The 70,330-nt window shown below is 53.0% G+C and overlaps 1 protein-coding gene across 12 annotated transcripts; it reads left to right on the top strand.

Moving 5' to 3' along the window:
- Positions 1-18,929: 18,929 nt before the first annotated feature.
- STEAP3 (STEAP3 metalloreductase) lies at positions 18,930-68,118 on the top strand. Of its 12 annotated transcripts, XM_070241792.1 has the most exons (9): positions 24,120-24,196; positions 29,729-29,814; positions 33,932-34,029; positions 35,194-35,354; positions 35,827-35,968; positions 48,735-49,234; positions 50,958-51,485; positions 57,888-58,052; positions 65,313-68,118. In XM_070241792.1, the coding sequence occupies exons 5-9, from the start codon at positions 35,932-35,934 to the stop codon at positions 65,592-65,594; spliced, it is 1,512 nt and encodes a 503-aa protein (XP_070097893.1). In that variant the 5' UTR covers positions 24,120-24,196; positions 29,729-29,814; positions 33,932-34,029; positions 35,194-35,354; positions 35,827-35,931; the 3' UTR covers positions 65,595-68,118. The 12 variants fall into 12 exon arrangements, with proteins under 12 accessions (XP_014587911.1, XP_070097896.1, XP_070097894.1 ...); XM_070241791.1 differs by lacking the exons at positions 35,194-35,354; positions 35,827-35,968 and adding an exon at positions 33,280-33,359 and having other exon boundaries at positions 24,121-24,196; XM_070241793.1 differs by lacking the exons at positions 24,120-24,196; positions 35,194-35,354; positions 35,827-35,968 and adding an exon at positions 19,029-19,187.
- Positions 68,119-70,330: the final 2,212 nt, after the last annotated feature.

Genomic DNA, 70,330 nt, shown 5'->3' with positions numbered 1-70,330 from the left:
ACTCTACGTAGAGACCTTCCTCTTCAAACCAAGCATCTAGTTGGTGAAATACAGTTCTGATTCTGCGGTTCTGGTTCTGTGGCCCCGGGGTGAAGCCCAGGAATCTGCATTTTGAACAAGGGCACGGAGTGAGCCTGATGCTACAGCTATCCAGGAGGCTGTGGGGCAGGCGGTTCTAATCCGGAACGGAAAATCTGAGCTACAATCCGCGTGTTTGACCCAAGTGAGGAAGCTCCGTTTGGGGCCGTCCCTGACTTGTTTTTAGAGGGAGTAAGAGAAAACGCTTTAAACACTAGCAGATGCCTAATACAGTGCTTGCTGACAGGAAGGCATCACAAAAGGAAAAAGCACAGCTTCTGCTTTGGGGCATTTAACAATCAAACGTGAGAGGGGTGCAGAATGGGAACCTAGGCTGTAAGTCCCTGAGCGCCCCAGGGGGTGAGGGGCGGGCTGGAGCCGGGGCAGGGTGTGCGGGCCGAGAGGCAGCCTAGAGTCGGGGTGGGGCGTGGGGTGGTGGGGGTGTGAGGTGAGGGGCGGGGCTGGAGTTGGGGGTGCGGGGCGGGGCAGGCTGGAGTCGAGGGTGGAATGAGGGGCGGGGCTGGAGTGGAGGAGGGGTGGGGTGAGGGGAGGGGTGGGGCTGGAGTGGGGGTGAGGTCAGGGGCGGGGCGGGGAGGGGCGGGGCGGGAGTGGGGGTGGGGTCAGGGGCGGGCTAGAGTCGTAGGCCGGGTCTGAAGCCGCAGAGAGGCATAGCAGAGTGGCAATTTGATACAACATTATGGGTGTTTTGTTAAAGATTTAGGGGTACGGGGAAAGGGAGTTCTCGTCCATCCTCCCCACACTCCTTCCACCAGAAAGCCAGGGCTTCCTGCCTGGGCTGTGTCTCGGATAATCATAACCCTACCTTTGTGCCCACAGGGCAGTGGGTGTGCTGAGGTTCCAGCGTGCGGACGCAAATTGCGGGGGCCAAGTGACAGAGGACTTGACTTGCAGGCAAAAGCATGTGGTCCTCAAACGTGGCCACCTCCTCCACCCTCCCGCGGCCTGAGCCCCCCAGTCCCGGCACCCGGCCGCTCCCTAGGTGGGGGGTGAGCATCGCCCTGACTAGGGAAGGCGCTGGGGCTCGAGTCTGACATTCAGGGACTCGTGGTGACTCTGCTCCTTCCCGCCCTCTCCTCCACCCCCAGGGAACGCTCAGGGTCTTTTTTCCTTCTTCTTCAGGAGACAAAGGCTCTTCCACTGTCACGGGTAATTTCAGGCTCTTTTCAAGGCGGAACTTCTCATCGCACCTAAGCCCGTCGTCCTTACTCGCCTGGCTCCGCAGATGACTCAGAGAGCAGGTCACCGACAACAATAGCGCAGCGAACAACTCCACTCCTTCCTGGCGGGGATCTGTTTTCCAATTATTTCTTTACCCATTTACTTAATGATCAAATCGAGTGTCGTCCCGTATTTTATGGCCATGAGCAGACATGATGAGGGGAAATGGCTTTCTGCAACTGCCAAGGAGAGGCCTAGAGGGACCCAGGGCTGCTTCCAGGCTCTCCCCTCTCTGCACCTGCGCACCTGCCACTCTTCCAGGCTCAGCTCCCCCTTCCCGTATTTGAATCTTCAGCTCTGCCCATTCTTGGGCTCCTCCAGCAAACCTCAGCCCCAGCTTACAGAGTCCTTCTCATCCTGGCCCCCCCTTGAGCATCTTCTCCTCCCCACCTCTGCCTTCCACAGAAGCTGCCAGTGACTGGCAATACCCACTGCATGGTGCTGTGCTAAGTGCTTCTCCAACTATGGTGTCCGTTAGTCCTTGTGACAACCACACTTTACAGATCTGGAAACGGAGAGTAGAGAGGTTAAGTGATTTGCCCAAGGCCACGCAGGCAGCAAAAAGAGCTACAACCTGAGCCCAGCTCTGATGCTAAAATCCATGCTCTCAGTCATTGCCCTAGCAAGCCCCCCAGAGGCCACCAGAGGCCTCCCCAAACCAAGCGGCCTCCCCTTGGCCTCAGCCTCCTTGACATCCAAGCAATGTTTGACCCTTCTGACTTCCAAGACATCCTTGGCTCTCCTCCTCTGCCTTTCTTCCCCTATACCCTGCCATCTTGGCCGCCAGAGCCCACCTCCCATTCCTTCCTCTCCATGCCCTGCCCCCCACCCCCCCCACCCCCGTTTGGATCTTCAGCTGCCTTCTCTCCCTTTATCCCGTTGGCTTCCTGAGTTTCATCTCTTATCTCTACCCCTGTGCCTGTCCAATCTGTGTGTCCAGCTCTCCCCAGACTTCTCCTCAGCTCCAGATGGGTGTTTCCAAAGGCGTCCGCCATCCTCCCTCCCTCCCTCCCTCCCCTAGAAGCTGTGTGGGAAGTGACTATGGCCCAGTCTCCCTGCCCCCTCAGGCTGGTGGCTCCACAGGGAGCTTTGCCTCCTCCCACCTTGCCATGCTTCGCAATGATAGTATCAGCTGCCCACACTCCTCTCCCTGGGAATTCTCATCCTTCACACTGCAGCTTATGTGTCTCTTGCAGGGCACTGGGACCTCATGATCGCCACCGTCTTCAGGAACCAGCAGCCTCCTGATGGGTCCCAGTCCCAGTGGGGAGAACATATGGCCCCTGCTCTCCTAAAGTTCCCCAGTTTTATTGGAGGAAACAAATATACAGGGAGAAAATGCATAAGGGGTGTCTTAAGTAGGGTTTGCATGCAGGGGGTTGACACTGGGAATGACGGAAGCAAGCCTGGGCAGAGGGCAGCGTTAGACTGAGATGCAGTCACAACAGAGGCTGCGGCCGGCCCTCTGAGGAGCTAAGCTGCATGACCTTTCAGAGCTGGCTCAACTTGAAGCAAGAGCACTGGCCTTACCCCTCAGCCCCCAGCAGCCGCTCCCAGGGAGGGCCTGGGCCTGAAGGCAATTCCTAAAGGAGGCTGCAGCCTTTCTCCTGCTGCAGCCAATATTCCAGGCAGCTGGGTGAGTGAGTACCTCTGTCCAGAAGGGGGCTCCGGGCGGCAGGGTACATGCAGGGACGCCGACAGAAGGGCTGGCCAGTTCTAAGTTGAAGGGAGAACGAATAAGAGGACAGTCAGGAGATCTTCCCATTTGGTCTGGCTCTTGAAATACACAGATAGGTCTTTGCCAAGTCGACAATCCAAACACCTTCAGTTCTGTCAGCTCCTCCTCATAGAAATATAATGATAGTGGCTACTGATTTCTCTGCATTTACTATGTGCCAGGCCAAGTGCTAAGCTCTTCACTTGCATGGCTTACTTAATCTTTTCAGTGCTCTAGGAATTAAGCACTGTTATTGCCCCCATCTTATGCAAAAGGAAAGGGAGGCTCAGAGAGGGCAAATGACTTGCCCAAGGTCACATAGCAAGTACGAGGAGTGCTCCCTCTGCCTCCAATGCCTGCCCTTTTTCACTAGTGATCTCCTTTCACCCTTCAAAGCTCAAATGCCACTTGCTCTATGGAGCTTTCTTCATTCCTCCTAGGAATATGGAGTCCCTGCGCCTGATCTGGAGAGCAAGCAGCCTGGGCCACACACCTTGGTTTCTAGCCCCTTCCCACCCAGGACAAGGTCACCCAGGAGGTTCCATACAGATGGTGAATGTCCCTCTTTAATTGCAGCCTCCAGCTGAGCCCACAACCTCTGGCACATGTGGCCTTGCAGGTTTCAGTGGGATTTCACTTCCCTTAATCCGGACTCCAGCCTTGCCGGCACTCCCATGACGCATACCAGGGACTCCCTGAGCTTGTGGTCAGCAAAAAATCACTATGCCCTTGTCACCTGGGCCCTGAAAAGACGCCTCTTCTCGGCCTGTGCTGGTCATTTGGTCCGTCAACTGAGACAAAGGAGACTGGATGGGCTCTGGGGTCCCTTCTGCTGTGAAACTCTGCTTTGAAACAACACATCCATTGCATTCGTTCGGGGACACCAGGAACAGACCATAATTTGTGTTTTGTCCTCACTGGTTGTTCTAAGTTAGGTTTCCCAGAAGCAGACCCTGAGATAAGGATTCATGTGGCTGATTAAGGAAGCGCTCCCAGAAGAAACCTGTAAGGCAGTGGGGGAAGCAGGACAGAGAAAGGGAGGAAACTAAGAAGATTGGGCTTCAGGTAAAGTCCCAGCCTCAGCTTGATATAAATTACACCAATTGAGGCAAGGTAGCTGGGCTTCCACGCCCCAGCCTTGGCAGCCACTGTCTCAGGGCTGCCCCAGGAGAGTGCCGTCCCCAGCACTGGGCCGTCTGTGCACGCATGCCCGCAAGGTGGCTCCAGCAGCCTAAGGCAGCGGCTGAAGGGTGGCAGGCACAGGCCGTTAGACACCAAGCACTCAGACACGGGGGGATGGAGGCACAGACACAGTAAAAGGACCCAAGGGGGATCAGAGCAGTGTCCCCTCTGCTCCTGTAGGTATTGTTGCCTCCCCGTTATGGAGAAGGTACCAAGCCTTTGGTTCCCTGGGTCGTTAACTGTTCTGTGTCACTCAGCCATCTAACATCAGAACGTGCCATGGCACCCAGGGAGACCCAGGGAGACAGTGGCCACCAAGGCTTTTATTTGCAAAGTCTGGGCTCATGAAGTTGATAGAGCAGATTTCCTTAGAAGGAAAGGACATCAACGTTTGGAAAGGTTGAAATCCAGGGAGGAAAGAAGGATTTCGTCTTCCCCAGGGCCTAGAAACTGAAATTTAGAGATTCTGGGGGTGGGGTCTGTGGGAGGGCAGCACCCTGAGCCTTCCTCTGCACAACTTCCCAAGCAGACAGTGGACCTTGGACAGGAGATGCTAAAGACCCCAAGTCTCAGCCCGGCTTGGAGGCAGAGGGACCACACCTGCTGGGATGGAAATTAATCCAAGCAACCAAGGAGAGCAGAAGGCCACTGGGCTTTTCCCTGAACGTTCACCCTGGGTGAGGCCCACCCAAAACATGACACATACGGGTTTCTCATCTACCTTGACAAATGGGGGCTTGCAGCCAGTTTAGTTTGATTTAAAGCAAATACAATAATGGGACCTTCTTTCACTCCCAGCAAGAACGAATCCCTTCCTTGAGTGCTCCTACAACGTGGAGTCCATCTCCCTGGTATTGGTTCCTTGCCTGACTGTGCTTCCTCCCTAGGAAACTCTGATCTCCTTAGGGGAGAAGTGATGGTTTTTTCACCATTTCTAAACCCCATGGACCTAGCAAGGGCCCAGCACACTGTGGGTCTGCAATGAATGGAATCTACTGTAAGCAACCTTCCTCTACGTCAGCACATAAGACATCACAGGATTGTCAATCATTTGCATTTCTACATCCCTTCCTCCTTCCCCTCACCTCGCAGCTCTCCAAGCAGACAGAGCAGTGCCTAACCCAGAGCAGGTGCTCATAAATATTGCATGAAAGAAGGGATGGATGGATGGATGGATGGATGGATGGATGGATACATGGATGGGTCCACTGACAGATGGGGCTAATGAGCTAGTGAAGGAATGCTTGCTCCAGAGTGATCTATTTGGGCCACTGCCATTTCCCGTTGGCTGAGCAATGAGCACGCCACAGGGCCAATCAGCTTTAAATGCAGGAGAGTGTGTGGCCAGAGGGGAGTTCCCGCTGCGTCTCCTTCACCCTGACAGCCATCGCCGCGAGGGTTCACTCCACATTCAGAAAATTAACGTTTATGACACAGCCAGAGAACTAGGCAAATATCTCGCCAGTCCGCACTGGGCAGTGCCATCTTGGTGGGGTATAAGGAGCGCCGCACTTTTACCTTTCCTGCTTCCCCCGCATCCCAATTCCCCCACGCGTGGAACGAGCACTCTCGCCCTCAGACATTGCTCTTGGGAGCGCTCAGCCATACAATCTCTACTCAAAAGCAATTTGGCAATGTTTGATAACATTTTAAATGTGCTTACCACTTGATCCAGGCATTCTACTGCTAGGAATTTATCCCACAATCACAGTCACACGTATGTAACAATCAAACAGAAGCACTGTTTATAAAAGCACAATACGGAAACCATCAAACTCTCCATCAGAAGGGGACTGAGTGAATAGATAAGGCCTGTTCTGCAGCCGTCGCGAAGAATAAGAGTTCTACACGCTCTATTATGGAGCACTCTCCAGGATACATTGCTATGGGGGAAAAGCGAGGTGCGGATCCGTGTGCATTATCTGCTATCCTTTGTGATGGTCTTATCTAGCACAGAGGAAAGAGAGGAGCTGCCTTGTGTTGTCACTAATGGAGGGGAGGGACGGCACTATGTTCAATCCTCTTGTGGTCTTGGGGTCCTCGGTCACTCACTGCAGAGGTTGTGGGTAGAGTAAGCACCCGGCCACTTTGCAGCAGTGTTCGTCCGTCTCCCCTGAGGAAGTTCTTTTTGGTCCTGGCCTCTTTGGGATGCCTCAGAGCACAAAGGTCAGAATACCCACTGAGACGCTCTCTGGAGATGCTAGGCAGCACTGGGCCACCCTCACGTCTCCAGCACTCCCAGAATGAGGGAGGCCGGCCCTGGGCCCAGGCTGGGGTCTCCTTGGGACTCAATCTCAAGCTGCCTTCTCATGGGCTGGAGCTCTTTCAGGCCTGGACCATGTCCTACACGGAGTACATACAGGGAGGCCGGGAGTGGACAGAGCACACAGTAGGATGGGCCCAGTATCTGGACCAGCTCTCCCTGTTTCAGGAATGGGCCACTGGGTGAGTCTTGGTGAGGGGTAAGCCCTGCCTTCTCTGGGAAAGCCTGAAAGGCTCTGACTTGCTCTCCCTGGCCTAGGCAGCGGGCCGGTTGCATGTACCCTAAGTTCAGATGATGGGGTTCGCCCACCATGGATTTAAGGCCAGAGGGAGGGACACCTAGCAGCATGACAGGTCAGCAATCCTGCAGCTTAGGTGGGAGAAGCAGCAGGGTCAGTGGTGGCAGCTGGTGTCCACACTGATGGCCACAGTGTCTTGTCACATGACCTCAACTGTCTTTCTGGTGGCCTGTGGTTTCCGCCCATTTCCCTTCAGCCTCCCTAGATTCTGTGAGGGCCCATATCCTGCTCCAGACAGTCAGAGCCCAGGGCCGTTGTGAGGAACCTGGAACCCTGATGGTCACAGAAGGGGAGGGAGGGAGGGGTAGAAGGAGGGCAGGAGGAAAAGAAGAAGGAAATATGATGCTGGTAGACCCCTCTGTGGCATCTGGAGGTTTAAGGCTGTTCCCAGCCCAGTTCCCACCATCTGCAGCCGCCTGAACAGATCTCATCACGCCTCTGTGGCGAATGCCTGTGTTCCCAACACACACCTCGGCTCTAACACTTGTCACCTTGTATTGGTTAAACATCTGTCTCATGCACTTGCTTGTAAGTGTCAGGAGAGCAATTCGTACTTCTTCTCTCTGAGTCTCAGTTTCCCCATCTTTTAACAAGAAATTGGATAGGATGATCTCCAAGGCTGCTTCCGCTGATGGTTTTATGGGTTGGTTCACGCATTCAACTAATCAGTCATCAAGCATGCCTTCCTGGAAGGCTCCAGCTGTGTTAAAAACATGGGGAAACGGAGGCCCAGAGGAACGAAAGATGAATTGCCCAAGGTTAAAGCAGAAGCGCCGAGAAGGGAAGGAGCATTCCCGTTGCTGTAGGACTCTGAATCCTACAAGGAGAATTGATGCCCTTCTTTAAACAGAGCCCTCATCTCTTGCATTTAAGCATTTGTTTGCAGATCAATACCCATTAACAATTGGGGGAGAAGAGCAAAGACTCTAGCAAAGGCCCCCAGGTCTTCCTAGACGTGTCTGAAATAGCAGGGAGTCACCCTCCGCATGGTACGGTGAGTCAGCAGAGGGGTTCGAAGCTGGCCGTGCCCCCACCCCCTGCCCCGTCCAGTTCTCCAGGACCTAATGGTGAATCACTCAACACATGGGCCACCTTCAGAAGTCACTTAACCTCTCTCCCTTCTTACTATAATAAAATGGTCATAGTTATTGAACAAATGAATAAATGACCCTCAATTTTCTCATCCCTAAGTGAGAAGATTGGACTAGAATTAACAAGAGGCTCCTTGAAGTTCCTTCCAGCTCTGACATCGTCATCCCTTGTTAAGTGGTTGCGAAACTGGATTATGTAAGGTCCTCTGGCCTTTTTGGCACACTCCCCGGCTATATAATGATGTGCTGGAGGGCAGGGATGTGCTGACACTCACCAGGTACATGTTCACCAATGTCTGTGGATTGTGTGGTGGGTGTCTCAGCACTGGCCCCCTGGGTCTGTCCCTTGCTGTATCAGATGCCTCCAGTGCCCCATCTCAGACCCCCTCACCCTCTCCTCTGACCACAGCCATGCCCAGCTTGCCCCCTGAAGGCTTTCAGTCCCTCTCCTGTCCCAGGGCATCTCTGACACTGTGACATGTGACACAGACATGTGCAGCTCAGAAGAGCAGAACAGTTGAGGATCCTCAGAGCAGCCCTCAGCCATAAGGGTGGGGATGGGGGTGGGGTGGCATGAAGAAGCAGATACATTCCCCAGAAGCTTCCAAGAGGATGGAGACCAAGTCAACAACGGACCCCTGAGTTGGCTTTTCCTCCTTCTCCATTTCACTCCCCCAGCCCCTTACTCTGCTCTCTGAGCTCTCCTCCCAAACAAACCACATGCCGACATGCCCAGCCTGAGGCTCTGGTCTTAGTGAGACTCCCGGCCAAGACACATGCCCCAGGGATCTGAGCCAAAGCCAGGAGAATGTAGGAGGATCCTCAGGCTGCGGGCTCTGGCCAAGGAGATGTCACGGAGGGGAAAATTTCTGCCTACCCCTTTTGGTTCTTTTGGCTAGTTTAATAATTAAGTTGACACAAGACTGATTAACAGGAGAAAAAAACAAATTTAATTTCATACGTCCAAAGGTCCCATAAATATGGGACCTAAGAAGTGACTAAAGCAGGCTGTGCATACACCTTTTAGACAAAGAAACAACAAATTTGTGAAGAAATGACTAGACAAAGAAACTTGGGCTTGGGTACTAATTAGTGAAGAAACTAAGCAGAGTTTGTTGACGCAGACTTCTTGGCCTGAATTCAACGTCTCTGGCCATCAGGACATCTCTCTGCATCCTGGGAGCTTTATGTCCTGTTTTCAGGGGGACAGAGAGGAGGGTCAGAGTGTCCTTCTTCCACCAGCTTTTTCTCAAGTAAGTTTAATTCAAAGTGATCTATATGCCAAAGTGGCATCTTTTGAGGTGGCCTGCCCTGAGCCCCATCAGAGGGCTTCCTGGATGCCGAGTAGGATCTCAGGGAGAAGAAAGGGAACTGACATGAGCAAGAAGGAGAAGCACCGAGGAAAGGCCTACCAAACGAGAGGCTGTCTCCCAGATAGCTTTAGAGGGGCTTTGGGAAATTAGGGTTTCTCAACCTATCGACATCTTGGGCTGGACAATCCATTGTTGTGGGGGACTGTCCTGTGCACTGCAGCATCTCTGGTCTCTACCCACCAGGTACCAGTAGCACCCTCCCAGTCGTGACAAACAAAAATTGCCAAATGTCTCCAGGGGGGCAAAATTGGCCCAGAGGAGAACCACTGGGCCATCAGAATCAGAGATGGTTGAAGAAATACAGCCTAGCAGGCAGTTTGAGAGCTGTTCACTAGAGAGAGAGGCTAAGCCTATGGAATCTGGGAGTGCCTCAGTTTCCTCATCTATAAAATGGGGGTGATGGTAATGGAACCCACCTCATAGGTTAGCCTTGTGGACTTGATGAGATAATCTGTCAGTGCATACATGACGTGACGGAGCCTGGCACGTGTCAGGGCCATGTAAGAGTGGCCTCAGGAAGAAAGGACTCTAAGGCAAAAGTAGGCAAGTGGGCAATTTCTTTAGTTGGATCTGGGTTTTTCCTTACTGATTTCCCAGCTTAAGGAAAAACGTGTAGGCAGAGTGAGCAAACCCTCAACAAAGAACCATGGTAAGTTAGTGTGGGGAGCAGCAAGAGGCACGATGGCTCCTGCAAGTCTGGCTGGACAGACAGCCATGAACCCCAGTGAGGGGCTGTCCAAAGACTCCGGACCAGAGCTCCGTGGATGCTCAGGGGCTCATGTTTTCCCAGCCAGCCCACACAGCAGCCTGCTCCCAGCCGTCACCGGGGCTTCCAGTGCTCAGGCTCCGTGTCCCCAGGCCCCCAGCACGGACATAGCCACTCTCTTTTCCTCAGCCCCTGAAGCTTGCTAACAACAAGGCAGGCGTTCAAGACAGGTGCTTGCTGAAGTCTGGGAACACTGGCCCCTAACGGACATGTGGGGCTGGAACAACTTCCAGCAGGATGTCCCATAGCACAGTTCCCACAAAGAAGCTGCTGGAGGCCACCCTGGGTCAGGGATCCCTTTCTCTCCACATCTCCCTTCTGTCTGGCTTTGAGCTCCAGCTCCTCGCTCTTCTCTCCCAGGGTGGCTGAAATTCAAAATTCCTGTTATTTAAAATTCAGGACAATTTATCCCCATGAATCTGCTCCCTCTGTCCCCAGGTCTGGGGCAAGGGATTAGAGGAGAGTTATCATTTCATGGCAAACGGGGTCCTTAAAGGTGATGTCCGAAAGTAGCTGATCTCTCTCTTTCCCTCTCTGAGAGGAATTCTGCCTTCCTCCTGGCCCAAGTGGCTCCAACTGTGGCCTGCCTTTAAAAATAGTATAATTCTTCTCCTCAGTAAAGAAACATCCACATGGACTAATATAAAAGAGAAGGAATCACCAGCTAAGTGGTGAAGCGCTCGGAGAAGAACAGGGTGAGGTGGGCTGCACATATGGGTGTGTGGTTGTGGCTCAAGGCAGGGCCTCTGCTTTCAGGCATCCTGAAGGGCTAGAGAAGGCCCAGCACAGAGGGGCGGGACAGGTGGTGTGGAGACCTGTCCTCAGCAGCAAGGCTCCACCCTTGCCGAGCTTCCCTGTGTCCAGAGCAACCATAGGAAGCCCCAGGCCTGCGTGCCCCTCCCCTCCCCACTACTCTCCTTCCCCATCTGCCTCCTTTGCCCAACGCCCCCTGCAGTGCTGCCACGCCTACTAGGCCCCTGGTGGCTCCTCCCTCTGCGGCTCTGGCCTCTAATTGGGCAAGATTTTATAGGCTAGGAAGTCAAATTCAAGTTGAGGCAACCCCCTTCCCAAGCTGGAAAGGCCTGTGGACATTATCAACTACAACCTTCTTAGTGCTCAGATAAGGCCCTGGGACCAGAGAGGGTGACAAGGTCAAAGGCACTGTGGCCCACTGAGGAACCCTGTGTCCCTGCAGGACACAGAGTGGATACCTCTGACCCCAGGCACACCCTTGGGTTCATGCTCCAGAGGCTGTGTGGCTGGGGCAATCTTCCATCTGTTTCTCACTTACACAGACCCCAGTTTATGGATCCTGCAAGGCCACAACCCACCACCACAGTGACCACCATACGCTGGCGGCACCACATCCTGACCCCGAGCACGTGGCCGCCAGCCAGCGCTCGCAAATTTCAGTTTACAGCTTTATTAAAGGGTTGGGTCGACAAGCTTTTTCTTTAATGAAGTGGAATAGAATAAAATCAAAAACGTCAGATCTTCTCACAGGTCATCAGGGTGAGTTTTGTCTTATAACACTTGTGTTTCAGTGATGGATCTGTAATCTGTAGGTAAGTATCCATACATGGGGTCAGGTTGTACAACCCCATGAAAAAGCTTGAAAGCCGTTGCCTTATACCCACTTGACAAGTCGACCACCCAACAAAAGCTTTCAAATATGAATATTTGCCAAGCCAAACGAGAGACCCTGAGCCTGGAGGAAACTCCATGGCTCAGGCGCTGTATTTCGCGGCAAGAAAGAGGTGGAGGTGGATTCACATGCCACTCCGCATTGAGCTGGACTGTTCCTGGAGCACCGCCCGCCACATAATGCTGCTTCATTTGGTTCTCACTGCTGGAGGATCAGCGTTCTCAGCTGAGAACCGGGCAGGTGGAGGGCCTTCCTGGAAGGATGCTGACAAACCAGAGAATGGACGTGGAGCGCCCAGCACCCGGCAGCTGCTCACCAGCAACAGGAGAGCCAACTTGGCAGGTGCGAAGGCCCAGTGTCAAGCAGGGGGAGCACCAGGGTCTTCCAGCCCCTCACCCAGTGTGCTCTCCTGCCCCCGCTCACATAGGACCTCCGTCCAGAGTGTTTAAGACCAGGCTGCCGCCTCAAGAAAGCACCTTTGGGGGCTGACTGGGAATGTGGGCCTGTCTTCAGAACATGTGCCATGGTGGGACACCCTTGAGATGTGAGGGCAGAGCCTCGGAGTAGGGTAAACCATAGCTTCCCGGGCCCGAGAGACTCAAGTGGGGACCACACAAGAGACGCCCGTCCTCAGTGTCACTGCCTCAAACACACTCTGGAGGAGGACCTGTACAGGGAGGGCTCCTTGTCTTTTTTCTCTCTTTCTGCAAAAGGCAGGCAGCCCTGCCGCCTCGGCCCTCCTCTTGGGCTGCATGATGCCTCTGGGCACCTGAGGGGTGCTCCCCTCCAAAGTGCATTACCGAGGCCTGCGGTTAAGTTTTGAGCAGCCGCTCGCCTCGCTAATGGTCTGGGAAATGGCCCGGGCTTCCACCCGCCTAAGTGCTCAGGCCTCCCCCACCCTGCCTGGGCAAGAAGCCCGGCGCTGCGCGGGCAGCCAGGCTCACCACACGGCCATCGGCTCCCGTTTGCCCTCTGCCAAGGACCTGGGCCTCTGCCGTGGCGTTCTGCATCTTACTTTACCCGTAATTGTACCTGGTCCCTGCCTGATAAGCCTGGGGAAGTGAAAAGTTGTGTCTTATTTCACTTGGGGAACCAGTCAAATTCCGAAGGAGATGCTGCTTGGGAAGAAATCCCAGTGTTCCGAGGTTGGTGCTAGGAGGAGATGGGCTGCGTAGCCACCAGCCCCCACCAGGATTCTCCAGCCTCTGCCAGCTCTGGCCATTCTTTCTGTCACCACCACACAGGCCTCAGAGGGTATTGTTGCTCCACTCTATGCCTGACCAGTCCCCAGGCCAGAGACCAGGCTGGGATATGATGGTCTCTGAGCGCATCAGCCTGCGACCACAGAAAGAAGATGCCCTTGCTTTTTAGGCTGAAATCATTATAACACAAGCCTCGCACCATCTACCCAGAAAGTTATCCTCTCTCAAAGTCTACTTGCCCCACCCTCACCACCATTGTTTATGTATATTTCCAGTAAACTGCCTCCAAAGGCTCCCAAGTGAGGCCTTCTTCCAGCTTGTGGGCTGTCGCCATGTTGCCAACAACCACATGAGATGGCCCTGCGCCCACCTGTGTGGGCGTGGTTGTCTGCACTGGGGACCACTGATGCTCCTACTTGCTTTGGAGAGAGAATGGGATCTCTGATTGCCCACAGCACAACCAGGCCCAAGTATGACTCAGCACAAAATATCCCTTAAAGCTTGGCGTTGACCCCAGTCCAGCACTGAGTTCACAGACCTCAGCCTGACCTTACAACTCCTCTTCGGTCATGCCTGCACCCACATGAATCTCTGGAAATGGAGGGTGGAACAGGGTTGGGTGGGGAGGGAAGGAAGGAAACTGTAGCTCAACCCTCCCCAACAGGAACTCCTGCCCCTCTGTACCTGAGCATTCAGACCAACGCTCCCCAGGGCCAGAGGGGATCTCCTTGCCTGACTCTAAGCCTCCCTAATTTCCCATCCGAGGTTTAGCTTCTTTCCTGTTGACTGGCTAAGAGAACACCCATTCTCTGTGGCAAGAAAGCCCCACCTCCAGCCACTCACAGTGAGTGGTCTGGCCCCGACAAGGCTGACTTAAGAAAAGGACACCAAAGACCCCCAGTAGCTGAAATAGATTTTAAGGACCCACCTTAAAGATGTGCTTTCATGCATTCATGAAAACACTCACTGAGCACTACCAAACGCTAGGTGCCAGGTCTGGGAGTGGAGAGGCAGCCCAAGGCCACCACATAAGGTGGCCTGGGTCCTGCTGCGAGGGCCTGGAGGCTCTCTGTGACCCCATGCCCACATGTAGACACACAACACAGCATTAGTTATCGGGTAGCAGAGCACTAGAGACAGGGGTCAAGGTGGAGGGTGGGAAATTCAATCAGGCAGCCTTGGACTGAATTCCAGTCCTCTCACCGCTAGCTGTGTTACCGAACCAGGTTCGTTTTCGCCTGCCACCCAGAAAGCCAAACACCGAGACGACGAGATTGCAGCAGAGAGAGAGTTTACTCACAAGGCAGCCATGTGAGGAAGAGAGAGCATGAGCCTCAAATTCACTTCCTCAAAAATAGGGACTCAGGGATATTTATGGGATAGAGGGCAAGGTGGTCTGAAATGTGGAGGTAGGCGAGTGGAGGTGAGGAGAGATGAGGTAATCCATGATCTGCGCAAGCATAGTCAGACTCCATGCCTCTTCATAGGACCCATGCTCACAAAATGGCGGTGGGAGCATGATCTGAGGGTGGAGTTTTTAGCCTCTTGACATCGAAAGGTCACCTATCAGACATCTGCATGGTTCTAGTTGACGGGTTGGTGGTCTCAACTGGCCTGAAGTGGACAAGGAGTTCTAAGTCCTGAAAAACAGCTCACACACCCATTATCATGGTGACCCAGGCTCCAGGGAGATGTTACCTATAGGAGCCTGGTGGGAGTCAGATAACATATTGCCTAAGCAGCACAGTTAACAATGGCTGGGTTAGACAGCTAAAAGCTATAATCAGTAATGGCAAAAAGGAAAAACTTGAGTACCTAGATACTTAATCATCAATGGCTGTTTGCCGGTTTCAGCTGTGTGACAGGGAAATTCATTGCACCTCTCCGAGCCTCACTGTCCTTTCCTATGGAATAAGGACATTGTGCCGAATCAGATGGTCTCTGTCTGGAATCTTCCTCTCCAGTGTCCCCTCTGTGCCCCAGTGCCTTCCTGCCCAGAGGGACCTACCTATGGTAAGCACACCATAGCTGCTTATCTCCTGCTTGAGCCCGCTGAGGGACTGTGCAGAGGGAAGTTGGTGGGCCTCTCCCGGTGAAGTTTCCCCCCCCCCCAGAGGCCTAAGGCAAAGTCAGAAGTCCAAAGTGGGGAGCGAGGGCATCCCAGGGCACCCAGCCTCAGGCTGGCTATATTTGCATTCTATTTGCATAAATTTGCATATGCGCTGTATTCGTGTGTCTTGTGGCTAATTATTTCTTTCAGGCATCTTTGCACTCCAGGAAGGGGTGCCAGCAGAGATGTGGCCCCTGAGCTTTGTGTCAAGAGGGCACCCAGAACCCCTGCCCCCCCCAGCAGAAAACACACCCCCCCCCCAACCTGCTGCCTCTGCTGAACCCCCCTCAGGGGCTCCTACCCACAGCCTTCGGCTGCAACCGCCAGCGGGGGAAGCAGGGTCTTGGCGACTCCACTCCTCCCCAACTCCACAGTAGCCCGAATTTAAGCAGATTCGAATCTTTGATGTGGAGGTCTAACTCAGGGGCGTTCAAGCTGATCCCACCCACAGATAGAGATGGGCGAGGCCTGCAGTCCCACCCTCGGTCTAGGCCCTCCCCCACAAAGGCTTCTGCAGGAACTTCAGTCTCCTCGGAGCATTTGAAACCCTCCTCATTTTACATCTGGGGAAACGGAGGCCCAAGAAGGGGAAGGGTCTCGGCCAAGGTCACAGTGGCTGCAGGAGAGCAGCCGGGGGAGCTGGCGTGCCTGTGGACCCAGCAGGGGTGGACAACATGCCCAAGAGGCTCCAGGCTCACAGAGCAGCTTCCAGAGTCAGAGTAGCCAGATGGGCCTGGAGCAGAAAGGGGGCAGAGGGGTCTTATGCCTCCTCCTGCCCTCGGAGTATGAGGGATCTTAGAACTTCAGGATGGTGTAGGGGGGCAGACTTTTCCTCTACCTAAATGTGGGTTCGTCTGGCTGGAGAACGAATTAAATTCACATGAGACAGAATAGCAAGAGAAAATTAAACAAAGCTTTATGAGGAACCATGGCCAGGGGACTCTCTTCCCGAAGGAAGAAAGGGCACCGAAGAAGTGGGGTGCACAGAGTGGTTATATACGCCCAAACAGGGTGTTTCACATATGATTGAAATGTCCCTTCCACAATAGTCACAAGATTGCCCTGTAGGCACAGCGCTTGATGGACACAGCAGGTAATGGGTCTGCTATCTCAGTGGGCCTAGCAGGAGGCAATTCTATTGTCTTGAGCTGGGTGGTCACAGGTGAGCGCAGCAATCAGTTCCTAGCCTAAAGAAAGATGCTTAATCCTGGAGGAAATGCCAACGTTGGGAGGGGGAGGGAAGTCAGTTACAGGAGGTTACCAGACAAGCACAATAAACAAATGCAGATGTAAGTCCTTGCCTTCCCCATTGATTAAGAGTTTCTAGAGATATCTTTACAGATGGAGAGTTCCTTTACAATGTAAATGTCTCTTACAAAGGGTATGTAAATTCTACTTTTCAGTTGCTTTCTTGTCTGCAAAGGAACTAGCCTCAAATAATCATGCCAAAGAGACATACGTTGGGGTGGCTAATTCTAGACCCCTACAATGGATTGTGAGGAGGAGAGCTGAGGGAAAACTGGGCCTTGCAGCCACCCAAATCAGGCCCTCCAGCCAGGGCTGGGGCTCAGGACAGTCATCCTGGATCCCAGGATCTCCTTCCATCCCCCCCAGGCTTCTGAGAGGAAGGGGATCCTATCCAGGGATAGGATGATGCTGGAGGAGAATGACCAGGAGCCAAGGGAGTGCAGGGGAGGGGAGGCGAGGAATTAACCTGCAGTTCGGCTGAACTGTGCCATCTGCACTTAGTTTACGCCTGCTGTCATCATCCCCATTTCACAGATAAGAAGACTGAAGCTCAGGATTCAAACCTCGGTCTTTGTAACTTCAAAAGCCCTGTTCTTTCCAGGTATCAAAGCCAGAAGGTGGGCCACGGACCCTGCAGTCAGTTCCTTCCTGGACTTCACAGGCAAGAGATTCCCCCTTGGCTGAACGGCCTTTCTGCAGCCTTGTCACCCCTGGCCAGACGCCTGCTGCGGGCAGTTACTCTGAACTCTGATTACATGTGCAGCCCCTGGGCCTGAGCGAGGGGCTCCTGACACGCAAGACTTACAAGACCTACCGTGTCCCCTAAGCAGACTTCAAAACACAGCCCATCCCAGCCTCTCATCTTTCTTTTTTGATCCATCCTCCACGGTGGCCAGAGAGCGATGCTTTTCAGAAATGAGCAGAATCCAGGCAACACGGAATGTAGTGTTGGGGGTGGACACCCAAACAGACCTAGGGGGTTGCATTCCTGGCTCTACTACTTTCTGAACTGTGTCACATTGAACAGGTGACTTAACCTCCTCATACCTCAGTTTCCTTATTTGAAATTGGGGAAAAGGTACTATAAAGATTAAATGAGTTAACAGAGTTAAAACGCTTAGCACAGTGCCTGGGACACTGCAGGCCCCCAAAAATGTCAGCTGTTACTACCGCATACACGAACCGCATGCATGCCTCTTAAACCCTTCCTGGGCCCCACCACCAGCAGGATAAAGCCTCGCTTCTCACCCGAAGGCAGACCAGGCCTCTCTTCATCTGCCCGTCCCTCCCTAGCCCCACCTGCAGCAGCGTCTTTCAGGACCCCCCAACCATGCACAGGGAGGGCCTCTTCCAGGGACTCTGAAACAGTGGGGTGGGTCTCAAACATGAAGATCTCAGACACCTTGAGCGGGCAGGAGCCGAGGCCCAGCAAGGAGAGATTCCACGGTCAGCCAGAGGCCAGGCACAGCCAGGTCTCCTGACTCTCAGACTAGGGTGCCCGCAGTGCCAGCCAAACAGTGGGATGGGAGGAGGGGGCAGAGGGGCGGCTGGCATTCATTGCCCACCTGGGGTTCCTGCCACCGGGGCAAGGGGAGGTCAGAGAAGAGTGTTCCCTGAGGGCTTCTCAGAGGAGGAGAGTTTAGATGAGGACACAGAATGAAGAAGACTTTCCCAAGCCGGAGAGGGGGGCCTGCTGTGAGGCGCATTTCTTGTGGCACTGACTTTTTCAGTGTCTGCCTACCTCTCCCTGAGCACCATCGCTTTTCCTCTCAGGCTGGCTGACTGCCGTTTGATGGACAGCTACCACCTGCCAGGCGCTTTCCTGTCAATTCCTCACCTCATTCGCAGAACCACCTGAGAAGGGGTACATTCATCTTGCAGCTGAGGAGACCAAGTCATGGGGGAGACATCTCTGAACCCAGGTCTGTGTGTTTCTCGACCCTACAGATGCCTCCAGAGACCAGCTGGGCCCCCCTCCTCCCTGAAGGCCCCCATACCTGGCTGACTGTGGCCTGTGGCCCTTGGTACATAGAGCAGGTCTTGGGCCATTATCTTTTCCTGCAGGGACCAGGCTTCTCGCATGCTGCCAGTGACCAGTGGACGTCTGAAGACGGCTCTGAGGACGATGGCTGACTTGTGTGCACATCGACGAAAACAGGCAGCACGCCAGGTGGAACCAGACTCTTGAAGACCTGGCTGACATTCCATGGACCTGCTCCCAGGCTGTGCAGATCTCAGGTGGACAAACTCTGAGGCACCGGGGACGACGGGCGGGGCTGGGGTGCACGGTGAGGAGCATGCGAGAAAGCCCCCTGGTGCATCTCCCCTCCAGCCACAGGACACGGGCTGCCCCTTCTCTGCTCTCGCATTGAGCTGGCCCCAGTCCTTGGCACTAAGGGGGCCACCGAAGGGGTGCTGGCCACTGGCCCAGGAGCCCTCCACCTGGAGGCAGAGGCAGGGGAAAGATCTGAGAGTCAGGCAAACCTGGTTCAAAGCCCAGCTCCGCCACTTCCTCAGTGCACGAGGCTGAGCAAGGCGCTGTCCTCATCTGCTTAAAGGGCATGCTCTAAACCTAGCACAGGGCTGGCCTCCAGGTGGGACTTCAGCAAATGTCACCTCCCTGTCCTCACCTCCCCTTGGGAGCCAAGACCCAGGAAGCAGAGAACTGGGCAGGCCTGGAGGGAGGGCTTATCTTGGCGGCTGACCACAGTGTTTGTGAGTGACCCCGAGGCCAGTGACCCCATCTGTGCTGGGCTTGGCTATGACCCTCCTGCCCTTGAGCAGCCTCCGCCCACACTCCCTCCACCTCCCACACTGGGCTGAGTGAGCTCCAGCCCACAGGCTGCAGGCCCAGCGGCCAGAGGAGCAGCAGGACATGGAGAGAAAGCAGCTGGGGTCCTTGGGGAGCAGAGCCCCCAGTCCGGGCTCTGGAGAGCTGCTTGACATGAAGGACAGCACCTCCCACCCACCATCAGGTGAGACGGGCACTGCTGGGTGGGGGGCCACAGGGAGGGCAGAGTGTGAGCGTGCTGTCACCGTCTCCCCCGGGGACCCCAGCTGGCTGGGTTTTCTTGTCTCAGTAACTCCTGGCAGAAGTCCTAGGACATGCCCTTCTCCCAACCCCTCCATCCTCTTCTCAAGAATCCAGCAGGGGACATGCCAGGACCCTGCTCTTGCCATGAAAGGGTGACGGCCGCCAAGGGGAGAGAGGGTTGGCCCCTGCAGCACACAGATATTTCCCATCAGTTTTGCTCACACAACTGGCTTTTTCCCAAAGGACCTTAAGACAGCTTACACTGGAAAGCTTAATAACAAGACGAATAGTAAACCGGACACAGAAAATCATGGACTGGGGGAAGATAGAGTAGAACTCAAATATATTTAATAAGGAATATAGTCATGAATGTGGGTCTGAGGGTCCTAGTCACCATGGTGAATAGAGAAATAAGATCAGTTATTGGAGAGGAGGGAGCGTGCTCGGCGTCTGTTTCTTTCTCGGGCCCTGAGTGTAGTGAAGGAAGAGTCATTTCCTCCAGATTTAGAAAAATTCAGCAGCAGGTCAAGTCAGGCTATTGGAGAAACTCGGAGGAAGCAAAGGGTGCCCTGTGACAGTGCTACCAGGGAGGGCGAGTGCGGCCCAGAAGACCCAGAAGAGGGTTCTGAGCGCCTCCTTAGTCTCAGCGTTCAGGGAGTTGGTGGGGTCCTTGCTTGTCCTGTGGACCAGCACTTCTCCAACTCTAATGTGCACACGCTCTCTGGCGGGTCTTGTAAAAATGTGGTTCTGGTTCAGGAGGTCTGCGGTGGGCCAGGGATGCTGCAATTCTAACCCCCCTCCCCGCAGGACGTCACATGCGCACACTCGGAGCAAGGGGCTAAAGTCCAGACTCCTCTAGTGGCGTGCCTTCGCAGTCCCCACAAGGGAAAGCCATGCACTGCTACAGAGACAGGCCAGAACAGCTCCCGGGCTCGCAGAATGCTCCCTGGAGGTGCTGGGCCAGCTTCCCACACTCCCGTTGGCCACCGACAGCGTAGTCACAAGCCAAGACACTTGATCTTACACAAAGGTTTATGAAGTGCCTACTGTGTGCCAGGCAGCTCCCTTAGAAAAATGGTTGCTCCCGCCCACCGCACCCCCAGTTCTTGATCCTCCCTGTCCTTTTGGCACCTGCCCTGAGAGCCTTCTCTACACTGGTGTGCGGGCCACAGTTAAACCTCCTGTGGACACGGCTTCTCATCCCACTGATCCGAGACAGCTTTTCCTCTCGGGAGAGCTCAAGTTTCAACAGAGGACTTGAAGGAGGGCAAGCCCTCGGTCAAAGTAGAGTACTAAACCCCGAGGGCCAGGCGGAGGCTCCCAGCACCCTGGAAGCCACACCTTAGAATGCTGTACCATATTGGCTCGAAATAAGCTGCCTGTGAAGACAGTCTGTGAGCTTCCCTTCCCAGGCCGCACCCTTTTGCCAGCTTGCCTCCCCATTCAGTGCTTCTCCCTCCCAGACCATTCCCGTTGTCCGCCACTGCCTCAGCTCTGGGTGGTTCTGACACGGCTTTACCACTGGGTCATCACGGAGACAGAGATGATCCCTCCATTTCCCCACATCACCCTCAGAATCCCCACCCCGAGTTGCAGCCCCACTTCCTCACATGAGGGAGCAGCTTTCTACACCCAGAGCCCTGGAGGAATCTCACTGCCTGGGCGCGTGGAGAGGAGCGCGCCCACCAGGGAGGAGCGCCCACCACGCTCCCCCTGGCCGCAGCCTTAGCCACCGTGGCGGGAGTAGATCCAGGGGGCCTGGCTCCCAGCCAGGGCTGTTGGAGTACATTGGGTACACGGCTTCTCGTGGCCACCTCGTTTTAATAGTCAATTAGAGTACTTATTTTGTGAAATGGATGTGCTCTGTCCCAGTCCATAAATGCTGGATCAATCCAAGAAGGGGAGCGTGAACTGCGTCCCTCTCCTCTCGGGTCCGCGTAAGAGGTAACTCTAGAGTCCCTCCCTGGATACTCTTGTCCTCTTAGCCAGAGGGGTAGCCTTGTCTTCAGGGAAAAGGGCAATCTCAGGAGACTGACACCCAGGGGCTCCTTAAAGAGAATCCACAACAACTCCAGATGTCCCTCGGGGCGTGGACTGAGCACCTCCACTGCACCAGTACCAGCCAGCTCCGGGACCAGCAAGGGACGAGACCAGAGCGGGTGGGAGCCACGGGGAAGCTGCCCAGAGATGCCGAGGAGGTGAAGAAGGCTGAGAATGGGGGCGCCTCCATTAGCCCTGACCATGTGCCAGGCACTGCTGTGGGCACTGAGAACACAGAAGTGAGGGAAACTCCCTGTCCTGGGAAAGCCGACCTTTCTGCGGGAGCAGACAGTTAATAAACGACAAACAGAAAAAGTGTGTTTTATAGTGTGTTAGAGGAAATAAAGGCTATGTTTAAAAAGAAAGAAAGAAAGAAACAGGGCTGGGTACATAGCTGAGGGATGGGAAGGATGGTGTGGGTCTCACGGAGATGATTATTTCAGCAAGGACCTGAAGGCGGAGGGCCATGGGGACGCCTGGGGTTCAGGGCGAGGGAACAGCAAAGGCCATGCGTGGCCTGCCTGAGGACCCCGCCTAATCCATTTGAGGAAAAGGGAGACGGCCAGTACGGCAGGACTGAGTGTGAGGAGAGAGAGGGGAGCCGGAGCCAAGATCGGAGAGCAGGCAGAGGGCACTGGGCCTTGCCGGCCATTGCAAGGACTCTGCTTTGACTCTGAGAGACCGGGAGCCAGGGGAGGGTTTTGGTGGAGGAGTAACGCGATCTGACGATTGTGTGGAAAGGACAGCTCGGATTGCTCTGCCCTTGGCCTGACCACAGACACGAGTCTGGCACAGAGGAGGTGCTCAACCAACATCAGTGCATCATCCTCCCTCCTGTATCTGCAGAGGCTCATCTGCTTCCTGGAGTTTGGCCCCAAACATATTGAGGAAACATTTATAGAGCTCTCACCCCTCCCAGACGGCCTGTCAGGTGGAGCAAGATTAGGCTCTGGGCATTCTCGGTCCAGGAGACACACGGGCAAGCACCAAAGGCCAACGGCCTGGCTGGTGCTCCGTCCTCCAAGGTGCTAGGGCCTCAGAGGGTGTTCACCTCCCTCCCTCCCCTGCCTTTCAGGTGGCTCCATGTTCTCTTGCAGTTCATGGTCCCCTGAGGACATTCCTCGGTAGATCTCTGCCAATCCAGCCTTCAGATCTCTCTCTCTCCAACTCTTGGGGAGCCCCACCCGGAGGCCCACCAGGGCTCTTTGGAGGGATGTTAGATGATGCAAGGGTCCTTCCAAGAATGCTGGCAGACCTCTCAGCACTTCCATTTCTCAAGCTGCATCTCCTTGTGTGTCCCACTAGGGTTGTAGGAAGGATGCCCAGAGATCCCCATCGGCCGGAGCAGATATTTAAAGAGCTCCTTCTCTCTGCAGGGCACCGTGTGGGTTTGCAACCCACTGCAGAGGCAACTCTCCCTTCAAGGGCAGGGAGCAGGCCTTGGACACCTGTGTCCTCATACTTGGAACATTGCATGGCATGGTGGGAATCCCCACTCCAGTGCTGAATGGATGGAGGCTCTATGAGAACTGCCACGGGAGCTCAGAGAGGGTGTTGTCCTAGGGCAGGGTGGGTCAGGAGAAGACCTGGGCCTTGGGGCCTGGCAGAACAGAGAGCTGGGGAGGAAAGATGTTTTAGGCAGGAGGAGATCTATGAAGGTGGGAAAGCACAAGGTGCTCACAGGCAGGTCTCAGCAGGGTGGGAGTGGGGAGGTGGGGGGCCTCACAGCAGCATTCCCACCAGAGGGAGGTCAGAAATCTGCCTCTGCACCCTCTCTGTGCTACTTGGGGTCCAGTTGTGGGGCCATTCCTGAGGCCCAACCCCCTGCCTCTGCCTCAGGGTTCAGATAACCCCTCCCTAGGGCTTATCTCCCCAGCACAGGTTAGCTTCCTGAGCTCCTTATCAGGGCTGGTGGAATACTCTAGAAAGAGTCTCAGGGTCAGGTAACCCCAGAAGATGAGCGACATTGGTGCCCTACTTATGGTCAGAGCCCCCACGTCGTCACCTGTAAAGGTTAGGGTGTAGCTGTCAGCAGCTCCTGATGCAGCAGGCTGGGCAGTGCTGTCCAGCTGAGAAAGGGCCTCAGACAGGCACACCTGCCCCCCAGAAAGGGACCCAAAAGGCACTCTTGCCTTATACCCACCTCACTGCTGCGCTGGGATGCCATCGCATGAGGAGGGAGGGCATCGGGCAGTGCCGGGAACACCTTCCTCAGGGGTAGTGGGGCAGTCTGGAGCCCAGGGAGGCAAGCTCCAGCATCCCCAGCAGCTCCTGGAAACCACAGGGCCCTTCACCAGCACCCAGGCCTTGAAACCTGAGGACTCCTGGGAAGGGTCAAAGTTTGCGCCCAGGGTGGACAGGGGACAGAGATGTACCGGGACCACAAAGGCCTGGACGCAGCCTTGTTGAGGAGGGGCCTTTGCTGCCTGCTTCCGTTGCACTGAAGAAGGAAGCCGGATCCAACCTGGTACGCTGGTCTCTTACCATCCGCGCAGCTTTGGCCTTCCACTTAACCTTGCTCATAAGGTGGACGTGGATTAGAGTTGTCCCTCATGTTAAGAGCGGGGGGCACCCAGAAGTCATCCTGGCCTGCACGTGCCCCAGAGTTTTGCACACTCCAACCGTGGGGGGAGGGAGGGGCGCCCGTCAGGAAGCCGCAGGGCTGGCTCCCACCCTCGGACCTGGGGCCTCCCCTGGGGCTGCAGGGCCAGGCAGGAATCGAGGACCTTGCGGCCCCAGGGGAGGTGGCCCAGCCGGATAAGCAGCGGCGGGCTGGCTGGCGGCCACGTCCCCCGCAGGTCCGGCCCCGCGGGCGGGCGGGGCGCAGGGAGAGGAGGAGCCTCGGGGCTGAGTCGCCTTCAGCCGCGGACCTTCAGCCGCTGCCGCTCCTGCGAGTGGCAGGCTGGAGAGGTGAGTGACCCCTCCCCCGGGTCGCCGCGGGGCTGTGCGCTGCGCCCTGCCCCGGGAGCCCAGCACTGGCGGCTGCCCCGTTGCACCTTGCGCCTTCGCCGCGCGGAGGCCGGGCGCCGCCGCACGTCCGCAGGCGGCTCGGGCCGCTGGGACTGAGCCACGTGCGCCGGGCGGCGGAGAACCCGGGTCCTGGGTGCCCTCCACCACGCGCCTTCCTCCCCAGGGACTCAGGTGGCGGGCGTCGGCCAGGGTGGGCAGGCCGGGTGCGCTCCGCGCGGGCGGTGGGGCAGGAGGGAGCCGGCGCGCCCACCCCGGATGTAGCCTTGCGCGCCGCTCCCAGCGGACCCGCCGAGTCCACAGGTCCCACGTGCCCGCGACTCTGGGCCGCCCGGCTCGGCGCAGGCCCGGGAGCAGTGGGCGCGGCCTCCCAGCTCTTTCGCAGCCCCAGCAGGGCGGGCGGCGGGGGCGGGGGCGCCCGATCCCGGTCGGGAAGAGGCTGGGCTGACCGGTGCCCGCCTCTGCCCGAGGAGCGCTTGCCTGGCAGACATACTCCTACCTATTTCCCCGAAATTTGGGGGCAAGCTGCCCAAAGAGGTGTGGCTGGAACTTTGGTGACTCTGGGTGGATGAAGGCGTCTGAGCTATGTCCCTTGGGGGCCAGGAGGCCAGATCAGCGGGGAAAATGCGGGCAGGTCTTGCTGGAGCCCTGGCAGAGGGCATGAAAGGCCTCCCAATGGCCAGGGCCGCTTCTGAGACAGGCTCCAGGAGTGGGGGTTCTGGAAATACCCCCAGGGAAGTATTTCTGTTCGTCAGAGAGCAGTGATGATATAATTAATAGCAGACATTTACTGTGCATTTATCTGTGCCAGGCACTTGCTTTGCACACAGTATCCCAGTTAATCCTCAGGACAGGGAGGCACCCTTATTACCTTCTTAGAGTTGGGGAAACTGGGTCTCAGAGAGTGTGGGTACTTTGCACGGATGCATAGGTACCAAGTTGCAGAAGTAGGATTTGTACACAGGTTTCTCTGACTTGAGAGCCCAGAGGAGCCTGTTGGTGGGGGAGATAGGCGGTGTTCTCAGAGGATTCTGGCAGCCCAGAGAATGCAGTGCTGGGGCCAGAATGACCATAAAACCAAAGGGTCTCACCAAAAAGTGAATCCCACTGCACCCAGCCAGCAGCCCGAGGAGGGCTGAGACTGTGTCTTCCTCATCTCTGCTCCCATCTGCATCTCCAGGGGCCTGCAGAAGGGCCGGCATGGAGCAGGTGCTTAATCAGTGTCTAATGGATGAACAGACTTCGTGGGGCCGAGGGCGTCTCTGGGGTAGAGAAGGTTTCCTGAAGGAGACCTTGAGTGGTGGACAGGTGGCCTCAGCCAGGCGACCTGGGAGGAAGGCCTGAAGTTGGCATGGGGTGACACTGGCCTCAGAGCGAGCAGGGAGCTCAGGCTGGGTCACCTGTTCACTAGAGGTTTGGACAGCTAGACCCAAGCCTGAGCTCTCCAGGACCTGGCCTGGTCACACTGGGACCCCAGGTGTGCCCTCTACAGCCTAGAGATGCCAGACAGGTAGGTTTCTCTCCCGTTCGTGTGTCCTGTCATTGCTCCATGGCTCTTCCCTCCTTGGACTTATCAGAGACCAGAGCATTGGGCAGGGCTTCAGGCAGTTAAAAAGTGAAAGTTAAGGACCAAAGTCCAAAGCTGCACACCTGAGCTGGGTGGGGGCTGGGAGAGGGGCAGCTGAAGCTGACTGACTGACTGACTGACTGACTGACTAACTGCAGGGGAGAGCACCTGGCTATGGAGTCAGAGGGCCCCAAGTCTGAATGGCAGCTCTTTACCATGTGACCTTGGCCGAGACCTCAGCTCTCTGAACCTGTTTCTTCACCTGTAAAACCTTGTTAAGGGCTTTGCACTTGCTGTTCCTATGAAACAGGGACAATGATGCCTGCCTGGGGGCTTCACTGAGTTGTAGGAGTGCGGTAATGTCAGATCCCTCTGCCTCCCCCAAGGTTTGAGTGTCAGTCGGCTGGGGACCTTCCAGGCTCATTGCTCTTCTAGTCCCAACCCCTTAGTTCATAAGGGAAGGTAACTAAGGCCCAGAGAGTAGCCTCCAGGGTCCCCTTCTCAGTGACAGAGCTGGCCTTGGGCCCAGGCCTCTGGGCTCCCTTCTCAGAGTCCTGGCTGATGCCTCCTAGCCTGGGAGAAGTCTGGGCCTCCTGCTTCATTCCCTGTCCAGCCTGCAAACCAAAACCCCAGCAGGCTGGGGTGATGTTCAGGAAGGTTGGGGTGGGGGAGGGAAGCAGGCTATGTAGTGATGTCCAGGCTCCCAGGACCCCCAGCTGAGGCTGGATCCACCCCTTCCTGCCCTCCCCGCCATGCACAGTGGCCCTGTCTCCCTAGGGTGGGCGGCCCAAGCTGAGTAAGTTAAGCACTCCATGAAATTGCTTTCTAGCATCTGGGCTGGGAACAGGCCTGTGGACTTAAAACAGGGAAGTTTGCCAGTTGAAGCAGTTATTAAAACCCAACGCCAAGCTGGCTCCTTTCCTCCCTCTGGGGGTTGGAGGGGTGTGTGCTTCTTTTCCCACTCCTATCCTACCCTCACCAACCCAGGCCCAATCCAGGAGGCTGGGAGGGTCACAGAACTTGCAGAGGGGAAGGGGTGGGGTGGGGTCAGGTGGTTCTCAAATGTTCGGCACAGAAATCTCACTTCCTCCTGTGGGCCCCCTGCAGCTGGGCCCACCTGACCACCTACGGTTCCCAACCTCTGCATGTCAGCCCTTCACATCCTTGGCCTGATGTGGGGACCACACCCATCACACCTGAGATGACGGTCCTCGTGTCACTGAACATTCCGCTTCCCACGTGCCAGCCCCTGGGCCAAGTGTGTTCTACATGTGAGCCCATTTCAACCTTCCCACTCTCTTATGAGATAGATAATTTTATTCTCCCAACCATGTATCTTTCCAGAGATCACACGATATTCCAATCTATTCTATTCGTTCAGCCCCGAACTTTAGGCTCCTAACCACTAACTATATATGCTTGTCCAAATTATGCCTCATCGTTTATTCATTCAACAAACATTTCCCAAGCATTAACTTTGTGCCAGGCTTTCAAGACCTAGCTGAGTCCCAGTTCTGGCAGATTGAGTCATTTATCACCCTACAGAAACTCACACCTTCTGCTTTTTCCTTTTTTTCTTTTTTTTACTGAGATATAATTGACGCGTAACAGTATATTAGTTTCAGGTGTACATGATTCAATATATGTATGATTGAATATATGATGATTATGTATGATTCAATCTATGTATATATTGCAAAATGATCACCACAATAGATCTAGTTAAAATCCATCACCACATAGTTACAAATTTTTTTCTTGTGATGAGAACTTTTTAAGATCTACTCTCTTATCAACCTTCAAATCTACGATACAATATCATTAACTTTAGTCACCATGCTGTACATTACATCTCCAGGGCTTGTTTTTATAACTGAAAGTCTGTGCCTTTGGTCCACCTGCACTCATTTCACGCCCACCCCAACCCGCTGGCCTCTGGCAGCCACCAATTGGTTCTCTGTATCTGTGAATTCAGTTTTTGGGATTTTTTTGTTTTAGATTCCACAGATAAGTGAGATCATACTATATTTGTCTTTGTCTGACTTATGTCACTTAGCATAATGCCCTCAAGGTGCATCCATGTTGTCATGAATGGCAGGGTTTTCTTCTTTTTTATGGCTGAATAGTATTCCATTTTGTGAATATGTGTGTGTGTGTGTAGCACATCTTCTTTATCCATTCATCCATCAATGGACACTCAGGTCGTTTCTGCGTCTTGGCTTCTGTGGATAATGCTGCAGTGAACGTGGGGTGCAGAAATCTTTTCGAGTTACTGTATTCATTTTCTTCGGATAGATCTGCAGAAGGGGGATTGCTGGATCCTATGGTAGTTGTATTTTTAATTTTTTGGAGAACCTCCATACTATTTCCTTCACTTATTTCTGAATACAAAGGAGGAAACAGCATCATTGAGGCCCAGGTCCCACAGCTAATGGAAGCCAGGATTCAAAGCTGGAGACCTTCCCCCTGAGCTGGGGGTATTGACCACTGTGCCTGTTGTCAGGATAGGATCCACAGTTGCTGGTGAATCATAAACTCCTGCATGGTCCCCTCCCCCCGGGCAGAATGGCTCCCTCCTCCTCCTTCTGGTGTGGATGGCTCTCCATAAAGCTGTTCTGGGGGGACCAGGGTTCAGTTGCTTCAGCCACATAAGAACACTGTCACTGGAGAATTGCCTAATGCTCGGCTCTTCCCAATCAGTCTGTCCTCATAAATCACCATCGTCACCTGGCAGAACGTGCACCAGGTGAGCACTAATTGTCCTGCAATCAGGCAGTCATTTATTCCTGTCTCCCTCTTCCGCTCACGAGAGCCAGCTGGGCTCTAAGCAAACAGCACATTTTCAAACCTTCTGGAGCTATCAGATTAGGAGATTAAACTGTCAAAACTACAGTCCCAAGATGATAAAATCCATCACAAGTAAATGTAAAGGAATTTGGGGACCCACGAATGGGCCTACGTGGTTTTGCATGGCAGAAGGGGCCGTCGTGGTCCACGTGTAGACGTCAGGTTCCCGGAGCCCGCGTGCAGGGGTCTGTGATGGAATGTCCTTCCTGTTCCTCTAGCAGCCGACGCCTGTGATGTGGCCCTCAGGCTGTGGGGAGGGGAGGCTTGTGATTTCACTGGTGGGCCTGGGCGGGTGACAGCATGCCCTGCCATCGGGGTGAGGGTCTTTCTAGGGCTGAATCACTCCGGACACACAGCTGGAGGGTGTCAGGGAGGTCCAGGTGGCTGTGAGGGGGGCCCGCCAGGTGGAGTCTGCAGAGACAGGATGAGCAGACGCCGGGCCAGCGGAGTCACCCGAGTGGGCCTTTTGGCATCTGAGGGGCCTGTGCTGAGGCTTTCTGGATGGCCGGCGGGGCCTGTACGTGGGTCAGTAGTGCATTGGACACAGTGGGGCAGAAGGTCCGTCACCACTGTCCAGTGGATCAGCCACATGGCTGGGTGAATGGCTGAGCAGTGGCGACGGGGGAGACCAGGCCTTTTGTGGCTGGTCCATGGAGATGGCTCCAGACTGGCCAGAAGTAAGGTGGCCCCGGAACTGGAAGGGAGGGAGACAAGACGGCGCTGGGCTGGGGAGCCGAGGATTGTGATGAGGGCTGGGGAACTTCTATCAGGGAAGCTCTCCCCGCCTCCACCCTGGGTGTTCCTGGACTGCAGGGCCGGAAGTCAGGATCTGACAGCGCTCGGCAGTGGTGAGTGCTGACATGGCTGCTTTTTGTCCTCTCCTAACCTTTGCTGCAATTCTTGAACGTTCTGACCTGGCGTGGCTGTGTGTGGCGAGGGGTGACGGGGTTCCCAAGATTGAGGGGAGCTCAGGGCTCCGTGAGGACCCCAGGCGACCGGGAATCGCAGCTGGCCTGGACGTCTCTGGGAACCACTAGACACCTGTCCACTCACACCTGCAGGGTTTGTGTTCACGAGGAAGTGTGGTTTCATGACTGCAGCTTCTGCAAGGGGATCGGAGGCCACCCTGGAGCTTTGACAAGAACAGGTAGGACTGCGCCCCCCGCCCCCATCTACTGAATCAGGGGCTCTGGGCCTGGGGCTGCCCAGAAACCTGCTGCCTAGCCCCCCACCCCGTCATTTGGTATTAACTAACGTTTGAGGGCACTGCCTGAGCCCCGCTGGCCTCACAGTGAGCAGAGTGCGCTGTGCGGGGTGTGTGCATGCGCAGCAGTGGAGGGCACGCAGGTCCCCCCTCAGGGAGCTGATGGTCCAGCCGGGTGATGATGCAGAACACCCCCAGGCAGCAGAGGGAGAAGAGTCCAGGCTGCACGCAGGGAGTGGCCACAGCAGAGCCCAGGAAACGTGCAACCAGAGCAGTTCCGAGACGTGGGTTTGGGGGTATCAGTTCACTGTTTTGCTTAATCGTCAGAAGAGAGAGTAACCTGCCCGAGGTCACACTGCCACCCATGGCTGCCCTGAATCCACACCCAGGGCTGTTTAACTAGGTCCCCTGACGAACGCAGCTGCCTCTGAATTCGGAGCCGGGAGAGGTGGTTGTGGGGCTCTGAGGGCTGGGAGGGGCCCAAAGCCTCGGGTGCGTCCTCCGGGAAGGGGGGTTTAGATGGCCAGGAGGATGTCAAGACTTGAGGTGGAGGTAACGGCATTGGCAGACACGGGGACATGGGGACAGCAGGGGCTGGAAGGAGGGGTGGCAGACGATGGACTGAGTAGGGAAGGTCAGTGTGGACGTGCAGGCCTGCGCTGGACTCCGGGAGGTTCAAGAACACTCCCTCCCCATGAGAGACAAGACAGGGCCACAGCAGGCAGAGAACCACGTGGGCCCTTTTCTGTTGCTAGAAATAAGAGAGTAAAGCTGCCCGGAGCTGTGGTGTGTATTCTGGTTGTCAAATGCCCAGGGCTACTCAGAGCCGCCATTTTCCGAGATGGCCAGTTTTCAAACAAGTCGAAAACAATTGAAGGTACTTGTCCTGAGACTGGACTTAGCGTAATTTACCTCAATGATACCGAAGCCTCCAGACCTCCGGCCTCCCTTTGGGCTGTTGGTGTGGCCTCGGGGTGAACTGGAAATGCCATCAATACAAGCAGGCACGTACCCGTCCATGCTTTGCCCTTGTGACACTGCTGTCATCTGTCTGTGGGTTCTTCTGTCTGTCTTTCTCCCCACCGTGGGCACTGACTAGCAGGTAAAGATGGCCAGAAAGCCTTTGTTGGCACAAAATGCTGAGAGAATTATCACTAAGCCAGTGACAGCCACAGTGATTGCAATAAATTACCCCCATAGCAATTGATAAATTGCCACTTTCTGCAGCTATTATGTTTGGCTTTGTATCCCAAAGAGTAAACGCACCTCCCTCTCTCTCTCTCTCTCTCTCACACACACACACACACACCCCCCCATGGTGAGGCAATCTGCCCTACATTGGATGACACTTATTCATTTTATGCATCCTGAGTTCTGCTGGCTGTCCTGCCTCAGTTCCTGTAGCAAAGAGACTTGAGTCTGAGCCACTAATGATCCCCAGTGAGGTTTCCTCCCCAAACAGGAAGTATCAGGCCAGCGCCGTGCTCTCACAGTGCACTCTGTAACCGAGCATCAGTCACCACTCCCGGTCCCGTCCCTGCAGCCAGAAGCTGGAGTGTGGGCGGAGGGGGCGGCAGCCCAGCTCTCCAAACCCTTGGCAGGTCCCTCGCCCTTGGAAGATCAGCCTGAGTCCTGACTTCAAACCCCAAGTCAGGCTGTCCACAGGTCGGAGGGAGACCCCAGCAACAAGGGGTGGCCCGGATCCCACTGGGGTTGTCAAGGGACTCGACTTTCAGACCCTCACACCAGCCAGATGTCCCACCAGCCTGTTGTTGGTAAGTCTGGTGAGGGCACAGATCCACGATGGCATGGGTGGCGTGCGGGTCCTTGTCCCAACTCTGCCACCCCCTGGCCTGCTCAGGTGGGCCTGGCATCTCAGGGAGTCAGGCAACCAGAGCTGCCTGGCCTCGATTCAGGTGCCGCTGTTTGCAACTGGCAGCAAAGAGCGCAGGGTAACAAAGTTCTTCCCAAAATAAAATGGGAAATATGGCCATCTGCACATTAGGTCAGGAATCTTTTCAGAGTAGAGGGTTCAAGGATTTATCACACAGGGTACCTTCAGTTGGTGTGAGCCACGGCTTTGTGGGTTCTGCTGTTAAAAAAAAAAAGAGATGTTAGTGTTTATGATGCCTTTCTGTGGAAGGCTGGCCTGTTGGGAATAGTAAATTTTACTTATTGGTAACCATTTCTGGGTTGGTTTATCACAGCACTGCTGCTGTAAGTAATCAAACTGGATTTTTCCAGAATGATTCGAAAATCTAGATGTTTGTAAAAAGCCCTATAAATTATTCATTCACTTCTATTTTGCAAAATGGTGTGGTGATAAACCTCTCTCTTCTGTCAGACCGAACTTGCACGTGTGTGTGTTTGTGTGTGGATCGGCTCGTGTATGTGTTTGTGTGTGTGCCCCGCTCTTTGTATTCTCTATTGTAGGAACTTCTCAGCCTTCCTTTTAAAAATATAATGATTTTTTTTATGATGTCTAAATAACGATTCCAGGCAGTATTACAAGAAATGTAACAGTAAAATGTTTGTAAGAGGCCATCAGAAAGGGAAAATGCCCACAGAGAAAACAGAAATGCAGCAATTAAGATGTGTGTGGCTCTAACACGGCTTTTAACCCTGGTTTGAGACTGGCAGCCTCTATCCTGTCTCCCCTCAGGTCACTGCGGGGTCGGGGAGGGGGACCTGGACTTGGGTGGAGCCTCCTTCTTGCCCCGGGGACCCCTCAGCCTGACGGGGAGGGAGGGAGGGCCTGGGACCTGTGCCACTCTGGTTTGGAATCTAGGCTAGTGGGCAGCCCCAGATTTGCAGAAACATGCCCGAGAATGAGAGGCTGGAAAGTATGAGTTGGCTGCTCAGCAGGGCAGAGGGAAAGCAGAGAGGAAGGAGTGGACCACCTCAGAGCCCAGTGTAGACCAGGGGACTGGCATTACTCATGCCGGCAGCAATGAGCCACCCGGCCTCACCTCCCTGGACAAGGCTGAATGCAGGGACTGGACGGGACTAGGGCAAGAGCCAACTTTGGGGCCTGAAGGAAGTCCTGACTGGGCCTCGGTTTTCTCATCTGCAAAATGACATAGCGACAGCCTTCCACATGTCGAACCCGCATGTACGAGTCCGCGGTCAGGCTCTCTCCACAGGGTGAGTCTGGCCTCGCCTCACAGTACCTTGCCTTCATTTGACTCCTGATTATGGCAGACATGCCAAGTGCCAGACCCTTGCTGGCTGCTGGGACGAGACGTCTCAGCTGAAAGGGTGAACCTCACGGTCCCGGGGACGCCCGGGATTGCCACATGAAGCAGCTGTAGGGGCAGTCGGGGGAGGGAAGGGGGAATTAGGCAACTTCCCCGAAAGCTGCTTCTGTTTGCCTGGCAAGTAGCCAGCTTTTTACTCGGTTGATTTCAGATCCGTAAAATGGAGAATGTTTTACAGAAGCTGTTATTCATTTTGCCTAACTGGAAAACGTGAATTGTTCATATCGAAAGGTATTGGTATTGATATTAACATTAGCACATGGGGAAGGGTGATGGAGATTATGGGGGGCTAGGGACCCCACCACCAGCCTCCCTTGGACCTCCAAGGGAAAGGACCCACCATTGTGTGCTGGTTCCACCTGGTTACCTGTGCTGCAGAGAGCCCAGTGGACCGGAGAAGCGGGGATTAATCCTGCCTCTAAGAGGAGGTAGGGTGAGGGCTTCACAGAGGAGGTGGCCTTTCTGCTGGATCTTGAATTTTGTCTTTTGGAGGGAAGGGACTTTTCAGGCAGAAAGATTAGATCTGTGACCTGGGCAGGAAAAAGCACGAGGTCTGGGTGAGGTGGCCAGAGATGAGCCCGTAGACCGGGCTATTTATCTGCAGCGTTTAAACACATCTGTGCATTAGTCTTCTGCGCTGTTGAGTTTCTCAAAGAGAGAAATGCCTGACCAGGTCTAACGCTATGTTCAGGCTTCAGTAGGGACGAGAAATTCTGGGTGTCACTTAATCAGCACCGGGTACGGGAGGGCCCCAGCTGTTCTGGGGGGAGCAGCCAGGATTCACAAGCATACTCTGCCCGCAGGCACAGAATCCAGCAGTGAAGTCATTCAAGCCACAGACATGAAATGAACACCTACTTGGTGCCAGACCCCAGGCCAGGTGTTAGAGTCACAGAAATGGGTAAGAAGTGGCCCCTAGTCTGGGGGGGTGAGAGACACACGAACCACTGTGTGTAGTCAACGGTAACGTGACAGAAGTGCAGAGTGAGTCCCAGAGTGCGAGGTCCCCTCTGTCCTTAAGGGCCTGGGAGGAAGCCAGGAGGTCTCCCAGGGCTGCCTGGAGCAGCCTTTTGAGTTCTTGGTGACTCTTGAAAAAGTCAGAGGTCAGCATGGCGGGAGTTTGGGAAGTAATTGCCTGACCCTCCCCACACAGAGCAGTTGGAGAGTGGAAGCTGACTTTCCATGTCCTCGGGAGTCCAGAGGACAAGGTTGCTGAAGGTCAGGGGAGGGCCCCTCAGAGACTTCTTGGAAAAAGGTGGCCCGTCAGCTAGGCAAAGCCGGGGAAGCATGCATCCCCAGGAAGCCCAGGAATCAGGCCACGTGAGGCAGGCCGAGCTCCTTGGCAGAAGCCCCTGGAGCTGCCTCTGTGTGTCTTGGCTGCCTCTGTCCCTTCCCTGCCTCCACACCTCCCCTGCCCAGGAGTAGGGGGGTCTGATCCTTGATGCTGCAAAGCTACACCATGGCAGGAGGAGGGGGTGAGGGGCAGCCACAGCCCACAAGACCCATCTGGTCCCAGGGTTTGCACCTCCAAGTGTCCCTGGAAAGCAGGTAGTCACCCAACCTCAGATGCTGAGGCTGCAGATTCAGCTGCTGCTGCCTGATCCTGACTGGATTAAGCGGCCCATGGGAAGCTGGCTGCCCCCACTTGCCAGCGCCCTGAGCTCACTGGGCAGAAATAGGCCACTTCTCCCTGGCTTCCCCAGTGCCTGGGCATGCCCTCATTCAGGCACTTTGCTCCTTGCTGCAGGGTGTAGCTGACCTTTCCTCTAAGAGCCCCAAGAGCCACCTGCCAGGCTAGGTACTGGGTGCATAATAGGTATTCAGGAAATAACGAATGAGGAGGTTTTCCAGATGAGGATTGGTAGGACCAACTGTTGCATCAAAGTGCACAGGTTGTGCACTGCACAACTGCAGAGGTACTGTTCACAGGGACGGCAATGTAAATGGTGCCCTGGGGGCGTGCAGCATGGGGACTCTGGGGCTGGAGCATCCTCCCTGCTTCAAACCCCTGGCCTTGGTGCTGACCACTGGGCCTTCCTCCTTCCCCTTTTTCCCTTCCAACCAGCACTGACCACGTTCTGCCTATGTGCTGGCAGTGGGTGGTGACGAACCGTTCCAGTGAGCAGTTCTTTTAGGCCTGGCTGTCAGTTTGTGGTAGTGAAAGAGAATCCCGGATGTGGAGTCAGGCTGTCTGAATTCTTGTCGTCCAGGGAACGTGGTCCTCTGGTAAGATCTCCCAAGTCGGGGTGTTGGGAGCTTCTGGGCACCCAGGATCTGTGTGGTCTCTGGCTACCACTCCTGTCTTCTCCGTCAGTCCACAGTGGGCCTGGTGACCCAGGTGTGGGCGGGGAGGGGGCCGAGGGAGCGGTCACTGTGGGGTTTGCCTTATTGGCTCAGTGAACAATGCCGCGATGGCCTTGACTGCCTTCTCCTCACCAGAAAGAGCCCGCTCTGGGAGGCCAAGGCTTGCACAGGCATGGGGCATGTGCATCTGACTCTGAAGAAAGAGAGGAGCATAGGGAGAGAGCATCGATACCCAGGGTCCTGGGGTCAGGGAGAGCTTTACGCAGGAGGCAGGCTGAGAGCCTGACTGTAAGAACCCAGGAAGAAGGTCCAATCTGGAGTGGTTCTTACACGCCAGCGATTCATTCACCTCTCACACTGACTTTATTGAGCATCTACTGTGTGGGTTTCAAAGCGTGCTCCTGGGACCAGCAGCATCAGAAATTCTGGAGACAGAGCCCAGCAGTACATTTTAACCAGCCCTCCAGATGACTCCAGTGCAGCTCAAGTTGGACCTACTATGTGCCGGCACTGGGCTCAGTGCTGGGGTTGCAAAAGTGAGTTTGACTCAGTCCCTTGAGGAACTTGGAGCCGGGGGAGGAGACAGGCAGGAAAGAGAGAAATGCTGTCAGTGGGAGAGGAGTGGAGGCAGAGAGGCAGCTGGTGTGGGTTTGACCGGGAGCTGGGGATCCTGGTGAGGAAGGGTGGCCTGGGGACCCCAACAGCTCGAGGATTGTCCCTGGCAGGGAGCTGGATGTTGGGACTAGCGGTCCCTAGAGGGCTCGGGAGCCCAAACCACTCTGGTGGCTGACCCCTGACCGCCAGCTCTCCTTACTATACTCCTTCTCTGTTCCACCGCCCCCTGCCTCCTCCCTCCCTGAGTCCCAAAGAGCAGCAGGTCTTTTCCCTAGTTGTCTTGGTGAGAAGCACGTGCATGCCTCCAGGCCATTCTCCCAGAGCACATGGACAGTTTAGAAAATTTCAGAGTAAATTTTTCCATTCAGCAGAGAACGTAGTTTATTGATCTAGGTACATCTACTGCTTTATGCAGACACAAGGTTTAAAAAAAATCCTGGAGGGAGGCAAACAAAATGAAAAATGAGTGATTTTGACAGGCTCAGACCGTGGCAATTTACTTAGCTCATATAATCCTTACTACCGCTCATTAAAAGTAAGTAATATGGCTCCGTTGTGCAGATAAGGAAACTGAGGCTCAGAGAGGTAAAGCAACTCCCCAAGGCCACCCAGCTAATAAGTTCTGGGGCTGAAATATGCCCCCAGCTGCCTCCAAGCCTGTGCTCTTGCTGGCCTACCTTGTAGTTCCCTGAGGTGACTGATCCTGAGTAAATCCTGAGGCTCCAGATGTTTTCCTGAGGGAGCAGGCCTGGCTGGACAAGCTCCCAGTGACCAGTGGGCATTCAGGGCCGGGTCCTCTGCCTGATTCAGAGGGGATGAGTTTGGTGGGAATGGGGAATGAACAGGACCTGATGCCGGCAGATTTGCAGCTGTCTGCCAGTTCCCAGCTCCAGGGAACCCTCAGCCCTTTGGGTGAGCGGCAGAGGCTGCCTCCCACCGCCCACTCTCACCAGACCACAGCTGCCTTGGTCACGGACCCACCCCGGGAGCCGGTGGGGTGGGCTTCAGACCTCAGCACCCTTCCCTGCAGGCCGTCCCACGTGGCCCTGGACTGGCTGGATGTGAGCAAAGGCTGCGGGGCCCGCTCAGAAGCCAGGAGGACTGGTCAGCCACGGGCCCATCTCCCCTGCAACAAGTTAGTGTTGATAACATGAGCCTCACTTATCCACAGGTCAGGGCGCTTGGGAACCTCAAATATGTGGAAAACAACTAGAAAATAGCTTTGGAAAGTTGCAGAACCGCCACCATTGATGTCCCAGAGTCCATGCATTAAGCTTGTGAAGAGTCCTGAAGCCCTTGCCCAAAGCCCGTTTACTCTTGGTTTGCAAACGTTAATAACTGGCTTTTCTAACAGTATATAACAACTTGACTGAACTATAATTCACCCATTTAAAGTATACAATCCAGTGGGTTTTAGTGTATTCACAGAGTTGTATAACCATCATTACAATCAATTTTAAAACATTTTCATCACTACAAAAAGAAACCGTGTACCACTGAGCAGTCACTCCCCATCTTCCCTGAACCCCCCTTTCCTCCCCCAGGCCCCGGCAACCAAATCTATTTTCTGTCTCTATAGATTTGCCTCTTCTAGGCATTTCCTATAAATGGAATCATATAATATGTGGCCTTTTGCGACTGGCTTGCTTTAACATAATGTTTTCAGGGTTCATCCAGGTTGTGGCAGGCGTCAGTACTTCATTCCTTTTTATGGCTGAATATTGTTCCATTGTGTGGCTCGACCACGTTAGTTTATGCATTCATCAATTGACGGACATTAGGTTGTTTCCACTTTTGGGGTATTATGAATAATGCCACTAGGTACATTGGGGTACACATTTGTGTGTGGACATACGTTGTCATTTCTCTTGAGTGTCTACCTAGGAGTGGAATTGCTGGGTCATATGGAGAGTCTCTGTTAAACCTTTTGAGGACCTGCCATCCTCTTTTCCACAGTGGCTGCCCCATTTTACTTTCCCACCACCAGGCGATGAGGGTTGTGATTTCTCTACATCCTCACCAACACTTGCGATCTCTGTCCGTTTTGATTCAGCCATCCTAGTGGGTATGAAGCTGTATCTCATGGTTTTAATTTGCATTTCCCTGCGGGCTGATGATGTTGAGCATCTTTTTGTGTGCTGTCAATAATTTGTATGTCTTTGTAGAAATGACTACTCAAATCCTTTGCCCATTTGTATGTAGGTTGTCTTCTTAATATTGAGTTGTAAGAGCTCTTTATATATTTAGAAACAAGTCCCTTATCAGAAATGTGATTTGCAATATTTTTCTCCCATTCTCTGGGTTGTCTTTTTCCTTTCTCAGTGGTGTATTGTCTGTATTTCTTGTGCACAGCAAATTAGCCGGACCTGGGGTGGCTTTAAGAGGCAAGCAGGCAGACAGACAGCTGTGACAAATGTCCCGACAATGAGGGAGGATGTAAGTCTGTAAAACAATTCTATCAAAATGGAGGACAAGACCCAAGCTTATCCCCTCTTGCAGCACAGGGTGATCCCTGGGTTCTGGGTGGGGATCTGGCTGTCTTCTCGTGGAATATGTAGTGCGTGTAGGAAGGATTTCTGCCCCTAAAGCAGACGTGGAGTAGGTTTTGAAGCTGTGAGCTCCCGGAATGTGTGCCTTCAGTCAGAAAGACACATGGAACCTCTCCAATGTGCCGGGCATGGTGCACAGTGCTAATTACAGCCATGGAACAAAACACAGCAATCTCTACCCACCCCCAAAGCTGATAGGACAGGACGGCGGGGAAGAACAATGAGCAGAGGATCCACCAGGCAAGGACTCCCAGGGAAGTCGTCAACCACAGAGCAATGCCCTCAACATCCCCTACCCAGTGAGGGAAGCTGGGCAGCTGGTGTATTTTCATTTCACATTGAGGAAATTGAGGCCAGAGAGGACATGACTCATCCAGTGCCTCCCAGGGGGGAAATCATCAGGACAGAACCCAGAGTTTCAGTCTCTCAGATCGTACTCTTTCCGTCTCTAGCCTTCACAAGACTTTGTGTTGTCATTTATGGCTGGTAAGTCCCTGGTGCTGCTGTAGACACACACCAGTTTGCCCTAGGGACGCAGTCTATTGGTGGGTCCCTGCACACTGCCATTTCTGGCCCCCGGGCCTTTGCTCACACAGGCCCCTCGTTCTGGAATGCTTTTCCTGGGCTCTTTCTCACATCCTTCAAGGCTCAGCTCAGGCCACCTCCTCCAGGAAGCCACCAAGCTTGCCCTCTGAAGTCAGTGTCCTCATCTCAGGAGACCTTGTTCAGTTCGGTCTTGTGCCTGTCACTCCCTTGGGGCACTGGGCTCCAGGATGGCTGTGGACCCCCCCAGGGATTATAAAGGGTCAGTCCCATGGGGCAGGAAGAAAACTTAGAACTTCTATTTGTATTTATTTATTTATTGCTGGGCGAGAGTCATCCTGAGGTAACATCTGTTGCCAATCTTCCTCTTTTTTTCCTCCCCAAAGCCCCAGTGCATGGCTGTATATTCTAGTAAGTCCTTCTGGTTCTATGTGAGCCGCCACCACAGCATGGCTACTGACAGACGAGTGGTGTGGTTTCACGCCTGGGAACTGAACCCTGGCCGCCAAAGTGGAGTGCCCCGAACTTTAACCACTAGGCCATCAGGGCCGGCCCCTATTTGTATTTAAATTTTAGCCTCATCCCTTTACATTTATGTTTGCCTATATATGACATATTCTGTATATAACATTATGGTCCACAAATTACAACATTTTAAATTTCTTTATCCTATAAATAATGTAGCAGCAATAGGAATGTGTCCCCCCAAATTCAATTTTACTGCCCAGATAAAATGTAAGAATAGTTTGAAGATAACTGTGGGCCCTCGAGGACGACAACTGGAGCAGATTCCTCTCTCAGTCCCCAAGGCGAGCAGGGGCTGGAAATGTCAGCTCGGGCAGTCTCTGCAGGGAGAGGTGGAGGGCACCCCAGCCAGCCTGCAGGCCACCCCTCCTCCCTCCAGCTGCTGGGTGCCACGGCCAGCCCCCCGCCCCCATCTACATCTGACCCCGTGGTGACCCCTTTGTGGTGGCACCTGCCCCTGCCACTTGAGTCTGAAGAGTTGTCTGCTGTCCATGCAGGAGAGGCTGCAGGGCTGTCCATGTCATGACTGCCCACCATTAGTGACGTGCCTGAGAGCTGGCAGGAGCTGGCAGGAGCTGGCAGGAGCTGGCAGGCAGGCCTGTGGGCCAGCCATGGCTCCAAGCCACAAACACAGCCCATGTCATGGTCCTGCTGGGAAGTGGGAGGGGCCCGATGAGCTGGGCAGAAGCCCAGAGGGGCCTGGGACCCGTGGTTTGTGCCAGTTCCTGCACACCCGAGCCTCAATGCCGTTTTGTCTGCAGCTTGGCTGGGGGGGAGGCTGGGCAGGTCTGTGTGCAGGCCGCAGGCCCCAGCCCCCACCTAGCTGCAATTTGATCCCCCCAAACCCCCTCCGCCAGGTCTGTAAATAGAACACCCAGGGAGGCGGGTCCCAGCCAGGATTGGTCACTCTCTCAACTTCAGGCCACGTGGTCATGGGACAGGGCCTCCACAGGACCTCCGGGGCCTCAGGACACTACCACCCAGCCTATACTTGCCGCCTTGACTCCAGCAGCAGGGCTGTGCTGGGCACTGGGAGGCAAAAGAATTGTGGGAGGTGACCACGGCCTGTGAAGCACCTCAGAGAATAGCGCACATGCACACACCCCCCACAGCCCATGAAGCATTTCAGAGAATACTATACACACACACACACATACCACAGCCCATGACGTATTTCAGAGAATACTACACACACACACACAAATATACACACACACACACACACACACCCCCCAGCCCATGAAGCATTTCAGAGAATACCATACACACACACACACACACACACACACACACACATATACCACGGCCCATGACGTATTTCAGAGAATACTACACACACACACACACAAATATACAGACACACACACACACACACCCCAGCCCTTGAAGCATTTCAGAGAATACTATACACATACACACACACACACATACCACGGCCCATGACGTATTTCAGAGAATACTACACACACACACACACACACACACACACACCCCAGCCCATGAAGCATTTCAGAGAATACTATACACATACACACACACACACATACCACGGCCCATGACGTATTTCAGAGAATACTACACACACACACACACACACAAATACATACACACACACACACACACCCCAGCCCATGAAGCACTTCGGAGAATACTATACGCACATGTACGCACATACACTGGTCAGAAAAGATGGCTCTGAGCTCTTGCATGTGTTAACTCATTTCATCCTCACAACCACCCTTGGAGAAAGGTCCTACAGCGTCCCCATTTTAAAGGTGAGGGGACTGAGACACAAAGGCCCCCAGCTGGTAAGTTATGGGCGTGGCTGTGACTTGACCCCCAGCACCCGGCCCAGATGGCTCTGTCCCTGTGTCAGAACGGCAGAGGAAGGAGCTGTCCCAGGGGTGGGAGGCCCCACAAGGAGGCACTAAACCTGGCCTTTTTTCTGTCCCGGGGATGGAATTTTGGTGGCAAGAAGCACTGTAGAGCCGCTCTATGTTTAGTTTCCGTTCACCCCGCGGCTGGAAGCAGGCCCCTTAGGACCCGAAGTCCGGGGCTTTTAATAGCTTCCTAGACTGCCGGGGCTGGGAGGGGTCGGACGTGATCTGGCGCAGTGGCGTGTTGGAGAAGCCACCCAGGGAGGCTCATGACGCTCGATGTCCCAGGGCCAGTTCAGGGCAAAGCTGGGACCAGCCCCAGGGCCCCAGCGCCTGCTTGTGGCCTCCTTCCATCTCGGCTCCCCGAAAGGAAGCGAATACTGAGTCAGGTTCTGAGGAGTGAGCCTCGAGCCAGCCCCAGATAATTCCTTTCCGCTTCGTGATGCTAAATCTGGGGCTAAACACAGACAGGATGCGAAGTCTAGGTCTCCCTGACGTTTTCCCTTTGGGTCGGCTCAGTTTTGCTGTGAGGCTGTGAACCATTTGGGGTTCTTTGAGGACCAGCAGATGCCGTGCGCGCCCTAAGGCCCTCCCTGGCCTGCCCTTTGCAAGCGTCTGCCTCCTGTGCAGGAACCCCGGCATGCCGGACCTCTCCTGGGTGCCATCCCTCACTGTGCCATGTCCCGTCACAGGCAGACACGTCTTATCTAACACACTACCCACATACACAAACACATGCACCAGATTGTAAACCATCCAAGAGTGGGGACACGTCGTCCTCATCTTGATGCTCGTAAGAGTGTTCAGCACATGGTAGTTACTCCGGAGATGGGAGGAGAGAGCAAAGACGGAGGAGAGGCTTCTGTCCAGGGCAGGTCCTCCAGATTGCTAGCCAATGTGGAGAAGATGGTCTGGGGGCGTCAGTGTGGTCGCTTGCCCTCCCCATAAGGCAAACCCACCCCAGGACTGGCGTCTCCAGGTGGCTGAGGCAGCGCCTGGGAAAGGCCCCGTGTATCTGCCCCAGCCTTGATGGACCGCAGGGAATCAGGGTCCCCGGGGAGGGGTTTACATTCACCTTGGCCCAAGTCCCAGATGCTGGCCTGGGAGCCTGAGGCCACCTGCAGAGCCCATCGTGACCTGCCCCTCCTCCCCAGGGCTGACGAGGTGCTGGCAGGGTCCTCTGCCTCCTTCCTTTGCCTCGTCCCTACTGCTGGTACCGTGCTGGCAACAGCATCTGCTGAATAATCCCTGACCAGCATCTACTGAGTGCTTATGATGTGCTGAGTGAGCACTGTTCTAAGTGCTTAACACACATGGACATTTATTCTGACAGCCTCCCATGAGGAAGGCACTATGACTGTCACCTGGGGAAGCGGAGGCACTGACGGGCCCAAGGTCACAGCTAACAAGTGGCAGAGTCAGAATTAGAACCCAGGCATTCTGGCTCTGGAGCCTGGCTCTTGGCCCAGGAAGCTATAAGTTGGGTCCCAGGGAGGGGGCCCCTGCCCGCTATGGGCACAGGATTCCCAGCCCAGCTCTGGGGACCACCAGAGGCCCATTTGCATCTACAAAGCATGGCTCATCACCCCTTGGAAGGACATCCCTGCCACCAGCACCAGGCAGAAAGCACCCTCTCCCATTCTGCAGGACGGGCCGTCCCCTTCAGAGCCCACAGTTGGGTGTGGCGTGAGCAGGGTGGGGTTCCGGCTGGTATGTGTCTGTGCGGGCAGCTCTTCCATTTGTGTGGCCCCACAAAAATGACCCAAAGGGGCTTAGCTCAGCCAGTTGCTGGTGTCCTGAGAGAGACAGGATGATGCTTCAAATGGCTTCAAAGGAGCGAGAAGCTGCGGGAGTCGCCTTCACTCGGCAGAGGACAGCAGCGCGTGTCCCTGACTCTCAGAATAGACAGTCAGTGCACACCTTTCTGCGCTGACCCCCTCTTCTCAGCCAGTGTGGTCCCAGCTCTATCTCCACTCCCTGGAGTGTGTCTGGACAGGTCACTGTCCTCTGTCTGGGCAGTATGACTCATAGTGAAGCTCAGACTGCAGAGGGTGAGAAACCGGCCTCCCATTCTTCCCTCTCACGCCTACCCTCTGTGCCACGTGGAGCAAGTTCCTCAACCTCTCTGAGCCTCAGTTTCCTCCTCTGTAAGCTGGAGATAATAATGGCACCTACTTTGTGGGCTTCTGTGAGGACTAAATGACCATCACTCATGGAAAGGGCTCAGAGCAGTATGCAGCACATAGTAGGCATCTCATAAATAGGAGCTGTGGCTGCCACCATATAAAGTGTCCAGGTCACAGTTTTCAAAGCTCTCAAAGATTGAAAGGTGGAAGCTGGGGCCCAGAGAGGCACAGGGGCTTGTCCAAAGACACACAGCTGGTCCATGGCAGAGCCAGGCCACAGGCTCCTGATCCCCTTGCTCCCCCTTGCCTTACACCCTGTACCCTCCCCCACCTCACCTGGCGTTCAGTGGGTCCCAGGAGACTGCTGTGGAAAGTGGGAAGAGGGTATTGAAAGCCATCCCTGCTGCTCCTCTGGCTCTGGGCAGGGCTTCTTAACCCTTCTATGCCCAGGCCCCCTGTGGATCCACTGGCTGCTGAAGCCCCTGGACTTCCGCTCAGAATAATGCTCTTACGTGCATGAAATGAGATAACACAGGGTTATGTAGGCAACCAATTGTACTGAAACACAGTTCTAAAATATTTTTTAAAAATAAGATGTGCTGTAGTAATATGCATGCTTCTTTATTAGTCCATTAAGTAACAAGATCAAGTGGCAGGCCTAATATCGACTACAATTTTATCTTTTAATTTTCCCCCACCTTTATTGAAATATGATTGACAAATAAAATCGTATATATTTAAGGTAATCTTTTCATACACATCTACATTGTGAAATGATTCCACAGTCAAGCTAATTAACTCATCCATCTCCTCACATAGTTACCATTTTTGTGTGTTTAGTAAGAACACTCGAGATCTACTCTCTTAGCAAATTTCAGGTACATAATACAGTATTAACTATGGTCACCACGCTTACATTAGATCTCCCAAAATTACTCATCTTAGAACTGAAAGCTGATGCCCTTTGACTAGCATCTCCCCGTTTCCCCACCTCCCAGCCTTGGCAACCATTCTTCTCTCTGCTTCGAAGGCTGACATTTTCGATTCCACATATAAGTGAGGTCATGCAGTATTTGTCTTTCTGTGTTTGGCTTATTTCACTTAGCATAGTGTCCTCCAGGTTCATCCATGTTGATGCGAATGTCAGGATTTCTTTCTTTTTTAAGGTTGAATAATATTCCATCATATGTATGTATATACACACACACACACCACATCTTTATCCATTCTTCCATCAATGGACACTGAGGTTGTTTCCATGTCTTGTCTACTGTGAATAATGCTGCAATGAACATGGGGTTCTGTTGTCTCTTGAAGTTAGTGATTTTATTTCCTTTGAATAAATACCCAGAAGAGGGCTTACTGGATCATATGATAGTTCTATTTTTAATATTTTGAGAAGGCTCCATACTGTTTTCCATAATGGCTGTACCAATTTACATTCCCACCAGCAGTGTATAAGGGTTCCTTTTTTTCTGCATCTTCGCCAACACTGATTATCTTCTGACTTGTTGATAATAGTCATCCTAATGGATGTGAGGTGATATCTCATGGTGGTTTTGATTTGTGTTTCCCTAATGATTAATGATGTTAAGCATCTTTTCATGTACCTGTTGGCCGTTTGTATGTCCTATTTGAAAAAAATGTCTATTCAGGTCCTTTGCCCATCTTTTAATTGGGTTATTTGGCTTTTTTACTATTGAGTTGCATAAGTTCCCTATATATTTTGGATATTAATTCCCTTATCAGATATATGGTTTACAAACATTTTCTCCCATTCCATAGGTTGCCTTTTCATTTTGCTGATTATTTCCTTTGCTGTGCAAAAACTTTTTAGTTAAATATATTTATTTATTTTTGCTTTTGTTACCTGTGCTTTTGGTATCAAGTCCAAAAAATCATTGCCAAGACTAATGTCAGGGAGCTTACCACCTATGTTTTCTTCAAGGAGTTATACAGTTTCAGGTTTTACTTTTAAGTCTTTAATCCATTTTTAGTGATTTTTGTATATGGTGTATGAGAATATCCAGTTTTCCCAAAACCATTTATTGAAGAAACTGTCCTTTCCCCATTGTGTATGCTTGACACCTTTGTTGAAGATGGGTTGACCTTATATGCATGGGTTTATTTCTGGGCTCTCTATTCTGTTCCATTAGTCTATGTGTCTGTTTTTATGCCAATACCATACTGTTTTGATTACTATAGCTTTGTAATACACTTTGAAATCAGAAAGTGTGATGCCTCCAGCTTTGTTCTTCTTGCTCAAGATTGCTTTAGCTATTCCGGGTCTTTTGTGGTTTCATAGGAATCTTAGGATTATTTTTTCTGTATCTTTGAAAAATGCCATTGGAATTTTGATAGAGATTGCTTTGAATCTGTAGATTGCTTTGGGTAGTATGGACATTTTAACAATATTAATTCTTCCCATCCATGAACATGGATGTCTTTTCATTTGTGTGTATTTTCTTCAATTTCTTTCATCAATGTTTCATAGTTTTCGGTGTATAGATCTTTCACCTCCTTCATTAAATTCATTCCTAAATATTTTATTCTTTTTGGTCATAGTATAAATGGGATTGTTTTCTTAATTTTTTTCGGATAGGTTCATTGTTAGTGTATAGAAACAAACTGGTTTTTGTATGTTGACTTTGTATTCTGCAACTCTACTGAATTAGTTTCTTAGTTTTTACAGTTTGTGGTGGAGTCTTTAGGATTTTCATATATAAGATCATGTCATCTGCAAACAGAGACAATTTTACTTCTTCCTTTCCAATTTGGATGCCTTTTATTTCTTTTTCTTGTCTGATTGCTCTGGCTAGGACTTCTAGTATTGTGTTGAATAGAGAGTGTTGTGAGAGTGGGCATCCTTGTCTTATTCCTGATTTTAGAGGAAAAGCTTAGATGAAAGCTTTTTTCATCACCATTGAGTATGATATTAGCTGTGGGCTTGTCATACGTGGTCTTTATTATGTTGAGGTATATTCCTTCTATGCCTAGTTTATATGAAAGGATGTTCAATTTTGTCAAATGCTTTTTCTGCATCTATTGAGATGGTCATAGGATTTTTATCCCTCATTCTGTTAATGTGGTATATCACATTTATTGGTTTGCATATATTCAACCATCTTTGTATCCCTGGAATAAATCCCACTTTATTATAGTGAATGATCTTTTGTTTTTTTTTTTAAAGATTTTATTTTTTCCTTTTTCTCCCCAAAGCCCCCCGGTACATAGTTGTGTATTCTTCATTGTGGGTTCTTCTAGTTGTGGCATGTGGGATGCTGCCTCAGCGTGGTCCGATGAGCAGTGCCATGTCCGCGCCCAGGATTCGAACCAACGAAACACTGGGCCACCTGCAGCAGAGCGTGCGAACTTAACCACTCGGCCACGGGGCCAGCCCCTAGTGAATGATCTTTGTAATGTGCTGTTGAATTCAGTTGCTAGTATTTTGTTGCGAATTTTTGCATCTATGTTCATCAGGGGTATTGGCCTGTAATGTTCTATCTTTGTGTCCTTATCTGGCTTTGGTATCAAGGTAATGCTCACCTCATAAAATGAGCTTGGAGTGCTCCCTCTGCTTCAGTTTTTTGGAAGACTTGGAGAAGGATTGGTATTAATTCTTCTTTAAATATTTGGTAGAATTCACCAGTGAAGCCAGTTGGTCCTAAGCTTTTTCTTTTGGGGAGATTTTTAAATACTGATTCAGTCTCCTTACTCATTATTGGCCTGTTCAGATTTTCTATTTCTTCATGATCCAGTCTTAGTAGGCTACATGTTTTTAGGAACTTATTCATTTCTTCCACGTTATCTAATTTGTTGACATATAATTATTCATAATAGTCTCATGATTTTTTGTATTTCTGTGATATCAGCTGTAATTTCTCTTTAATTTTTGATTTGAGTCTTTTCTCTTCTTTTCTTAGTCTAGCTACGAGTTTGTCAATTTTGTTTATCTTTCCAAAAACCAAGTCTTAGTTTTGTTGATTTTTTTCTATTGTTTTTCTAGCCTCTACTTCATTTATTTCCATTCTGAACTTTGTTATTTCCTTTCTTCCGTTAACTGTATACTTAGTTTGTTGTTCCCTTCCTAGTTCCTTGAGTTGTCGAGTTAAGTTGTTTGAGATCTTCTTTCTTCATGTAAACTTGCGATGTGACATTGGTCAGTATTGGTGACAAACTCACAGGTACTGCTAATACTACTGTGGTCCTTTGCTCACATTCATACATGAAGGGAACAGCACATTTCTGTTGGAATTTGGTAACAATTAAAAACATAAGTTCTACCATCCAGGTTTACTGTAAACTCCTGGCCCTAGTCCAGAGTTCCCTCAAGGTCCACTCCTACCTCAGGCTCAGTTAAGGAGATCCCAGGGCACCCACCCAATCTCAGGGGCCCATTCATTGTCATGTCCTACCCCAGACCTACCCTCAGACTAGGGTTTCAGTGTTCATTTATTCATTCAGCAAACACTGAGCACCAGCTCTTTGCCAGGCCATGAGGCAAATGGCGAGATCCAAAGTCAAGTAAGATGAGGTCCCTGCCTTCAAGCTGCTCCACATCTATGTAAGGAAGTGCATCAGACGTACCGTTCCGGAATGCAGAATGTAGACAAGCAGAGGAACGTGTCCACCCTTCCCAGTAATCAAAGACAACACCCAGCGATGGTGAGCTTGGGGTTAAACCATCACTACTGGATAGTAACACTGCCTACTGCATAATCCTTTTGAAAATAAGTATGGCATCATGTAGCATTGGTCATGAAAGTTCCCTACTCCTCTTTCTCAGCACTCTCACTCTTGCAGATTTGTCCCAAGGGAGTAATTCAGCAGGAAGGACAAAGGGTGGAGGGCAGAGGTCCTTCCCCCTCCTCCTCCTGCATCTGTGCCCTCCTTGGGGAAGGGCTGGGTCCTGCTCAGCTTGTCCCCCCGTGCTGGCACGTCAGCAGTCATGAAGGCCTGTTGAGTGAATGTTTGACCACGATACAGTTACACTGGACAAGAGACGGAGGTGGCAGGAGGGGCAGTCCAGGAGCCCTCCATTGACCAGGTTCCTGCTTTCTCTTCTAGCCACCAAAACATCAGGAGAAATGGACAAGCCGCTGATCAGCCGCCGCCTGGTGGACAGTGATGGCAGCCTTGCTGAAGCCCCCAGTGAGGCCCCTAAAGTGGGCATCCTGGGCAGCGGGGACTTTGCCCGCTCCCTGGCCACGCGCCTGGTGGGCTCTGGCTTCGGTGTGGTGGTGGGGAGCCGCAACCCCAAACGCATGGCCGGGCTGTTCCCCTCAGCAGCACAAGTGACATTCCAGGAGGAGGCAGTGGGCTCCCCTGAGGTCATCTTTGTGGCCATGTTCCGGGAGCACTACTCCTCGCTGTGTAGTCTCAGCAGCCAGCTAGCCGGCAAGATCCTGGTAGATGTGAGCAATCCCACAGAGCAGGAACACCTTCAGCACCGCGAGTCCAACGCCGAGTACCTGGCCTCCCTCTTCCCCACCTGCTCGGTGGTCAAGGCCTTCAATGTCATCTCTGCCTGGACCCTGCAGTCTGGCCCGAGGGATGGGAACAGGCAGGTAGGTGCTGGGGGAATAACAACCGTGATAACAATAAATATAAATGGCTAACTTTCATGACAGGCTTTGGCATGCTAGGCTCTTTCTGTTCATTGTCTCAGCTCATCTCACATCATTGCAAAGTTCCATTTTACGGAGGAGGAGACTGAGGCTCAGAGATGTTAATGAACTTACTTATGCCAGATCCCACAGCTGGCGAGCTGGGATTTGAAGTCACTTCATATGAATCTGAATCCATATTCTTTCTTCTGTGATAACTTTATTACTTTGGGGGCAAGGAGGAAAAGGATAATGGCTTTCTTTCTCTATTTGGAGTCAAGAAGGGGAGAGACTTTGCTTTTAGAACTGAACTCAGAAAGAGGAAAGTGACACACAGGTGCCAGGCCCTGAGGAAGCATGCATGTCCCAAACTTTATCTTATTTATTCCAAGGGCTTCTAAGAACTGAGTGGATTTCTCAGAAAGGTCAATGGCGGGGGTTTTCTGGGGGTGGAAAATGACTCTGGAGAAGAGCCAGAGCTGCACCCAGCTCTTGGCAGGAGGAGGTCTTACCAAGGTGATTTTTTAAAAATTATTTTATGGAAGTCATATTGGCTTATAACATTGTATAAATTTCAGCTGTACATTATGGCCAAGGTGATTTTTAATGCATTTTCCTGAAGGAAGGAGCCAGGTTCCCCGTGTGGGAGAACTTCCACCACTGAGTCCAGCCCAGCTGCCTCTGCACAGCTCCATGCCAGGCTGCGGGAAAACCCACAGGTGCCTGGCCAGCCCTGTCTGCAGGGCCTTACATTCAGCCCGCTTCCTGAGACTCCTGTGTGTGGACAGGCCAGGAACAATGGATGAGTGTTGAGTGGCAGGACCTGGAGGGAACAGCTATTGGCTGGCTGGGGAAGACTTGGAGGTGGCCTTGGCCTGACCCACCTCTTGTTGTCAGGCACAAAGAGCAGCAGGGCATTCCAGGCTGAGGGGACAACCTACAAAGGCACAGAGGTGAGGAGTGCTGCTCCCAGATGTGTTTCCTCACCTGAGAAAGCCTACCCGTAGGCTGTGGCAAGGCTGAAGGATCGCAGCTGTAAAGCCTAGCACATAGTAGGCACTGAGTCAGTGTCAGTAGATGGTAGAGTCAGCAAGGCCACAGAGTGTTTGGGGATCTGCGGACACCAGTGTGCCTGCCTGGGAACTCATGTGGGAAGGAGTGGGCTCCGAGGCTGGGGCTGGCTTACAGAAGGCCTTGTGTGTTGGCTGAGGGCCACAGAGGGCCAAAGGACATAGTCCAAGGGGACTCTTATGGACTGAGGGATGGAGCTGTAGACACAGCTGCAAATTTTGGGCCATATGCAAAACCCAATTGCTGAGTGACCCCCAGGGCAGGCCACAGTCCTCAAAGCAGCTATTCCAAGGGCCCATGGGGGCTGCCTAGATGGGCGTTTTGCTTGTGGAGGCCGACGGCAGTGAACTGGGTGAAACACTCACTGGTAGGTGAGGCCTGGGGGCGCGTCTTGAGTAGTGGGCATTGCTGACAGGGCCAAGGGAAGACCCCTGGCCTGGGAGGCAGAGCATCCTTCTGCTCCCAGCTATACCATTAACTGGCAGCTCACTGGGCCTCAGTTTCCTCAGCTGCTCAGTGAGGATTTTGGCCCGGATGCTCTCTGAGGTCCTGCCCACGCCTGTGGCCTGTAGCCTGTGGCCTGTGACCCCATCTGACCCCCTGCCCCCCACAGGTGCCCATCTGCAGTGACCAGCCGGAAGCCAAGCGCACTGTCTCAGAGATGGTACACGCCATGGGCTTCACACCCGTGGACATGGGGTCACTGGTCTCAGCCCGGGAGGTGGAGGCCATGCCCCTGCGCCTCCTCCCTGGCTGGAAGGTGCCGGCCCTCCTGACCCTGGGGCTGTTGGTCTTCTTCTACGCCTACAACTTCGTCCGGGACGTGCTGCACCCCTACCTGCAGGAGGGCAAGAACAAGTTCTACAAGCTCCCGGTGTCCGTGGTCAACACGACGCTGCCGTGCGTGGCCTACGTGCTGCTGTCGCTGGTCTACCTGCCCGGCGTGCTGGCGGCCGCCCTGCAGCTGCGGCGCGGCACCAAGTACCGCCGCTTCCCGGACTGGCTGGACCACTGGCTGCAGCACCGCAAGCAGATCGGCCTGCTCAGCTTCTTCTGCGCCGCGCTGCACGCGCTCTACAGCTTCTGCCTGCCGCTGCGCCGCTCGCACCGCTACGACCTGGTCAACCTCGCCGTGAAGCAGGTACGCCGCCCGCCCCCGCCCACCTGCCTGTCGCTCCCCTGCCGCTCGCCCGGCCCCGCGTGCTCCCGCCGCATGTCGTCGGCGGACTCTGCTCCGACTGACCGGGGCCCAGGATCTACTGTCCAAGATTTTGAGTATCCGTGAACATAGCACGGAAATCCCTATGCCCATGGGCACAGGCCGGTTGGGAAGGACTTAAAAGAAAGCAGTAAGTTCTAGAGGGCCTTTAGAAGGTCGTGCGTGCTAAGGAGAAGAATCAAGCTGGGAGGGCTGTGGGGTGCAGCTGTAAGGGGCGGTCAGGGAGGCCTTGCTGAGGCTCATGTGCCAGCCCAGGCGGGGGGTGGGGGGGGCGAAGTGGGGGCGGGGGGGGGGAGGGGAGAGTGAGCCAGCGGCAGCCGCAGAGGGAGCTCAGGAGCAGAGGCGCCTGTGGGAGTACCGCGCGTCTGAGGAGCAGCGCGAGGCCCTTGTGGCTGGAGCCGCGCCGGGGGGTAGTGGCGAGGCCTGAGAGGTTGCAGCCAGACCAGGGAGGCCTTGAAGGCCGAGGAAGGGCTTTGGCCCTAGACTGAGTGAAACAGGGAGCCAGTGAAGGATTTTGAGTGGAGGAGTGATGACCTGCCTGACGTTTTAACTGGCTCACTCTGGCTGCCTGGTGGAGAACAGGCAATAGGGTGTCAAGGGCAAGCTGGAGACCAGGTAGGCTGCGCAGGAACCAGGAGAGGTGGTGGAGGCTTGGAGTGGGGAGGGGGAGGTCGAGGGGTTGGGGCAGTGGAGGGGGTGGAAGGTATGGAAGGCACAGTTTGAAGCTGAAGGACACAGAATTGCTGACGGCAGTGGGGTATGCGGGTGGTCAAGGATGACTCTGGGTTTTTAGCCTGAGCACCTGGAGGGATGGGCTCACCATCAGATGAGATGGGGAAGGTTACAGGAGAATATTTTTTTTGAGAGGTGGGTAGTTATTTATTCGTTTAGGAAACCCATGTCATCCTCTTTTGCCAGCAGGATTTCTGGGAAATGGAGGGAATTCAGCCGAGCCAGGTAGCAACACAGGCAGCATCAGCTGGCACCTGTACCCTCAGAAAGGGGCCCCCTGATGCTCCCGCCTGGTTTACAAGATCAGAGGGCCTGATTCTGAATCCCAAGCTCAGGTCTGCAGGCAGCACTGCCTTTCCTTATGTTCCCAACCTGCTTCACTCCGCCTCCAGTCCCCGTCTGGGCTGATGTGTGGACCCTGCCCTCTCTGGGACACCAGTTACCCAACAGAGTTTGGCCCAGGCACCAATGAGACACAGCTCATCCACCCCGCTTTCCAGCCCCGGTGGCCCCTGCAGCTTCCGTTCCTGCTTGGGATGCAGGGATCCTGGTGAGGACAGGCCCTCCCCAGTACACCCACCAGACAGCTCTCCCCTCGAAGGCCAGGCCACCTCCCAGGGCAGAACCAGGAGGTGAGGCTGGGCTGCTTCCTGGGAACCACAGACCTCAGCCCGGACTCACTCGGGGCCCCTGCTTCCCTGCTGGCAGCTTGTCAAATGCCCTCGTCCTGCCCCCCCCCCCCCCCCCCCCCCACACAGACACCTGGCATCACTGCGTCTCTGAGCTTGGGCTTTCATAAGAGGAGGGAAGAACCCCAGACGTCAGGCAAAGAAGCAGGATAGCTGCTGGAAATGAGAGGAAGGGAACAGATAATAGTCACAAACCCTTAAAAAGAGCTTGCTGTGTTCTAAGGACCATCTAAGGGCTTTACTTACTCAGTGTGAATTCATTTAACCCTTATCTCATCCCATAAGGCAGGTGCTATACTATCCTTGTTCTAACTGAGGCAAAACTGAGGCACAGAGAGGTTAAGTAACTTGCCCAAAGTCACACAGCCAGCAAGTGGCAGAGCTGGGATTCAGAACCAGCCATTCTACTCCATGTAAATGCTCATATCTTTACTGCTTTCTACAGGGAAAACAACTACAAATGATTAGTTGAGTTAATGGTCCCAGAACTCAGCTCATTCATTCATTCATTCGCTGAGTACCTTCTCTGCCAGTGCCTGGGGCTGCAGAATGGAAGAAGATGCAGACAGTCTTGTCCCTTGCCTTAGCTGGCGGAGTGGCTTGGAGGCCTGAAGCCCTCGCCAAAGCCCTAGACTCTTATCCTCCAGCGTCACTGAACGGAGCAAAGCCCTTGACCTTGAGCAAATCACAGGCCCTCTTTTGTCCTCAGGGCCCTGATGTGTAGATCAAGGTCTCTCCTGGTGCTAATGTTTTTGATGCTCTTCGATGATATTTTCTTACTTCTAAAAAGAGCCAGCCCACTCAACAGAATGCTCCGCATGGCTCCTGGGGGCTGGCACAATGTCTGCTGCCCAGGGAGTGGCAGATCTGAGTGGCAGGTGTTTCACTGGGGAAGAAGGTAGCAGCCCTTCCCCCTCTGGAGACCAAGGCAACCCCTGCTACCCCCTCCCCCCAACCCCTCTGGCTGCCATTCTGTAAATCCTCCCCCTGCCCGGCTCTCCTTAATATCATGTTAACCCAGTTTTGCCATGATGCAAATACCAGGGCACAGAGACGTAATTTTCCCCGAGTTCCAAAGCCCTTCAGGGCTGCAGGCCCCGTGGAGGTTGCCAGGCAACCATCCCTCCCACAGGACGGGATCACTCTCCGAGATAGCGAGGGCCTCACGCAAAGGGGTTAGCTTATTCTGCAGAGGCCTGGAGGGCAGAGCCAGGGCTGACGTCGGGGACAGGGGACTGGGGTTAACCCAGAGCAGAGCAGCCAACAAGTGGTGAGTCGCCAGCACCTGGAGGTGTCGGAGCAAATGCGGGCAGCCTGGGGCTCAGCCACGCCCTCGGGTTCTGGACCGGCCCAGAGGCTGTTCTGCATTCGGCCCTAACAGCAGGGCCTCCGGGGCACTTGGTGCCTGATCTGCGCCCTTCCCAGCCCGCCCTTGGGCCGCCTCACCTCAGGGCTGTAGGAGGCAGGTTCACCACCCTGGCTGCCCCCCAGGCCTTTGGGGAAAGGACCGTGTCAGTCTGGGCACAGGAACTCTGCAGTTCCCTCCAGCCCCTGAGTCCGCAGGCTGGGAGGCGGAGCTGTATCCCAAGTGCAGACAAGACCTCTGAGACCATGGTTATTGACGGTATTATTATCCACAACAACTAATATTTGTGGAGCACTGTGTGATTTGCTTGTGTCGTTCCCTAGAAATGCATTTCAAGACCAAGATAAAGACAATGTTTAACCCACACAGTTTTCTTCTGCCTCTCACCCCAAATGTGGTCCAGGCTGTCAGAACTGTCTAAAACTCGCGTCTGACGGTGTCACTGCTGAAAAGCACTCAGGGACGCCCCACGGTCCTCGGGCTGATACACCCTGCTGCTCTCTCTCCCCCGCCTCCTCTCCCTGCTGCTCCTGTCACCTGTCACACTCAGGTCCCATATTGTCCTCTGAATGGGCAGAGCTCTTTCCTCTCAGCCCAGACTCCCCACCCTGGGACACCTTTAGCAGTCTGACAAACTCCTATTCCTCCTTCAGAACCCTCGCTCTGTTAAGCTCCCCCAGTCTATCTCCCCCATGCCCCCTCCCCACCCCTGTAATCTGTTGTATTTTGTCCACACTTCCGTGACTTCTCTTCTGCATCACTTTGTGATCACGCATTTCCATGGCTGTCTTCTGCCCAACTCAGAGTTCCAGAAAACTGGGTCTGGCACCCTTGAGGTTATTAACACAGAGTCCCAGTGCGTGTTCATTGAGTGACTGTTAAATTGGCCACCATGGAGCCAGTACCAGGCATCTTGTAAGAGGAGTACACGTAGAGCTCGGGGCAATAACTAGTCTCACTGCCCAGCCACCCTTGAGAACAACAGCACCAGCCAGTTATTATATTAATCACCTGCTGTATGCCAGTCACCTGCTACTCATTCCACAAACCTCGTCCTTTTAATCCTTGCAGTAACACAGCAACAGACAGTGGTGTCATTAGCCAGGGAAGGGACTGCCCAGGCTCTCGTAACTGCCCCACCATGGCAGCATCAGCATCAGAATCCAGGCCTTGGGACTGTGAGGCCGTTCTCCCCACCACCACAGCTGCCCCTTCTAAGCCTGCCTCTTCCTTCTCTGGGTTTGGCTGGTGGTTGGCACCACCATCTTCCTACCCACTGCCCACCCTTGGGGCGTAGAGAGGGGCTAATGCTGCAGCCTCGCTGGTCCTCCTGCCTCTGGGTCCTTCAGCATCTAACCTGTAACCTACAGGAAGGGAAATCCACATGCGAATGCCATTGCCCCATCCCTTGACAAACACTTTCCTTGCCGTTCTCAAGGTGCCCAACTTGATTAACTTGGAGAAGAGGAGGATTACTAGGGGATGGAGAGCCCGGAACACGGGAGGGTTACCAGGGGATGGAGAGCTCAGAACGTGGGAGGGTTACTAGGGGATGGAGAGCTCAGAACACGGGAGGATTACTAGGGGATGGAGAGCTCAGAACATGGGAGGGTTACTAGGGGATGGACAGCTCAGAACACGGGAGGATTACTAGGGGATGGAGAGCTCGGAACATGGGAGGGTTACTAGGGGATGGAGAGCCCGGAACACGGGAGGGTTACTAGGGGATGGAGAGCCCGGAACACGGGAGGATTACTGGGGGAGGAGCGGGTTAAGTCTACGTTCCAGGTAGCCACGTGTGACACTGATCGCTGGTATACTGGAGCCCCGAGTATCGCAGTGGTTCAGTAAGTTGGCTACTGAAGGTGGCCAGGATCCAGATCTTCATGCAGGTTCCTCACCGTCCATGGCTCCCCTGCCTGCCTCACCCCATCCCTTCCCAACGTCACTGGAGAGAGGAAATATTAGAGGAAAATAACAAGACATTTTGCAAGCAAATGTGGTATGCGTGTGTAATCATCCAAACTCTGACTTGTGACATTAACTGCCTGATCTTACCGAAACGCAGAAAGGAATGACTAATGAAGTATATTTGAAGAACAAACAACTTGCCGCAAGGAGATGACTTATTTAGCGGCAGTTGCTAACACTGCGAAGGTGTGAGCGAGACTGTGCTGGGCTCCATTACGCAGGAGACCTCTCTGCCCTTGGCAGCATAAGACAGCCACACCTTTCTAGCCAATTCTGTGTTGCAAGGTACACAAGCGAAGTCATAGGATTTTAGACATGACCTCATCCAGCTCTCTCAGTGGAGAAATGGAGGCCCACGGCCAGTTGCCCAGAGTCACCAACGACTGGTGGTCAGGAGGAGCACTGGGAGCCCAGGAGGAACCCAGGACCCCAGTCCTGGTCCTTTTGTGGCTTAAGGACACCAAAGTGAGCCAGCCCACCCTAAAATAGAACAGAGGCCATTATCTTTCTCAAATTCCAGGAAAAGTACCCAGAGGATGGCATTTCCTCAGTTTCCCTAAACTTTCCTCTTAAGCTTTTCAACCCTTTTTGCTCAGCCCACAAGATTCCTTTTTAATAGCATATCTGGTAACCAGGCTCGGGTTATTTTTTTCCTGCTGAAATCGTTTCTCAAAAACCTCTGTGAGTCATTCTGTTTTGCAAAGCAGAGACCTGCCTACTGAGGCACAGTCTCATTTTTACCATTCCTTATTCTGCTGGTAGCGTTAAAGGACCCGCATTTCATCATGTTTCTCAGAGGAGACCTTGACTCCCCAGAACTCTGCTCCCTGCTCTCGTTGGGAAGCGGTGGTTCTAATGGAAGGACCTTAGTAGAAGTCTTCCTCAGTGTGTGCCATACGAGGGCGTGTCGGCGGGCTAGGAGAGGGGCTCAGCTTCCAGGCCACTCCAGGCCGGAGGGAGGAGTAGAAATCTCCAGGCCTGCAGGGACTCCCTGATTTGTGCATCCCCGGAGCTTGGTGGGGGACCCCAGAGCTCTGTGAGGGCAGGTGTCCTTGCTGTCTGCAGCCCAGGGCCCAGCACACAGTCGGTGCTTCATAAATGCTCACTGGTCTGCTTGGTGAATGGATGTCAGTCTCTGTTGCCTGGCAATGTTGATGCCAAGCTATATGCGTCAGACAGAATTTGGGAGCTTGGGGCTTTCAGTCAGGAGATGTTGAGGGGCTTAACATCTGTGTGTGTTCTGAGTGTGAGCTAGTGACAGGAGCAGCTTGGGGGACCAGGAAGGCAAAGGGTCTAGGATGAGACACACTGGAAGGGGAGGCAGGCTGTGGAGGCCTGAACCCATCTGGCTGAAGACCTTCCAAGCTAGGTGAGCTCCTCCCTCCTTTCTGGGATTTGGCGACCAGGAAGCCGTGTGATGTGGTCATGTTGGAAGGGTCTGTGTGCCTTGGTGACTTCTCTGACTCCTCACGCACGTGTCCCTCCCGGCCTGAGGTCCTTGCTCGCCCACATTCCGGGGCAGTGACCTTGGTCACAGTGGTCACGGTTCTCCTTCTGTCCGCATAGGTCTTGGCCAACAAGAGTCATCTCTGGGTGGAGGAGGAGGTCTGGCGGATGGAGATTTACGTCTCGCTGGGAGTGCTGGCGCTCGGCACGCTGTCCCTGCTGGCCGTCACTTCGCTGCCGTCCATTGCTAACTCGCTCAACTGGAGGGAGTTCAGCTTCGTGCAGGTAAAGTCGGCCTGGCCCTGCCCTCGTGTGCATGCACTCCCCCCCACCGCGAACCACCTCGGCTTTCCTAACGGGTACAACGGGCCGCGCAGTCAGATGCCAGGACCTTCCCAAGCCTTGAGGGCTGACCCCAGTCTCCTGATAAAGGGGCCACCTGGGACTAGCTCGTTCTCATGACATCTGGGGAAGCCAGACATAGGCAAGTGAAAAAATCAGACAACAGAACACTGAGTTAAACATTCTCAGTTTCTACAGTTCTTGAGCTTCCCAAACAAAATTCCATGACGCGCAGTCAGTGGACATCTCACTGGTCCAGCTGGGAGTGAGAGAGCCAGTGATGAGCCTAGCCGACCCCCCAGCACCCTCATCTCAACCCGGCCCTGTCGTTCCCTTTAACCCCTCGATTCGTGCAGGGCGAATGGGAGGTGGGCATTTAGCATCACCAGTTTATAGGGGATAAAACACAGCATTTCCCAAAGGACACCTTTCCTCTGAAAAATCCAAAGAAAAGGAGGTCTGTAGTCAACTGAATTTGAGAAAAGATTTGCTTCCCCCTAAGAGATTCCCAGTGTACTTTGGCTCATCAAAGATTCTAATAATGTTTACAACAAACCAACCTTGTGAAGCAGATTTATTGAGCATTAGTGCCCCCCCCCCCACTTTGTTTCGCGGATAACAGCTCTCTACACTCCACAGAACACACTTTGGGAAATGCTATTAGTGGCAAAGGTTCCTTATGCATTTATTCATTCCATAAATGTTTATGGAGTACCTACTGCATGCCAGGCATCGTGCTAGGCCTGAGATGTGATAGGGAACAAGACAGACACAGCCACGTTTCGATTACAAGGACAGCTGAGACAGGGACGTTTTTTACATTTCTTTGGCATCTCCCACTGTTCCCCATGCAGAGTCCGTGGTCAGTTCCCAAGTGTTGGCGGATTAACTCGTCCCCTCCTGGGGATGCACGCTGACTAATACTGGAATCCGCCATCGATATTGTATCAGCGCAGAGAACAGCTATCATATCCACCCCCATTGTTAACAAAAATCTGTTGCATATCTTTGTGCAGCGAGGGCACAGCACAGGATTCAAAGAGAGACCCCAGCCGTGCAGTGGTCTTAGGTAATCCAACTTAATTGTGGCTGGCTGGGGATACTTACGGACCCTAGAACAAAACAGAGCTGCTGCTGTCTCTTTTTAAAAGCATGTCTGTTTCTGAATCGCCCTGGCTCTGCTCATCTCCGAAGGCCTCTGGAGGAGTGCTCACGGCTGACACACACCGGCACAAGACGGGGAGGAAAGAATTTTATTTATCTGCCACTAATCCTCATGTGTCACACACCCAAACCTAGGATTTGCCTGTTCCTGCCTGGAGTAGCCCGGGCTGCCTGGTTTATCCACAATTAAAACAGACTGCAGGTTGCTCCCCTCACCAGAAAGTTGCTCCCTTAAGCAGCCGTAGATTACCGGCCCCAGCTCTGGCTGCCGAGAAAGCCCGAGGATTTGATTTTGCGAGCAAAGGCTGACTGGGACCTCAGCACCCGCGCTCTGCTTTACATACTGAAGAGTGGAGACACAAATGTGAAAGTCTGTCTGCCACTGCAGAGCGGGGGGTTGGAGGGCTGAGAGGTGGGTGGAAAGGCCGGGTTTTACTTGTGGAACTCAGATGCCCACGTTGTGTCCACAAAAACAAATGCTGTCTCCCAAGAGGGCTGATTCGGAGGAGGAGGGACTGTCGGCGCCCAGAGCCCAGGTGCCAGCTCCGTAACCGTAGGCAGGTCACCTCCACTGCCCCAGCCTCTTACACTCCTGTAAAACGGAGTTAACGCCCGACAGAGGTGTGTGAGCCACTGTGAGAGATTATGTGTGAAAAAAAGACAAAAAGTGTTTTGCTATTGTTCTTAGAGTATGAGGCCACATTTCCATTATCTGTAACTAAGGTACCAACCGCCCGCTTCTGAGTTCAGTGGGACGCAGCGAGAGGGAGGCCCAGAGACTCCAGCCCTGAGCAGCGGGACGGGCCAGGGTGGCATTTGCAAACTGCGGTCGACACTCATGGTGGGTCATGGTGTCAGTTTAGTGGGTCACCACCAGCTTTTTGAAAAGGAAATAGAATAGAATGTCAAAAAAATAAAAAGTCAGGTGCTTTGCATGCTCTCAGGATAGACGTTTTTCCAATCGTTTTGATTCAAGTAGTTCTGTATACACACGGGGTGTACCTGGTGGTGTACTGGGCAGTGATGAAACCCTGCTTCTTACGGTGAGCCGCTGTCAAAGAGTGTGAAGTCACAGAGCTCTCTCGGAGAAGTACAGATGCAGGCCCGCCCCGGACCTAGGACTCAGCTCTCGGGGATGGCTCTGCAGGTCTGCGTGGCCAGCTCCTTGGGTGACTCAGGCACACGTGGTGCAGCATCTGGAGCGGGGGACACAGGTTGTGCACCCAGCAGACCTGAGTTTCCGTCCCAAGACCACCACTTACCAGGCCTGCACCATCAGACAGTTTTTTAGCCTCTCAGGGCATCTGTGTCCTACCTTACACCTGTGTCCACCTCCTGCAGTCACCGGGAGGATGGGAGTCGAGGACATGTAAAATGCACAATGCACACACCCAGTAGTGGCTGTGTGATTTTCTAGGTAAGCTGCAATCTTCTTCTGTAAGGTTAGCCCTGCCAGTGCGCCCATCTCTTTCCCCAGCCACACACGCCCGCAGCAGGTCACCAGGGCTTAGAAACCACTGTGGAGATGTCATGGTTCTCAATGGGCTTGGCCTGACCCCTGGTCTATAATGAATTATTAGCTAATAGCCACCAAAATAGTGTGTTGATTCCACAGAGGTGACTTGTGCTTACGTTTATCCTTTTGTTCCTTGAGGCTGTTTTCAAAGATCTTAATTTTGGTTTTTGTTTGTCTGGGTGTTTTTGTTGTTATTGGTTTGGTTCGGTTTGGGCCATGCTACGTGCTCCTAATTAAGCCAGTTAAACACTGTTAGATTGCAGAATACCCAGGTCGGTGCAGCTCGCCTGGACAGAGAAATTAGGGTTCAGCTTTGAGCACCTCACTTCTGCCCCAAGGGTAGAGTAACTTCCTGTGACACTGCCCACTCCAGCCACCTGTGTGAAATAATGACAGAGACCAGCTCTGACCCCGGCTTCGTGAGCAGTTGTCCAAAGCCCCTTCATGCCACAGTAATTGAGCACCAGCAGGAGCCACCGACAACCTGGCTGTTTCTTTTTTGCTAACAAGCTTACATATAATAAAAATGGCCTTAGCTTGGGCAGGGTGTGGAAAGGAGGGTTATTAATTGCCCCATGACAATGCCTCCTTTACTTTTGGCTTCCTTTGGCTGTTCTGGGATTTTTAAATTGTTCCCAAGGAGAGAATTTTATGGAATGAACTCGCTGGAATCATCCAGGCTTCCCATTAGGATTGGAAAGTCAAAAGGCCCTTTGTTATTGGCTGGTCTTTGGCTGTCAGCCCTCTCTGTGAACCATTAGGCTGAGGCTGGGGCTTCCTGCCATTTGTCACCATGGGATTTTGGATGGCAAAAGGATGAGGATGTATGAACGGGAGCAGCATCTCCATATTTTCCTGGTGCATATCCAGCATAATCCATCACTCTCCAAATTAGGGGCTGGGGACTGTGGCTCACATGGGCCAAACACCGGGGCTCCAGGGCATGTCACCAAGGGAGATGCTAAGGCTCCACTGGGGTCACCAAGGCTAGCTTCCCAGGCCTGGGTGGGTTCTCATTGCTGCAGCATCTGGGAAAGCCCCGTGATGCAGAGAGTAGGCCCATCAAGGCCCGCAGTGGGTCCTTATAGAAGGAACAGATAGGACCACGTCCACCCCAATCAAATGGCCTGGGTAGACGGGCCCATGAAGACTTCTCAGCCTGAAACTCCAAGGGTTTGGGTGATGAGAGCCTCCTGAATCAGTGGTTCTTAGTCCACCATGATGCACATGAGCATCATCGCTGAACTTCTGAAACCTACCGATGCCTGAGCCCCAACCTAAGCCAATTTAATCTGCATTTCTGGGTCTGGGGCTTGGGCATTAATCTTTTCCCCAAGCTCCCCAGGTGACTTGAAAGTAACCAGATTTGAAAACCACAGCCTCAGACTGATAAACTCTCAGGGGTGAAGGCACTTCCCAGCCGTCCCAGCAAAGCCCGGTAAACCCACACGGGACAGTTTGGGGCTGGGCAGCTGGTTGGGGAATGTCAGGGTGGTTGTCAGGCTTACTCAAGATGTATTCCTGATCGTCAGTGCTGAGGACCTTTCCTCCCCCCTCAATTTTTTCTACTGCGGTAAAATACACATAACACAAAATGTACCATCTTGGCCATTTTTCAGTGTACAGGTCAGTGGTATTAAGTACATTCATATTGTTGTGCAGCCATCACCACCATCCCTCTCCAGGGCTCTTTTCATCTTGCAAAACTGAAACTCTACCCATTACACAAGTCCTCCCCATTCTGCTCTCCTCCCAGCCCCTGGCCGCCACCATTCTACTTCCTGTTTTTTACTACCTCACATAGGCGCCTCATGGAAGTGCAATCATAGAGTATTTCTCTTTGTGTGACTGGCTTATTTCACTCAGCATAATGGCCTCAAGGTTCATCCATGTCATAGCATATGTCAGGATTTCCTTCCTTTTTAAGGCTGAATAATATTCCATTGTGTAGAAATGCCACATTTTGCTTACCCATTCATGTGTCAGTGGGCACTTGGGTTGCTGCCACATTTCATCTGTTGTGAATAATGCCCCTGTGAACGTGGGTGTGCAGATTCTCTTCAAGGTCCTGCGTTCAGTTCTTTGGGTGTATGCCAGAAGTGGAGTTGCTGGAGCTCACGGTAATGGGATTTTTTCTTCATTGAGGAGCTGCCCTATTTCCCACAGCAGCTGCACTCTTTTACTTTCCCACCAGCAGCGCACAAGGGTTCCAGTTTCTCCACGTCCTCCCCAATGCATTTTCTGGGGGTTTTTTGATAGTAGCCATCCTAACATGTGTGAAGTGGTATCTCACTGTGGTTTTGATTTGCATTTCCCTCATGATTAGTGATATTAAGCATTTCCTCATGTGTTTATTGGCCATTTGTATATCTTCTTTGGAGAAATTTCTATTTAAGTCTTTTGCCTATTTTTAAATTAGGTTGTTTTGTTGTTGTTGAGTCTAAGAGTTCTCTATATATTCTGAATGATAATCCCAAGCATTTTCTCAGTGCTGGGGACCCTTTTAACCCCTGTCTTCAATATCACTAGATCAGAAGTTGGAAAAGGTTGATGTGGTTCAGAAGGTGCTGGGGATTTGGAACTCCTGATAGACACATCTGGAAGCGACAAGGACTTGATTATATGTGACTTGCAGTTGAGGAGGCTTTCATGTAGGGCGACCGACCGTTTTAATAAGACACGTGAAATAACCGTGGGTGTTAGCACAGAGCCAACCGTGTTCTTTCCCAATGGGCTGTGTTGAGCCAGGAAGTGTTAAAGATGAGATAAAAAGATCCTGGAAGTGGTCACAAAGCCAAGAAGAACCACAGATGGCTAGGAAGGATAGAGACTGAGGATCTTTTGGCAGCTCCTATTTCATGTGGGGTCAAAAATGTTGTGCTTGGGAACCTGTCTATGAACTCATAGCGTACAGCCGTTAGAAAATGTTTAGCATTATTTTTAGTAAAAGCATTACAAGCATTTCTTCCAAACCTTGTCTCCCACTGACTGAGCTTCACCGTCCTGGTGTTTGTCCTGGAGTGGGTACAAGCAGAGTGTCCCCCACCCCACGGAGCAGCGAGAATGAGGCCTGCTGGTAGAATCAGGCCCACTTTGAACCGTGTCTGAGGGGACAAACAAGATGGCGTCTCCAAGCTGGGCCCCTGGATCGATGCTGACCGGTGGGCTGGAAGGAAATCCAGGAGGCCAAGTTGCACGTTCTCCTGGGAAAGCTCAAACTCAGCCTATAAAGAGCACCTTGAGGTGCCATCGTGCCACCACATTTCAATTAAACCCTTGTAATGTCTCCTTGGAGAAATCCATCGCTTGATGGGTCACCGCCATTTTCATTCCTTATATACTAAACACAGGTCTCCCCAGATCCCTCAGTGGCTCCTCAGTTCTTACGGAATTCAGTCAGGACGGCCCACGCCTCTCCTCCCCATCCCTGCAAAGCCCTAACCCTTAGCGCCCTCTGGAGCAGAGGCGGCTCCCCAGTGGCTGCCTCCTCTGGGACTGGAGAACACCACACCACACCGTGCGTCCCCTGCACCTCTGACTTCACTCCTGGAGGCACTGATTTCTCACTGAGGCTGATTAAGTGACTTGCCCAGGGTCACAGTGTCAGTTGAGGCCAGCACCCACAGTAGTCTGGAACGCCTCATCTGTAGTCTACAGGAAACCTTACGAACAAAGGATTCCCGGAGGCTCAAGGTCCAGATCAGCACGTCCAGCTATCTTCATGTCACACTTCCCATGGAAAGTCATGTTTGTGCAGCATGTGGGGTGATGAGGAGCTGCTCTTGGCTGACCCGCAACAGCCCAGATGTGGCTCAAGGCGTGGGACGCTCCACTGTAAGATGGCCTTGACCGTTTCCTTTGGATTTGTGATGGTCTTGATAACTCAGAGCGTGGGCAGGAGGTTAGGGACCAGCACCCACGGAGAGCATCTACTTGTTCCTGGGGGCTTCAGGTACAGCGTCGGGCCACCCAGCCAGCAGGCCCTGGGAGCCACCTTCACTGTTGGTGCAAAATCCACGTAGCAAGTAAATTTTTAATTTTGTGTTTATCTTTACATCGACTTAAAATCAAGTCACTTTTTTATCTGGTCTTAGGCCAAATACTACTGTGAAATTATGATTTTGGTATGCTGGCTGACACTTGTTACTCTAATACACATTAAAATATACACAAAATTAGTAACATGGTTTTAAACTTCTTTGAACTTGATTCCATCTAAAGTCCTCTGGCAGCCACCAGAGGTATGAATAACACAGTCTGGGGGAAAAGCATTGCTATTGTATTGAACCCTCAGGAATCAGTCAGTCCGTATACACCTTCAGGGTAGAAGCATCATTCCCATTTTTCTGTTGGGGCAACTGAGGCTCGGAGCGTTTAGGCAGAGAGTGAGTCACAGGGCTGAGATCTGAACCCAGAGCCGCCCGCCTTCCTTCCCCTCTGCCAGGCAAGTGGATGAGCCACGGGTGGAATCAGTGCGGCCGTCGTCACCCTGGCTCTAACCCCAGCCTTCTTTTCCTCTGCAGTCCACCCTGGGCTTTGTGGCCCTGGTGCTGAGCACCCTGCACACGCTCACCTACGGCTGGACCCGCGCCTTTGAGGAGAGCCGCTACAAGTTCTACTTGCCTCCCACCTTCACGCTCACACTGCTGGTGCCCTGCGTCGTCATCCTGGCCAGGGGCCTGTTCCTCCTGCCCTGCGTCAGCCGCAGACTCTCCAAGATCCGGAGGGGCTGGGAGAAGGACGGCGCCATCAAGTTCACGCTGCCCATGGACCACACCCTGGCCCAGAAGACCAGCCACGTGTGAGGTGCCTGCGCCCGGCGCCGGAAACCAGACGGGGCAGGACGGTGCCCTGAGCCTGTCAGGGCTTCTTTTCTTGACGGTGCAGTGTGATGAGATTGTGCACAAACTGGCGGTTTGAGGTCCGAATTCCTGGAACGCAAATGTATGTAGTAATATGCAGAATGACACACACGTGCGTGTGATGTATATGTTCCTATATATTTCATATGTATAACAGGATTTGCAATTATATTTACTTAGCTAAAAAGTTGAGTCCCTGAGATTTCAACTGGTAGATGTAAAAGCAAGTGCCAGATGTCTGGAGAACAGCAGCTCGCACTGTCATGACATTTGCAGAGATATTCACATGCTTTTTTGCACAGAGAAGGCAGTGAGAGGCTTGTACCTTGGTGGATTCGATCCATGGGTGCCCCCCAACCCCTTTCTGCTCCTTTCCCAAGGCTTTTGCCAGGCTGGGACTCTGAGGTGGCAGGGCAGACAGCAACTCTGCCTGGAGCCCAATGCGGGTGCACGGGGCTGAAGAGTCGCCGGTAAGCAGCGGCTGCGGCTCCTGCCTCGTCCACCTTCCCTGGCAGCAGGATGTCAAGCTGGGGAGCAAGGGCACTGGGGGCCGAGCCTGGCGTCTGCGTGCTGAGAGCCCTCTGCCTGGCGTGGAGGGGGAGGGGGTGTGTGTTGGGGCTGAAACTGCTCCCCCAATCCTCCCTGAGCTGGCGAGATTTTTTCCTGAAAGTCAGAAGTCACCACAGCAGCTGCAAATTGATCCTCCTGTGGGAGTGTGAAGTCACCTCCTTGCCGGAGCCACTAATGAACCCCATCTTGAGAACGAGTGTAATTTCTTTCCTTCCTTTAAGTTGGTGATGACCATTCTTTCGACCACTGTGCCTTCTCACCTTTTAGATCATTAGTTTGACTGTCTCCCAGGAATGCCTAGAGCAGACCCTGTAAAAGTGAGTTCAAGTGGGAGGAGGACACACAAGAGCACGCGCAGTGTTGCAGCTGAGCCTTTCTCAGGACCAGCCCAGGGTGCTGAAGGACTGATTGTCCTCATTAAATTGGTCCTATGGAAAAACACCGGGGACCTCTTCAGATGGCCTCTGCTGCCTCTGGACAGAGAACCTGCCTTGCGAGCGCCCAGAAAACCACTATGGCTCCAAGTTCCTCCTAACAGAGGGTTACGTTTCAAAAGAGTCAGGAGAGTCTTTTGCGCCAAAGCTCCAGACTTGAAACGCTGCTGCCCCAAAGCACAAGAGGCTGGACCACAGCCAGGGCCACAGGACGCACGTCCTCGAATCATATGCCATCCCTCACTGATTCGTACTGAAACTGACTTTACTTCTTCCCCTGCAGAGAAACAGCTGTTCGTGGCTGAGCCCCCAACCCCTGGCAGAACCAGGAGATCTGCCATCTCTGCTGAAAAAGCCCCTTTGAACACAAAGGCTGGGAGGTCCTGATGGAAGACATCAGTGAGATGCACACTGACTCTACTGCAAATGCTGGTCACACTTATATTTCTTAGGTCTCCTGAGCCGGAGGGCATCTTAGGATGGAACAAAGAGAGTCGAGCCGGCAAAGGCTGACCAGATAATGTTACAAGGAGAGGATGCCCCTGCTCCCCCAGGAAGGCTTCATGAGCTCATGTCTGTGGAGCGCATTAGGGTCCTTTAGTGAAAAGGAAAAAAAAAAACCCAAGTGCAAGAATATCTCATTAGGCCAGTGACTGATGGAGGGGAGGCAGAGCAGGCGCAACTGTCTGCTTCCTGCAGATGTTTTCCATTGGCTGCTCCAAGGCTGAGCAGCAGAAGCTTGTCTCCTAAATTGGCCCTGATGGAGCGGCAGCCATGGCCCTCAGAGGCTCACTGAAAAGGAGGCGGGCAAAGCAGAGGTTTCAGCATTTGCTTGGCAAAATGAGGGCCCATCAATTTCCTGCTGATAGGAAGCAGGGAGAACCTGGGCAACTGGCACACCACGCCCCCCCCCCCACCTCCACCAAGGATCGCTAACCCTAGACAGTATTGGCTGCCTTCCTTCTCCGGCCCTCCCTGGGCCCAGAGATGGTTCCTCATACCAAAGATGCTGACACATGGCCGAGTCCAGTGTGCTCTCTCCCCTTCCCTGCCCACCTTCTGCTGTGGGTGCTCCTCAGGAGGGAAAGGATTCCAAGGTGGGTGACAGGAGGGCACAAGCAGGTTCAGCAGAGGGCCTGGCCACCTACCAACCGGACAATCAGCTCATGAAAGTCAGGGTGGGCTGTGTGCTTGACCTTGATCTTTGTCTGCCGCTGCTCTTCCCTACCTCACCCGGCCGCTGGCAACAGCATCCCCAAGAGTAAATTCCCTTAGAGCCTGGTAAGTTCTCCGTGCCTCTGGGTACAAAAGTGCCTGACCCAACATGCTCTGGAAATCCTAAATGCTGCGGTCCGAGGTTGACGTTTAAAATCTATGCTCATGTTGAAAGAGTGTGTATTTTGTTTTTACCTTGTAGAGCTTGTCTAAGAAGCAGCGAAAATAAACACCTAACCTTCCGTGAATTTCAGGCTTTTCTTTGTATTCTGTCAATCACCTGGCCACCCATTCCTTCACTGCCTCCATGAGCCTTCTGATTGGAGCTTGTTGAGTCAGGCAACGTGCAAGGCCAGCGCAGAATGATCTGGGCTAGAGCGCGGCTCAGAGGAGGGGCAGACGTGCAGACCTACAGCAACAGGCCAGTAAGGACACGGGTGAGATCCCGGTGGCACAGTGCAGGAGCATGTGAAAGGAGCACCCAAGGCCCATGGAGGAGCGGGGAAGGCTTCCTGGAGGGAGTGCTGTGGTCTGAAAGTTGCGGCCCTGAGTGTAGGTTAGAGCAGCAGGGCTTCTCAAACGATTATGTGCAAGGGAGTCACGTAGGGATCTTGTTCACGGGTCCAGGTGAGGCCCGAGACTGTGCATTTCTAATAAGGTCCCAGGTGACACTGAAGGTGTTGATCCTCGGACACTCTGAGTTACAAGGGCTCTCAGCTGGCTTCCTTCGTCTCTGCCGTGCTGTAGTCCACAGCCCACAAGCAGCCACGCCAGTCTCTGCCCCATTCATCTTCCCCACGACCCTGGTTCCCTGGCTGTGCTGGGAGGGATGCCTCTGCATACTGCCAATGCTGCTGCGACCCCCTTGTTCTCTTAAAGGCAGAGGGAGTTCACGCTCACCAGAGCCGCCGCCCTGCCCTCCGTGCTCCACACAGGATGCCCCCGGGGTGTGCTGCATGTCAGGCCTGAGTCCATCAGGAAACAGGAACTCTCTTCAGAGAACACCCAACTGTCATGCGGTCAAGCTCTTCCACTGAAGCAACCAGAATTGTCTAACTGTGTAGGGAAGAAAACCAGAAACCCATGTGCAGAAGGAAGTCTAGTGGCTAAAAACCATTTCTTGGGAACAATAACCAAAAGATGGCCTTGCCATTTTGAGCCCATGATAAGGATTTTCTAAAGAAGGAACCATGGCCAGAAAACAACTTCACTACAGATGATTTTCAACAGAAAAATACCTTGTGCTTGGAGGTTTGTTTTTCTATTTGGTGTCCTCCTACGTCTAACACTGGGAGAGTAAAGTTTAAAAAGAAGCATAAAATAGATGAAAAACAGCCACTATTCGGGTAGCTCACATAAGAATTAAGAAGCAACCAAAATAACTCGTATTAGTTAGAGAGAAGAATTATCATTCAGCTCTTTGACAAGCTGACTCTTTTCCAAAAGCAACGAAGTGGGCCCTTGGAAGGGCGGAGGCTCCTTGCACTGGGGCGTGTCCCTGGTCTCCTCACACAGAGAGTTGGTGCCAGTAGAGCAGAACGCAGTCCCACCAGACCAGCACCAACTTCTCCTAACAAATATGTTGAAAATCTCTTTTTACTAACCTAAAATGAAATTCAGAAATAATAAAATCTACCTATGCATATAGTTTTTAAAATCAACTTAAGGTCTTAATTGAAATTTAAAGTAGAAATAAAGATATTTACACTAAAAATATATAATACTAAAAATGAATAGTAATTATTATAAGTAATAATCTTATAATAAATGAGTTGGTTTTAAGACAAATGCAATGATATTCAACTAAACATCGTTGACCCTCTATGACATATTTTAAAAATAAGGGCTAAAAAATGTGTGTGTGTGTGCTCATACACATGCTTGTGTGCATGCATGCACACACTGTGTGTGTTTGAAACAGTGTTGAATACGGTGGAGAAGTCAAGTAGGGTGGAGACCAATAAATTTCCACTGGATTTGGAAATATGGAAACTTTATGGTGAGAATTTCAGTGGAGTGTTGGGAATAAAATAAAGATTGGGAATGAGTGAGAAGTAAGGAAATGGAGACTAATCCTGGACAACTCTTGAGATTGCCTGTGAAGTGGAGAGAGAGGGGTGGTAACTAGAGAGCTATAAGAGGATAGAAGGAGAGTTGGTTATTTTTTCCATGGTTCTTCCCTGAACATGCGTTAGATGTTTCTGGAAAAGAACAAGATGAACAGGAGTGGTTGAAGATGAAAGACAGTGGGAAGGAGGGAGCGAGAGAATGAGAGAGAGAGAGAATGGGAATCAGAGTCCTAGAGGATATGGGAAGAGATGAGGCTAGGAGCGCAGGTGGTTCAGTGAGGATGAGGGGCGGCTGGTCTTACAATTAGGAGAAAAGGGTAGATGCCAATGAAGGGAAGGTCTAGCTTTGGTGATGTGAGGTGTGGAAATTCTCTTCTGATGATGTCTACGT

Source organism: Equus caballus, chromosome 18, assembly GCF_041296265.1.
Source record: "Equus caballus isolate H_3958 breed thoroughbred chromosome 18, TB-T2T, whole genome shotgun sequence".
Taxonomy (NCBI): Eukaryota; Metazoa; Chordata; class Mammalia; order Perissodactyla; family Equidae; genus Equus; species Equus caballus.
This window is presented reverse-complemented; position numbering and strand designations above follow the sequence as displayed.

Bases quoted from the DNA above. Each gene is read 5' to 3' on its own strand.
- STEAP3 (XM_014732425.3), top strand. From the start codon at position 19,088: ATGGAGAGAAAGCAGCTGGGGTCCTTGGGGAGCAGAGCCCCCAGTCCG. The intron at 19,188-48,734 runs GTGAGACGGGCA...TTTCTCTTCTAG, and splicing joins CACCTCCCACCCACCATCAG to CCACCAAAACATCAGGAGAA. The intron at 49,235-50,957 runs GTAGGTGCTGGG...TGCCCCCCACAG, and splicing joins CGAGGGATGGGAACAGGCAG to GTGCCCATCTGCAGTGACCA.